The following is a 71175-nucleotide window of genomic DNA, read 5'->3' as shown; positions in this document are numbered from 1 at the left end:
AGAATTCAAATTTACGATTCTCCTTAAACAGACTTTTTCATGGAATCAAATGACGTACTTAATATATTGATAGTCAAGACTTCCATTAATTAAGATCACAGCTATCTTAACGTATTCCTTCATATTTCAAAGGGTAATAAATTATGAAAATATTGTTATCAATCGAGAGCGTGGAGTTTGTTTCTTAGCTCGACCATGAAGCAGGGGAGGTTACTCTTCCAAAACACTTTGTCTTAACTCTGTTTCACTCACGGGACATCGTTAAAGTTACTTACTTGTAGTAGATATGTATCAATAACGTCTTCGGTGCTTTTCGCTTGAAGGTTTCTTTTGTTTGTGTTTTGCCCTCATTTCACCAACGAAGGAGGTACACATTCCCTCCACGTTGCTAGACTAAAACGTGCGATTCTGCGACAGGTGCCCACAGAACCTCTGCTTTTCTCGACAACTGATGGCCGTCCTCTCAACATTTCAATGCTCTTTTACTAGCTAAGTTCGAGATTTTGTCACATACATGATGAATAGATTTTATTCCGAGTTGAAATAATTCGAGATAGTATCCCAGTGCTAGTGTAACCACTAAGGCACGGACAGCCAAAGATATGTCTACATTTTAGTTTCACGGTGACTTTTATTTCTAACAATTTTTAATCATTCTTTTTTAATTTTCCAGTTATGTTCAGAGATATTGTCGTTGATTTTTTTGCGCGTTGCTTCAAAGTACGGAGTTACTGATAAATTTGAATCCAGGTAAAAAAAATCGGAAGTGAAAGTTGACTTACTGCTGCTCTGCATAAAAAATATTGTGCAGGTTTGCAGTTTTCCATATTTTTCCCGTTCTGTTTTGGATATGATTTCAAATTTGGTGTATGTTTGTAACCTACGAGATTTCTTATCGAGTTCAACTTCCAGTCATAAATACAATTTCAAATGGAACCTTTGCATATAGAATATTTTGCAAAATATCAGTTTTCCAGACTTTGCTTTTTATTCAAAGCTAATGACTTTAAACGTGATATGTTGCTTCAACCCTCAGAGTAACAGATGTGGTTTGAATCCCAATCGAAAAATCTAAGTTTAGATGCGGTTCTGGTATTTCAGTTTTCCGGATTCCTTTCCGTTATTTTCGAACGTAGAAATTGAGTCATATCATGGACATTTTTGCCAACTGATCCCATTAAAGGCTGCCATTAATTATTGGTCTGTGTTGGTAATTCGTGTCTATATATAATTCTTGCTGTCCTTCCTGCGACACATGTCAATATGCAAGGATTTAATAGAATCATATTTTGTTTTACGGAGTTTCTCTCAATGGTCTCCTATCCTATCCATGAACTTTACATAGGACCTTATCTCAATCTCATACTCGATGTGCTTAGTCCTACATCCCCTATCCGTGGCGGTTTTTTTTCTCAGGAAGCTGATAAACGGACCTGTGTGTGCTGACGTGGTTATTTCCCTTGGCAAGACTCTTTACCCTAATTACTCTAGACAGCATGACTAGACTCCAGTATACTGTTCAGTGAGAAAGTCACCAGCTACTACACGCAGGCTCCGCCTCTTGGCTGTTTAATGGACAATAACCATAGCAAACCATTCTGATACATTTCCAAAAGGTCTCATTACACAATGTCTCCAGGAACACGTCCTCCATGGTTTAGACTTTTTAAGTGTATACTTTGTAGCAAATAGCTTAAAGTTTTATTGGTGCAAATCATCTGTCATGCAATTCATTTCGTCCAAAATTGTCTATATCAGAACATTTATTTTCTTGGTATTTTTCATTCACCGTCAAAATGGACTCTACCCACTCCCGACTCATAAAGAATTTATAACAAAAGCTTGTGGACTCTAACTACGTGGCCAACATTTTTACCATCAATGACCCAAGTGAAACATCCTTTAGCATATCTACCGACTGTTGCCGACAGCTGAGTAAGAGTCCTATATAAAAGCCTCTAAGTAATCTTCCCATTGCCATATTGTACAAAGTTTGTACATTCCTCAATAAGAATAGCGATAATAATTTTAAACTGTCAAATCCAAGATGGTCGTCTGTCAGCCATTTTCCGATTAGTCCATAAATCAAATAGGTACAACTAGGGTAAAGAGGAACCAACATGTGAAAATTGAGAGAGATCAGGAGAGTAATCTTCCAGTAATAGCGATAAAAATTTCTTTAACAAAATCGAAGATGGCCGCCTGTTGGCCATTTTGTATTTTCTAATCAGTCCCTAAATCAAAATGGCATTACTAGGGACCAAAGGGAACCTACATATAATATTTCACGGAGAGCCATCCAGTACACATAGCAGTAAGAAACTTTCATTATTGAAATCCCAGAAGGTGTCTGCCGCAATTTCGTTTTCTTTCTGATCAGTCTCAAAACCTACATATGCAATTTTTGAAGCAAAGACCAACCACCTAATAATACATGTAAACTTTTGTAAGTAAAGAAGAAATATGACAATATTAGTATCATTTAACATGACAGTTGGTTTACACATCAGTTTCATTTAAATAATCGTGTTAATGATATTATGACGTTTATGATTACGAGAAAGAAAGCTTCCACACAGCGTATTGTTTAGGTTTTCAAATACGTAACTATAAATTTCACCTAAATCATGTCCATTGCAAATGATTTAATTTGTCAAAACAGTCCGTTCCTATTTTTTCCTGAAATAATCAATTACGATCTATTTTTGTTGTAGGCCTAATATGTATTTACAAAATAATGTACACAAGAGGTTTTTAAGTCAAAAGTATAAGAATAATTATATTGAACTCCATACGATGGCTTCAAATAGCGACAACGTAATCGAGAAAATAGGCGATGATGAAATTAGTATGACATCTACGCAAATTGATAAGGATATGTTTCGCCTTCTCTCAGATTCTGTCGGAACTTTGGACAAGAAAGAATTCAAGTCGAAAGTAAAATCAATCTTTGATAGTGATCTAGATGAAATTTCACATGTACGCCAATCGTTATATGATATAGCACTAGTTAAACGCACCGAAACTCCTCAAAATGTTCTCGTGAGACGAACAAACACAGGGAACTCTGCAGCAATAGACAAGTACATTGATGATATATACATACTTTTCCACTATATTGACGGCGGTGTCGATGTCGGTGAACTAAAGAGTTTATTTCGTCACAAAAACAGGTTCCATTCTACCATAGATATGAACGCATCATTGAGAAATTCCTGCACAGGTATACCAATCAGTGATTCGTCTCTAGTAACTGACGGCTCAGAGGCACCCAAAGGGAACGCAACGATAAGCCCAGACATCAGTGTAAATGGTAAAAATGGCAAATCATCGCTCCCAGCTACCCCGGGAATATCGGAACTATTTGTTTTAATAGTAGGTATGCGCGAAGAATTGCTAGACCAACTGTATTATTTGGCTCGAGTTAACAGAGAGGAAATAACTAATCTGCAGGATGAAATCAGATGTGCGAAAAAAAGACACTATCATATCGGGTTTACAGAAAAAAGTCTCAGATGTAAATCGAGATCAGAATAAAACAAACATAAAAAGCAATTTCAATGATTCTGCTGGAACAGCTAGAAGCATAAACAAACATGTTACTATACGAGACGTAGACAGTAATACTGTTGACGTAATGAAAACGGGTACACATCGCGCTCCAATAACAACATACAACAACAAAGATAAAACAAAAGTAAAGTCAACTTACAAAGATATAGCAGCAGCAAATCAACAATATTCTGACAAATCGAGTGATTCAAGCGACATACAAGTACTAAGTGATCTTAACGCGACAGCTCAATCCTATACCCCAGAAGCGAACGTCATGTCCGTAACTGTAGAGGCTACCAAGCAAACGAATGAGCCTAAGCAACGTAAAGTAGCTTTTTATGGTTATAATACACAACAGCAAATCGGCGTTAATTCCCAACCTGCAAAATATGAATTTCGCGGTGTTAAAAGAAAGCCCAAGATCAAGAGACTCTTGATGTCACGAATAAAAGCTGACGCTTCAGAGGAAGACGTGATAGACAGTATCGTTTCGTATGCCGCTGACAGATCTGTTAAAGTGACCTATATGAAAATCATCAAGTTTTGGGACGGTAGATACCCAACGTACACAGCAAGGCTAAATGTGGGGGAAACTGATTTCGATAGAGTCAATCTGCCTAGTTTCTGGCCAGAAGACGTGTTAATTAGAGAATGGGAAGATCGTTCGGGTGAAAAATACGAGCATCAGCGGTCGTCATGGTGAATGTATACTTTGTCTGCTGTATCTGCTTTATGTACGCGACCTTTCTTTGTCTTGACATTAATTTACTAACCTGGAACACACGGGGCATAATGTATGGTACCCCCATGCTTTCAGAGCTGTTGAATGACATAGATATAGCGGTTATAACTGAGCATTGGCTCCTTCCGGAGCAGATGGAATTTTTGAATAGTGTTCATAGCAAGTTTCAGTCTTTCGGTAGAAGCGACGAACGTATTTCGGCAGATCCTGAGCTACGGACACAGTCACGCGGTTTTGGTGGTGTTGCTATTATGTGGAAGAAACAAATGGCAGTTTCACCACTTATTAATGATGGATCTGATCGTGTTATTGGCGTTGCTGTACAGCTGGAAAATAATTCGACTTTGTATGTCCTGAGAGCACTGTTGCCGTCCACTAATCTTCCAATCCGTGTGTACAAAGAAACTCTTGAATGTCTATCGGATGTTCATGAAAGATACAGCGAACAGGGCCAAGTCCTAATTCTTGGAGGCATTAATGCACAGATCTCGAAAATGTTTGGTGCTAAAAACACTCAACAAGCTAATGAAAGGGGTTTACTTCTAGAAGAGTTTCTCAGGAACAACAACCTTGTATCTGTTAACTCTCAGAACTGGAGCTCTGGAGAATGTTGTACATATGTTTCAAATGACGGTCACTGCTCATTAATAGACCATATTTTTGTTGAAAATAGTAAGCTCGACTGTGTAAGATCGTCCTATACACACGATGATCACTACCTAAACGTGTCTGATCACCTTCCCGTGTCAATATGCTATGTTATACTTGCTGCACATAAACGGAAACAGATCCACAGAAAGTCGATAAATTGGAAAAGAGTTACCACTGATCAGAGAGCGGAATACGAGGCTCGATTGAATGTTTTGCTTCTAGACAAGGAAATTAACGAAAGAACAATACGTGATGCTATTGATATTGATAAGATTACCAAATGTATTGTAGATATCTTGCACGAAGCAGCTAATGCAACTCTACCTATGAAGCAATACCGCCCATACCTTCAGCCGTACTGGAACGCAGGGCAAGTGAAGGATCTTCACACTACCATGCGACAGTTTCGGGTAAAGTGGATTCATGCCGGCCGACCAAGGGGACCCAAAAAAGAAGAAACCAATAAAGTCGCATGAAGTTAGAGATGCCATAAGCGAAATGAGAAATGGCAAAGCAGGAGGACACGATGGTATCGTAACTGAACATCTACGTTACGGCGGAGACTGTATCATAAATATAGTGACACACCTATTCAATCTTATCATCAGTAGAGAGGAATACCCGAAACATTTCAAAAAAGGAATTGTTATAACGTTATTTAAAGGCGGAAATAAGGACAGACTTAACATGAACAACTACAGAGACATTACCCTAACACCAATTTTACAAAAGTTATTAGAAAAAATTCTGTATAAACGTATTTTGAAAAAGTGCACGGACATAGGATTCCCTCATCCTTTGCAACAAGGCTTTAGACCACAATGTGGTAGTATAACAGCAGCATTTACCGTTAAAGAATCTGTATGTCAATACTTGGAACTAGGATCAAATGTCTACACGGCGTTTCTTGATAATGCCAAAGCTTTCAATAGTGTTTGGATTGATGGGATGCTCTACAAAGTGTATAAGCTAGGATTAAACGGAAAATTTTGGCGCATTCTAGCAAACTCATTTTCAAATGTTACCGCGTGCGTACTATTCGATGGAGAAAGAGGAGAGGAGTATCCTGTGCTACAAGGGGTCGGTCAAGGCCGAACATTATCCGCTTGGCTATTTTTTAGTCATGATCGACGACCTCGCAAAGCAACTAGACATAGCTGGCCACGGGTTGGTAATAAGCCAGTTACATATACCGTGCGTGTTTCTGGCGGATGACACCCTTCTTCTTTCGGCTTCCATTGGGAAGTTGCAAAAGCAATTGGGCATCGTACAAAACTACGCCAATCTTTGGAGACTTAATTACAATTCTAATAAAAGTTCAGTGATGCAGTTCAACAACAAAAAACGCAATCAGAAAACACCAACTGCACAATGTTATTTAGGAAACGATCCTATTTCATGGGAAACATCCAAAGTATATGCTGGTGTAATGTTTTGCTCCAATCTTGCCTGTAATGAGGGTATACATCAAGCGTGTTCTAACGGAAGGAAGTCGCTCAACTCTCTCATCAGTGTAGGTATTCATCCAAATGGAATGAATCCATTGCTGAGCAGTAAAGTGGTAGAAACGGTCGTGATTTCCAGTATCCTATACGGTTGCTAATTATGGTCCGACCCAACAAAATCCTGTATCAGTGAGCTGGAAAGAACCCAGCGATATGCCGCCAGGCGATGCCAAGGGTTCGAACAGAGATCTCCCTCACTCATTACAACAAGGGCGTTAGGAATGCGCGATATCTGGGGAGAAGTGGAGGTAAGAAAGTTGTTCTTCTGGAACAAACTTTGTCGTTTCGTTTGTGTGGCTTTGTTTTGTGTAATAATTACCTGAAAGAAGTAAGCTTCATACGTGACATATTTGACATAATGGTGAAATATGGTGCTGTTTCGCTTTTCTATGACTACATATTCTCAGCGTTCCGACCGGACACAAGGCACTGGAAAATGTTCGTTAAAAACTGTGTTGAGAATTACTATGATGCAATTTGGATTGAAAGAGCAAATAACATTGATGCTCTCAGTAGATACGTATCGATACATCCACAGAGAGGCCCTAATCCCTTGTGGAAACTTACCAGGAAGCACCCGAAATCAACTTGGAAAATTGTGAGTCTGAAGAAGTTCTGTGTAAATTATGTGGTAAAAGAAGCAAAGACATAGCTCTGCATGTTTTATTGTTGTGTCCAAAGCTCTTTAAAAGTAGGGATAAGCTACTAGACGGTGTTGTTAACGCTATTGAAGTGCAAAATTATATTCAATTTTCGAACGCTCCTGAAAAGGTACAATGCAGTTTTCTTCTAGGAGATAGAAGTAATATATATGTGACGGATTCTGAATGGGAAGCACTTGTGTTAAATATGGCTTCAAATATTCCATGCATGATGTTCGAAATGAATGAATTCTTATAAAGGATTATGTCATCACGACTATGTTACCACACATGTGGTATTGCGTGATATGCTGTAATATCTATAGTCATGTCATTGTCCATATTATTATTATTATTTCTATACGACTGTCCTGAATATGTTATGTCCATACAACTTTTCATAATATTGTGTTGAAAATGCTAAGACTAATCTCCGTAAGGAGGAAATAAAGAATGTCTGTCTGTCTGTCTGTCTGTCTGTCTGTCTGTCTGTCTGTCTGTCTGTCTGTCTATAATTAGTACAAAAAACAACAAGCTTGAAAATACCATGGTCAACATTATAATCCAAACTCTAATTCAATAAAACTAGGACAAAATATAAACAAAAGAAAGATTTACAGAGACTCATGAAAAAGTACAAGGAATAACACCAGGGCCCGTGATAAACAATCTTAAATCATCAGACATACTCCTTTTAAAGTACACTACGGTGTGGGCGGGCTCATTACAACAAACTCAACAATATATTATACATACACATATCATGTATAATTCCTAGTAACAAGGTAAACTGGATTTATGCCAATATCCACACCTATTCTGAATATTTATTTTTATCCGAGCTATTACGAAACTAGTTGCACGCCTGATTGCCTGATCACTTTACTGGTATCAGTTAAAAACATAACATTTTGAAAGTTAAAGTTGTTTAAAGGTAGAGAGTAATGACAGATGGTGGTAAAAATCTAGTAAAGGCCTTTAGGACACCCGAGGCGAGGGAACAGACTGATGGTGGTAAACATTTAGCACAGGTCTTTAGGACACCCGAGGGTACAGTCACAGGTGGTGGGAAACATCTAGTAAGGGTCTTTAGGACACCCGTGCGTACACACAGATGGTGGTAAACATCTAGTAAGGGTCTTTAGGACACCCGTGGGTACACAAGATGGTGGTAAACATCTAGTAAGGGTCTTTAGGACACCTGAGGATATAGACAGCTGACGAGAAGTATCTTGTGCCAGTCCTAAGGGCACCGATGTTAACAGACAAATAGTGGAAGGTATCTCCTGACAGTCCTTAGGATACTGATGTGAACAGACAAAGTTTTTGAAGTATCTTGTACTAGTCTTAAGCACACCCGAGGTAGCAAACAAGTAGTGGGACATGTCTAGAACCAGATCTTAAGACACTGATCTTAACAGACAAGTGACGGAAGGTATCTAGTACCAGTTTTTAGGACATGCAAGAGTACAGTCAAATAGAATTATGTGTCGAGTTGCTGTCTTAACGACATTTGAAGGTACACACAGATACAAATTGTAGTGGGAAATATCTGGTACTGTGCCTTTAGGAACCCACTAACAGTAGGAAATATCTGGTTCCGTTCTGTAGGGCATTTGAGAGTACATAAAATGGTGAGAATTATCTAGTATCAGTCTTTAAGACATTCGAGGGAACAAACAAGCAGTGACCGTATCATCTTAATTGTTATTATTCGGACCTGTCTGAAATCCAATTTGACCGCCATGGCCGCTATCTTGAAAAGATGGTCGCCTGTTGGTCGTCGATTTTCCCCTAAGATCAATCCCAAACTCATAAGGGCACAACAGGAGACCTAATAGAACAAACCTAAGAAATTTGAATAAGATCTATTACAAAAATCCAAGATGACCGCATGTCAGCCATTTTGTTTTTTCTGATCACTCATAATTAATGAATAACGGCTAGAGATCAAGGTAAACTTACAATGCAGATGAAATTTGAGAAATAACATCAGTTATATGTTTTTATAGTTAGATGACCGTTGCCCATCAGTTTTTTTCTTATAATTCTAAAGTTTTCGCAGGTAAACAATGTAGTATAACATTACTAAGGAAAGCTCATAAATCAAATTGAAGGGCGAAGTCGTTTGTTGAAAGCTGATGTCACTTGGTTAAAAATCTGTGTCCAATTTTCCATCTTCCATATATTAGATATTCAATGACACAACGTTGACCAGCATGTAATGAGCAAGGTTAGGATTAAATGGCAAGGGCAATGTCGAGATTTCTCTCTCTTAACAGTAAAATACCTTTGTTCAATATGAGAAGTCACATGACCGGAGATTGGGATTATGGGTCTAAAATTAAAATATAATTTACTGGTAACTATTTTTGTCATGAACAAGGTCTTACTTAATGGTGGAGACATAACATGTATTGACGAGACCGTTTTATGTTGTCTGATTCTAAGTAATCAGAGAAAACGTACACACTTTTAATATCAAACAATTTTAATCGCTAAATCATGTACTTGAACGATTATCAATAAATATATCATGTTTATAAACGTCTAAATTTAAAAAATACCGCTTTCACGTTCGTCTATACAGGGGAGGTAAATGTAACTGTCCTCGAATTTATTTATATGATCAAAGTCACAAGCGGCATAGCAGTATCACACGGGTGTTATCATAGTCACAAGCGGTCTTCTCAATGTCACAGGAGTGTTATAACCACACGTGTCCTATCACTGTCACATGGGTGTTATCATAATCACATGCGACCTTCTCAATGTCACACGAGTGTAGTAACCACATGCGTTCTCTCATTGTCACATGGGTGTTATCATAATCACAAGCGACCTTTTCTATGTCACAAAAGTGTTATAACCTCGTGCGTTCTCTCATTGTCACATGAGTGTTGTCATTATCACAAGCGACCTTTTCTATGTCACAGGAGTGTTATAACCTCATGCGTTCTCTCACTGTTACATCGATGTTTCCATAGTCGGTTTTATATGTGTTTTCCATTTTTTGTTGTGTAAGTTTATTAAAGAATGTTTATAAATATTTTTGTACTCTTTTTAAAGTTGCTTCTCACTTAATGAGTTTGCGTCCATCAATATTGCTTCTATAGAATAATACAGGATTTTTCCTTTTCAAGCCTCTCTCTCCGACGTTTTTCAGCCTCTATTTCATCGGCGAAGTATTTGATGGGTTCTAAGTAGTATTGTCGGAGCCATGTCATCTTAAAGAACATGACCTGATTCACACTACGGTTTTGTCCGGCGATCATGATGCTGTTACTGACCATCACTCGGCTCTGGACAGCCCGAATCTTGTAGAAAGCATTGGAGAATTCTCTGCACATCTCCTCGTCTGCGAATATACACTTACCGAGTAACACATCCGGGGAAAGGAGAGCACACAGTAAGATCAGTTGGCTGGTTTCTTCAGACGAGAGAGAGTAATAGTTCTGATAATCACGCAAACGCCGTAGGTTAACCGATTCGTCGTTCTCCAGGTCAAGTACAGTTGCAATGCAATTCAAATAATACATAAGTTTCGCCTTGTTGTTGTTGGGTATTGTAGCCTTTGTAGTTGTGTTCTCTACCTCCAGTTGTGTCCTCCCTGCGAATGCAGCCATGATTTTTACGGGATCGTCAACACTCCACACGAACGCCACACGACCTGCAATGTCTGCCACCCGGCCAGATTCACCTATTTATGACTATGTTGATATGTCACGTGATCATTTTCGTAGAACTACTTGGAACATACTTTTTTCTTTCTTGCACACAACTCACTGAACAGGGATTTACAATACACCCTTGTTACGTGTCCGTTCTTTAGCCGGAACTTGGTTTCGAATTAATATGACTTTGTGTTTATGAAGATATGGTATACGCTTAACCAATAAGTTGAGTCCGAGTAGTACAGGCAATGGCGGGTAAAAAATTAGGTAATTTACCAAATTTCCAATAAAGCCTATATGTACAAGTGAAAGTAAACAATTTGATGGATCAAACTGATATATGTAAATTTGACGCACTACTGCATGATTTGCACCAACAATTCCAAGAAACAATATCTTATACGCAGTGTATTCCAGGAAACCATTAGCGAGTAGGCTGCTGGTTCTTATATAAGCCTTAAATACCCGGTCAAGCGAATCACTGCATACTTACTATTATATACATGTATAAGACGAGAAAGTGCATATATGTATGATCAGCAGGAGAATATATACATTATATAGACAGTGATACCAGGGCTGGTCACTTGTCAACGCATATTTATCAATTATTTAAGAAGCTTGTCTAAATCACCGCAAAGTGTCAATTTGATGCACAAGACACTTCCCAGTTATGATAATATTGTTTTCTGCTGTAAGTCTGGATTACAGTGGTGTGATATCAAATAAAGAATATGATGCAAACTGTTTCTGACATGTATCCGATCTCTGCTACATTTCGGTGAGTAATGTAATGTTATACACATCCTCTCTCATTATTGAGCACTGAAATATTTCATCGTAACTTCAAAATGTTACTCTATGCATGGTATACTTATAACCGTATAATTTATTGATTTTGTATCCAATAAGATCAATCAACACACGTGATCAATGATAGATCTTAATGTACTCTTAACCACATGCTTCACTCTGAACTTGGAAGGTTACCATTTTCAGTAATTTGTGAAATAAAAATTATTAAGTATTGGCTAAAATTATTGGAGACAGTGAATTATATGTTGAAAGCCTTGTATAATGACAAGTAATCTGTATCTGATTCAAAGACAAATTGGCTCAGTAATGTAAAAACATTATTAATGTCTCTAGGGTTTAGATATGTTTGGTTTAACCAGGATGTTTCTTGTCAACCTCAGTTTATCATCGACGTCAAACAACGCTTGATTGATGCATTTGTACAAAATGTTTTTTGTATAGTTTTCTATCATATGTTAATTGTCTTCAGTACTATCTTAGGAAATGTTTTACCATAGTCATATATTTTAGCAGAATGTCGGTTATCTTTACAAGACGTTCTTATAGAAAGAGGTAGATACGAAAGGACATCAAGCAATGAAAGAATATATCAAAAATGTAACTTGAAAGATATTGAAGATGAATTGCATTTTATTCTAGTTTGTCCATTTTACAATGTTTTTAGAACTCAATATATTTGTCTGTTAACAGCGATATCCTTAGGACTGACAGGAATTATTTCCCACTATTTGTCTGTTAACATCGGTATTTAAGGACTGCCAGGAGATACTTGCCACTATTTGTCTGTTAACATCGGTGTCCTAAGGACTGACAGGAGATACTTCCTAATATTTGTCTGTTCCCATGAATTACCTACAAATTTGTCATTTGTATCACTCTGCACCCTCAAAAGTCCTAAAGACTGCCTCTTGATAATTCTCGACATTTGTCTGTATCCTCGGATGTCCTAAGGACTGGTAATATGTGTTTCCCACCATCTGTCTCTATTCTTGGGTGTCCTAAAGACCTTTGCTAGATGTTTACCACCATCTGTCTGTACTCTCGGGTGTCCAAAAGTCTGGTTCTATATGTTTACTATCCGTCTGTACCCTCGCGTGTCCTAAAGACCTTTACTAGATGTTTACCATAATTTGTCTGTACTCTTGGGTGTCCTGAATACCTTTACTAGATGTTTACCATAATCTGTCTGTACTCTTGGGTGTTCTAAACACTTTTACTAGATGTTAACCATAATCTGTCTGTACTCTTGGGTGTCAAAATGTCTGGTCCTATAAGTTTACTATCTGTCTGTACCCTCGCATGTCCTAAAGACCTATACTAGATGTTTACCATCATTTGTCTGTTCCCTCGGGTGTCCTAAAGACCTGCACTAGATGTTTACCACAATCTGTCTGTACCCTTGGGTGTCCTAAAAACCTATACTAGATGTTTACCATCATTTGTCTGTTTCCTCTAAAGACCTGCACTAGATGTTTACCACAATTTGTCTGTTCCCTCGCGTGTCCTAAAGACCTGCACTAGATGTTTACCACAATTTGTCTGTTCCCTCGGGTGTCCTAAAGACCTGCACTAGATGTTTACCACAATCTGTCTGTACCCTCGGGTGTCCTTAAGACCTGCACTAGATGTTTACCACAATCTGTCTGTACCCAAGCGTGTCCTAAAGACCTGCACTAGATGTTTACCACAATTTGTCTGTACCCTCGGGTGTCCTAAAGACCCATACTAGATGTTTACCACAATCTGTCTGTAACCTAGCGTGTCCTAAAGACCTGCACTAGAATTTTATCACAATCTGTCTGTACCCTAGCGTGTCCTAAAGACCTGCACTAGAAGTTTCCCATCATTTGTCATAACTCTACCTTTAAACAAGTCTAAACATTTCTAAATTTTAAAATTTACTGGTACTAGTAAAGTGATCAGGCAGTCAGGCGTGCAACTAGTTTCGTTTTAGCTCGGGTAAACATAAATATTCAAAATACGTGTGGATATATTGGCGTGAATCCAATTTACCTTGTTACTAGGAATTATACATGATATGTGTATGTATAATATATTGTTGAGTTTGTTGTAATGAGCCCGCCCACACCGTAGTGTACTTTAAAAGGAGTATGTATGATGATTTTAGATTGTTTATCACGGGCCCTGGTGTTATTCCTTTTTTTTTCATGAGTCTCTGTAAATCTTTCTTTTGTTTATATTTTGTCCTAGTTTTATTGAATTAGAGTTTGGATTATAATGTTGACAGGTTGGTGTTTTCATGCTTGTTTTTTTTCCTTACTGATTATAGTGTATATCGAAGAAATATATATTTTCCCGTTTTTCATTATTCTTATAAGTTTTACTTCAAACACCTTGAGGTGTACATTATCTTATAAATATGGATGGATACAGTCCTACTTGAGGATGCTCCGTGGCCAACGGGGTAATTTTAGTCGATAATTTGCCGATAAGGAGGTAATTATCGATACATATAGTATGGAAGTGATCAGGAGACCATCCTAGATTTAGTATGAATTCGTGGATACGAAAATATACGCGAAATTACAGATAAAATGACTAAAGGCAAAACCGGAAGTGCAAGAAGTAGCAAGAAATCGGCTTCTCAACTGGGATCCAACGACGACGCATTGATGGAGGAACAGTATAACTGCAAGATATGCTCGAAGGAAGCAAAGAAGTACATGAAGTGTGATCGATGCCAGGACCTTTTCTGCATCAGATGTCTGGATTTTTATTCAAAGAAATATGACATCCCATCAAAATCAGATACAATGTGGTTTTGTCCACCATGCAGAATGACAGTCGAAAAGAATATTCTCACGGACAGAAAAAATAGAAGAGAGGTGTAGGCAAATCACGTAATAATTTGAAGATAGAATTGCGGAACTTGAAAGAGATGCAAAAGGGTTAATTGATAAACTGGAAATGAACTTGAAATCTGAGAAATCTGCACCAAGCAAAGACGAAATAGTTGCTGAAATTAAAGAGCGAGCAGAGAGGGAAAACAACATAATTCTATTTGGAGTTCCGGAACAGTCCCATCATGACGGAAAGAAAGTATGGAAGAAGATGCTAAAGTTGTAGGAAATGCATTAGAAGTCTGTGGAGTGTCAAACAAAGATAGGCCTAGAAAAATTATACGATTGGGAAAGAGACAGAATCCAGTGACATAACCAATAACAGCCGGCCAACCAAAGAAAGGAATCTTTAAAAATATCAGAAAAATAAGAAATCATAGTCAACTTTCCTAAATACGAATAAGAAACGACATTGTGAAAGAGAAGCAGAGAATGCATTATACGAGGAAGCAGAAAGAAAACAACGAAACGGAGGATTATGTATACCGTGTCCGTGGACCGCCTCGGAGTAGAAAAATTGTGCGCTTTCCCAGAAACAATATGTAAAGAGGAAACGTTAAATGTCATTTCAACTTGAAAATATTGAAATGTTTTTGCTATTTAGCATTTGATTGGCTATACATATGTAATAACTGAGAATCTTTGACTTTTTATAGGAAACATCTCCTGATCATCATATAATTTTAGATATGGATATAGAGGCATTTGTTTTGCCTGCGTCCATTATTTACTTATCATTATTATTATTATTGTTGTTATTTTTATTATTATTTTTTTATTATTAAATACATATTAAACCTATAACAAAAATAGATCGTAATTGATTATTTCAGGAAAAAATAGAAACGGGCTTTTTTGACAAATTAAATCATATGCAATGGACATGATTTAGGTGAAATTTATAGTTACGTAATATAATATTATTAACACGATTATTTAAATGAAACTGATGTGTTAACCAGCTGTCATGTTAAATGATATTAATATTGTCATATTTCTAGTTTACAAATGTCTTTTACGTGGTTTGAGATGCCTATAAGCAGCATTGCCCTTTTCATTCTCAGTTTTCCGGATTTTGGTCCGCATTCAGATTTTGTATTAGTAGCATACAAATCATTTCCTGTTGTGGTTTTGCCCGAAATGTGCATGTGCATTTCCAAGATGACTGTGACAATAACAATGTTATACTCGGTAGCCACTTGTACATTTTCGGAAAATGTACACTATCTCACAAAAAACAAAACGCCTACCAGCAGTTAAGCCTTGAAGCGCAGGTGCTGGCCATTTAGCAGGTTAGAACACATGCAACAACTTTTTTATCTGGACAAGTCAGCTGTTCAGCCCAACCATAACCACAACAGAGGTGTCGTTACATATATGTATGACAGTCGCCTAGCCTGTTTCTACATACACAGACCAATTGATAAGATTTTTGGTTTAGCTATTACGGTCAGTTGTAGCAGACAAGAGGTTTTTTTTTCAAAATTGATAACCTACAATGTAATATAGGCATTAATCTGAACGGGTAACAGAAGACAGTATAGCACTGTAGTTTTCGAGGATTTAGTGTAGCTATCACCTTGAAGGCCTCTTACTTCTACCTTGTAGTCTGTACGTAATATGTTTTCTCTGTATACCAGAGTTAGGTTGTTTAGCATGCAAGAGTCTGAAGACCCAGTGAAGTTCTAGGTTGTTTAGCATGCAAGAGTCTGAAGACCCAATGAAGTTCTAGGTTGTTTAGCATGCAAGAGTCTGAAGACCCAGTGAAGTTCTAGGTTGTTTAGCATGCAAGAGTCTGAAGACCCAGTGAAGTTCTGGCAATCTGTAGCTACATTATAAAGGGGGTGTACATGTCTGTCAATTATATTGCTTCTGGTTGAAGAGTATATGGTATTCATTTTAGAGTGAACAAATGTATTCAAGCAACTAAGGACAGTCATTCCTGTATTTTAGGATGGAGGTGGGTTAGGGTTATAATGTATTATATGGCAATTAGTCAGTATCTTATAATATGTCTATTTCTACCTTTTAAGGTTCAGTAGAAATGTTAACAGAAGTTTCATCATTCCATCCCCTAATTTTAGTCGGTATTGGTGTGTTAGTCTATACCACTTATTACTAGATGAATAGACTAATTAAACTAGATCTTTTTTTATTTTATTTTCAGATGAAACTCTGATTTTTGTAACTAATTGAAAAATGTTTTATTATTGTTGCAGGTTTTCAAAGAAACAGTGCAATAATGAATAGAAGAAAAAAGCTAAAAGCAGGTTATAAACCTGCTGCAGTTGGAGCTTCAGTAGACACAGAGGCTGTAAATAGCAGACTAGATAAAGACTGGCTCTCTGTTCTCTCGCTAGAAATTCTCTGTCTTATTTTAGATTTTCTGCCGTTAAAGGATGTGATGAAAATGGACCACAAATCTAAAAAACTTAATGAAGCTGTGTCACTTCACTTACGAGTTAGGAAAAAAGTTGATTTTACAGAGGAGGAGGTTTTTGGCTGGATGTCTGACAAAGTAACGGATAAAATTCTTAGCAATCTGTTAAGCCGCTGTCGAGATTTAGAATATATTCAGGGACTGCATGTGCCATATGTAGCTAAACGTCGTACTAGAGGATTGGATACTCTCAGTGTTCCAGGAATCACAGAAGCATTGGCTTTATGTAAAAATCTCAAAGGAGTTGAAATTTCTGACATATTCCTTCTAGAGGCCATTTTGGCCTATCTACCAGAGGTTGAAATTCTTGGAACTTTCAAGAATAGGATAGGAAACTTTCCATTTGATGATGTAAATAAACTGAAGTTATCCGAAAACCCAAGAATAACATCCCTTCACTTGATTGGTGTGTGTATTCCGGAGTTGCCTCCACTTATGTTCTTGAAGCATCTGCAGTTGCGATGGGTACACTTGTCAGGCCCTCATCCTTTTATGGACTTTGCTGCTCCTCAGTTGCAGACCTTTGTCATGGCTCACTGTGGAGGTCCAGCCAACTCTAATCCTCTCAAATATGTACGGATGATTGCTTCTCTTGCCACATCACAGAGTCTGAAAAGACTGGAACTTATACGAGTTCCAATCTTAGGTTTGTCTAAAATTTTCTTGTCTTCTATCAAATTTTTGAGAGTAAAATCATTATTTGCTTCATAACTTACCAAAATGATGTTTTAAAGTCAGCTTTTAGCAATAACCATGGTTAATTTACATAAAAATTAAAACAGTACCATTTCTGTCATATAATATGTTAGATGTAACATTACTGGATGAACAAGTCCTGATATTAATATAAAGTATTGAAGAAATGCAATTATTTTTAATAAAAATAATGCTTATTTATCACAAACATTAATATTTTAGCAATGATGGATTAAAAATTCCTTGTTAACCATCTTTGTTTCCTTTGGTAGGAGGACTCATCCAACATGTTGTAGAAGACAGCTGGAGGATTGAAGGCTTTAAGAAAATCAATCACCTCAAGTTTGGGGCATGTAAATTCATCTTGGAGATGGATGTTGGTTACTTAGTCATCACAGCTGCTCCAAAGTAAGAAATACAAGATAGTGAATTAAAACAAACACCTGTCTTACTGCTGGGTTTGAATCCTATACACTCTTTATATCATTTTCTCTATTATTGTAAACACAGTATAGTGTTATGGTAAGAATCTGTAACAGTACGTCTTGTGCTTTTTCAGTATGGAGGAACTGTGCCTGCAGCCGTCACTAACCAAGGACAGTCTGTTTATATCACTTCGTCTGGCAGATGTATCTTTTAAGTTCCTCCAAACTCTACATCTGGGTTTTGTTGATGCTTTTCCAGAGCCAGGTAACAATAAAACTGATGTAAAGATTTCATTTGTGAAGTATATCCAACTTTTATTAACATGGTTGACATAAATTTCCCCTAACTACCATAAGACAAGTTTTATCAATGCCATGCACATGCACTCATTAAAGAGTACCGATACACAATAATAGTTATTAATATCTGAAAATAGGGTAATATCTCCTTAAATTGCTGCCTTACCAGTAACTTCTGAAACAAAGTTAATGTTATTTGATCGTATATGTAGCTTTCTCTACGTATCTATGATTTGACATGTAATTGAATTTTAAGGCCAATGGACAAATGAGGACTTGGCTGCTGAAGATTTGTCTGATGTAGTGGAACACCCTGCCATGGTGACAGATGTTGGGATGAAAGCTGTTGGGCAGTGTTTTCCTGAACTCAAACATGTACAGATCTACAATTGTCCTCACATACACAAGCCTACAGCTTGGCTTATAGCTGGTAAGTCTGTTATGGGTCTGATGGGGTATGTTTTATTTAAAGATTTATTAACTTTTGATTAAGGGTGGATTAGGTTTTGGTTAAGGGTGGATTAGGTTTTTGTTAAGGGTGGATTAGGTTTTGGTTAAGGGTGGATTATGTTTTTGTTAAGGGTGGATTAGGTTTTGGTTAAGGGTGGATTAGGTTTTGGTTACTGGTGGATTAGTTTTTGTTAAGGGTAGATTAGGTTTTGGTTAAGGGTGGATTAGGTTTTTGTTAAGGGTGGATTAGATTTTGGTTAAGGGTGGATTAGGATTTGCTAAAAGATTTACAGACTGGTGGATTAGGTGTTGGTTAAGGATGAGTTATGTTTTACTTGAAGTTTTTTTTTTACTTTTGGTTAAGGGTGGAATAGGTTTTGGTTAAGGGTGGAATAGGTTTTGGTTAAGGGTGGATTAGGTTTTTGTTAAGGGTGGATTAGGTTTTGGTTAAGGGTGGATTAGGTTTTGGTTAAGGGTGGATTAGGTTTTGGTTAAGGGTGGATTAGGTTTTTGTTAAGGGTGGATTAGGTTTTGGTTAAGGGTGGATTAGGTTTTGGTTAAAGGTGTGGTTTTCATCATAATTTTGTGAATTTCACAGGGGCACAGACATGGCTACATCTGAGGGAACTCTATTTACGACGATGCCATGCCATACGACTGAACGACTTCTGTCAGTTTATAGAGCAACTTCCCAACTTGGAGCTACTTCATCTTGAACATATGTTCCGTGAACCACCCAAGGGTTGTTCCAGGTAGGCTGTTAAAAACACTTAAAAACAAAAAATGGTCTGACCTTGTCCTACAAATGAGTTTTACTTATTTATTTATCTTAATGGGCTTTACGTCCACTGTTACGGCCTTTCGGTGGACGAAAATAGTTTTACTGTATAGTGTATTTACTTACAGTATTTCAGATTGTACTACAATGCATCACTGTACACATAGGATCTTACATGAGGTTGTAAATTCAAGAGTTATGAAAAATGTCCTCAGAAGTTTGAGGTTCAGCAAGCCTCTTGTGAGTTAGAAAAGTAAAAAATCACATGATGATGAAACACATCAAAGCAAAATTGTAATCTGATGATGCTATACAATTATTTTTGGTCAGTTTTTGTAGAAAACATGCTTTTCTAAGAGGGAATATGACCTCTTTTTCTTTTTTCTTTTCATGATGTCACATTATGTCCCATAAAATGAGTTTATGACTTCATAATGTTTATGTAAAAATATGATAAAGGTATATTCATTGAACGGCACAGCAATTATATAATAAATTATAATTATTGAATCAATGAAGAGATTGTAAAGATGAAATTTTTAATAAAACCCAATAGCTTCACAAATACTACTGATGTTAGTACAATTTTCAATTGAGGATAATTACACAAGAATTAAGTGTAGGACTGAGACTATATAAGGTGTGTTTTGATATTTCATAGAGTTGGACTGAGTGCTGGCACTGGTTTAGGGATGTCCTCTGCCTTTGTTGGTAACCAGCCAGGACCAAACATCTCCAATGCTGTTGATGAAAGTGATGATTCGGACAATGACAATAACAATAATGAGCTGGTTCATCAGGAATTAGATGAAACATTGGATGACCAAGGAGACTTTGAACATGTACCAGCCAATCAAAACAGCCCAATTGAACCATCTGAGGAACAGCACAGTGGGTTATCTAATCAAACTTCTAAAGATGATACATGTACTTTGACCAGTCAACAGTCTGAAAAGCCGTGTAATGATCATAGTCAGACAACAAGCAAGTCAGAAGGCTGTAAAAGTGCACATCAAACAGAAAGATCAGAAGGAACTGTGTCCATCCAAACAAATACTATAGAACCTTCAGAGGCAGCGGAAGTGTTACCTCCCTTGGGTAAGACAGACAAGCCTGTTAAGGAAATAACATCACATGAGCAATCATCTTCATCGCAACTGTTGTCAGGAGGAAGTACTGATACTGATGACGTGAGATCACCATTTTCATCCTGCTCATTACCGCAGGATTTATCATCATCCAATCAGAAATCAGACGCTAGTGGAATCTCTTATGACCAGATATTTGTTTGTAAAGACGATGAATCATGTTCGCAAGAACAAACGATATTTAATGTTTCTGGAGATTCTAGGAGCACACAGCTAACCTGTGATAATTCTTACACTGAGAACCATATCGACGAGGCCATGAGTAGAATGAAGGCAGAACATGAGATAGAGTTAGAGGAAAACAAGTTGGAGGTGGTTGATGAGGATGATGCATTTCTTCTGCATGGTGAGGATATGGCTGACGACACTTGGTCTGATGATGACCAGAGTTCAGATAGTCACGACTCGTGTATTAATACAGAGGACAACAGTAAAAGCACAGCTAATGCTGATTATGACAAACCAAATTCAGATGTCCCTGCTCTGACAGATAAACACGAAAATTTACAAAATTGTCTTTCTGAAAAAGAATGTGATATTAGTGAGCGAAACAACATAAACACAACAGAAACAATTTTAGAGAGGACTTGCCTTGATAGTACTGGACAACACACAGATAGTGTGATCTGTCCTTCAGTTAGCCATTGTCAGACTTATAGTAAAACTCAAGTACAAAATCATATGGATTGTAAAAGTGAAGGTCAGTCTGAAAGTCTCCATCATAATTACATTGATTCCAAAGGAGAAGGACAAGTTCAGACCGTTAAGATAGATCAAAGAAAATCTCAGTGTAGAAATGATGGTCAAGGGCGACATATTGACCTAGTGATGGACAGTGTTAACAAAAATTGTAATATAACAACAGGGCCTTACAAAGAAACCACAAACAGTATTTTGATTTCAGACTTGAAAGAAAACAAAGAAATAACTACAAATGGTGAAGAACCGCATTCTAGTCAAGACAATTTAGTAAGTGATGATAGTAAAAGAAACATTGATATTCATGAAGAAAAACTTGATGACAGAAAGAATGTGGATTTTGATGGGTTAGAGGAGGAAGAAGAGGAAGCTTCTTCTAACGAAGGTGAACTTGATGAAGAGACAGTTCTGATTGTGAGAAGAGAAGAGCCCAGAGGTTACAAAGTCACAAGTGAAAAAGTCAACAGAGAAGAAAAAGTTATTCAAGAGAACAATATAACATTGTCAGGGGAAATAACGGTGCGGTCCCATTCAGGGGAAATAAATATTGATCCCACGCAGGGACAGATGTCTGGTATCCTGTCTAATGTCGTCATCATGTTAGGAATGACCATGCACAGGCCTAAAGCTACAGGGACAAGGCAGCTGGGACGTGACATTGTAGTCACTGTAAATGGTTGCAGTACATATGTGGGGTCAGGGGAGATTGATGTGTCAGTTGAAAGCGGTAAAAAGATGATATCTATATTACAGACTGACCTACCAGATGGGCCGTGTGAGACACTTAATGATGTGTTACATAGCTGTGGCTCACCATCAATTCTTCATTTTATCACAGAAGGAGATTTACGGAGGATTAGTGCGGAACATAAACAAGCAAATGGTGACAGAAGGACAGAAGCTGCGGCAGAGGCACATTCATCTGGTGTGATAAACCAAGAAGATATTGGCCATCAAGAAAGCAATGAAGATCATTTGAAGACATTGAGTGAAGCCTTGGTTGATGACAAAGTGGAAAGGAATCTGCAAGATGAAGGAAAAGAAATTGAAGGTGATGAGGAAGGATTAATGTTTGAGGACGAAAATACAATTAACAGTTTCCATATGGAACATCACACTGACAGAACAGAAGATAGCAATATTAAAGATATTTCAAACAGAAATAATGTTTCCAGTACATCACAGGATTACAGTAGTGATATAACTGACATATCAAAGGCTCACGGTAAGGATGTTATCAGTATACCATGTGAAGCTGCAAACGATAATGTAAGTGCCCAGTTTGACGATGTAAAATCTGAAAATTCAAAAAAAGATAATAAATGTAAGGACCAATCAAAGAAAATGGTGCTAGGCGAGGGCGTCACCAGCACACCAGATCAGGCCCAAAGTGAGGATATGAACACAAGTAACAGCTCAATACAAGACCAGGAACAGAAGGAAGAAATAAGAGGAAAGAAGAGCTTGGGACAAGAGCAGACAGCAGGCCAAGACATGATAAGTTGTGACTACCCAGTGAGAGGTGTACTGCATACTTGCTCTGGTATGGTTGTCCTACTCTCCCCCTGCTGTCAGATGTATGGTAACATGAGAATAAGAGATGCGGAGGTCAGTCCTTCTATACCAACAAGTGCTTTTGGTGCTTTTTGGTCATGTACTGTTGATGATCCTGGCCCATCTTCTGTGGTAGATCCTAAGCTGGCTGTTACCAAGGTAGACAACTCCATACAGCAGAGTCAGGACAATGATAAGGCATGTCAGACTCATACTACAGCTTCGCAGAGTGATCCGTCAAATCAGGTCATCAGCTGCCTCTCCATGGGGGGTCCAACAACCTACAATTCAGGTAATTTGAGGTTTGTTTCATGGCGGAGGTGGGGGGAGGGGTCAGAGGTAGGAGGGAAGGAGAGAGGTCAACTCAATTACAGTATATCTCTATGCTTGGGTAGGGGGAGGGGAGGGGTCAGCTGAGGTCAATTACAGTATATGTCTATTCCATGGGTATTCCAACTTTATCCACTTTAATTTACTTTCAAAAGAGGTGTTTATCTGTTTTTTTCAGTCTCTCATTTACTGTAATTGTATGTAATAATTTATCTCTAGTATAAAGTAACTCTGAACATCATGATTTGACTGGCATGTTAACATCATCCTAGACCAATGACGCTGATTGACTCAAAGGATAGAACTCATTGTATATCATTATTATCTCCTCATGAAGAATGTCAGGAGGAGGATATATAGGAATATTCCCATTTGTATGTAGGTTGAAGGTCAAAGTTTTTTTAAGAAAAGTTTTTTCAGAAGTCTAGTGACTTCATTCCTGGAAGGAATTCTATCAAGCTTCACATTCAAGTACGGGATTTATGATATCACATGCAAGATCATGTTTCAGGGTTGTAGGGTCAAGGGCAAGGTCACTAGTATCATTCTCAAAAAATCTTAGTCAGCACTTCTGTGGCTTCATTCCATAAGGGATTTTGATCAGACTTTGCCAGACTATTCATTTATCTTAAGTCTGGGTTTAAGTGAAGGGACTTTTGTGGCTTGCAAAATGCCTTGTTATGACATTGAAGTGTTGAATTTTTTTCCCCTTTTGATATAAATGGGAAATATCATGTTTCTTGGATAATCCCTTAACATTTCATAGCTTTCAAAAACCTTTTTCAAAAAATATCAGAATGTATAACTTATGTGGAGAGGACAGTATTTACTTAAAAGAATCGTTTTATTCTGTATTGAGCAGGAGTTTCCACAATCAGCAGCCCCAGCCGTCAAGTGGACAGTTATGTGGATGGTAAGAGGATGATTGACAAGTCCACTAGTACCAGTGACCCTGTGATTGAAGATGATCACATACAGGTAAATTGTGCACCAAATCCAATGATTGGTCCTGCAAAAGACATTTACAGGGAGACAAAATTAGGCTGCTTCAGTCTTTCTGTCTGAGGGGTTACAACTTGAAAACCAATCAACATGATCTTTTCAAACTTTGCATACATGTCAGGCCAGTGCCTTTGTCTTGTACTATTGTATGATTTTGTCATTGATATTCTCTTTGTTATCCATGGAACATTAGTCAGAAATACCTCAAGTTCCTGTTTACATGTTCACACAAAGAGTAATTCCTATGTAATTATTCAAATTAAAATTTAAAAAAAATAGTGGTGTAAGACGATATGATATAACAAAACTGTAAAGTATTGTCAGAGCTACAGTGGTATAGAAAGGCTATAACTTACAAACTAGCCAACAAATCTCTGTACACATATCACACTATTTCCATATCTGCCTTTTCGCTGTTTGTGAGATTTCGACTTATTCAAATTTAGTATCAGACTATATCACTTAGTGGACACTACAACAAATCTTTTATTTACAAAACATCCTCCAGATTTTATTATCTGTTTTACACTTTATCAGTATCTAAACATCACAATATATCAATGGCATTTACATATACTTCTGGTAAATGAAATAAATATGGTAATTTGGTATGTGGAAGGGGACATAACTTTTAGTGTGTTTTTCTTTTTGATTAAAAATGACCAGTCTATTGAAGTGAAACTGGGAACAAATAAATGTGTTGTAATTACATCTAATTCGTGTTAATATTTTATGTTACCTCGGAAACAACCCTGCATGTAGAAATACGTAATATACTGTGTGTAAGGCAACAGCATGAAAAGGATTCCACTGATCTCTGGGAAAAGTTGCATGTGTACCAGGCTATAATGCTCTAGTTGTGCCTTTTACTGTTGGTGAGATTTCACTTTGAATTATTTCTCTCACATTCAGAAATACAAATTCTACTGTTTACAAATTTTTCCTCTCTGTAACTACAAATATTGAGATGATCATAATTGTTTTTTTTTTTTTGCTTAATTTTTAGGTATTGGAAATAAAGTCCAAGAGTCTGATGTGTGTCTCATTAAACATGGTTGGAATCACAGACCTAGTCCTCAACGACTGCCCAAAGCTCGGCCGCGTCACTGGTACAAAAACAAAACATTTTCGAAATAGTTCATCACCTGCTTACATACATATTAAATGTTTAGTCGACTGATTAACATTAATCTCAGGATCAGATGATCCTTTATTTAATCTGTTTCAATGTTAAGAAATCTGTAGGAGATTTTTATCCCTTGTGGAGGTTTAGCTCTGTTTGTGTGATCTTTTCTGGAGTATCCGTAGGCAGTGTGTGTGTGTGTGTGTGTGTGTGTGTGAAGGTGTGTGTGTGTGTGTGTGTGTGTGAGGGTGTGTGTGTGTGCGTGCATGTGCGTGTGCGTGCGCGTGGGATTCTTTCTGGTATATTCTGAGGAAGTCTTTTTATGTGAACTTTTCCATGGTATTCTGAGAGTGTGAGTTTGTGTTAACTCTTCTATTTTTGAATGACATTTTGATCTCTAAGTGCTTTTTTGTGGTAAGAATTTTCATTTACTTTGTTGTTACAGGTTGTGCATGTCGAGTGTTGAAAAAAGTGAAAACGGAATCTGCCCCAAACCTTCAGAAAATGTCTTTTGCCCAATGTAGGAAACTTGATGAAGGATTCTTAATAGAACAGATAACTTCCATGTCAGCTGTCAAAAATCGTGTAGTTTACCTCCGCCCCCTGCACAAAGTAAGTAACCTACTATCATATCTTAAATATTCCCCCCTAATTTTATTAGTAATACCAGGTAATGAACTGTCTTTACAATTCAGGTTTGAATTAATGATGTTTCTGCAATTACCAGTGTGATAGTTATCGTGAAGAAAATCTGACAAATATTTAGTCAGCATCATTTCTCCCGTATATAGTAACAGGTGTTCTCATAACATAGATGTAGCAATAGTGACAAATGTTTACCTAGCTTCATTTCTCCCGTATATAGTAACAGGTGTTCCCATAACATCAGATGTAGCAATAGTGACAAATGTTTACCTAGCATCATTTCTCCCGTATATAGTAACAGGTGTTCCCATAACATAGATGTAGCAATAGTGACAAATGTTTACCTAGCATCATTTCTCCCGTATATAGTAACAGGTGTTCCCATAACATCAGATGTAGCAATAGTGACAAATGTTTACCTAGCATCATTTCTCCCATATATAGTAACAGGTGTTCCCATAACATCAGATGTAGCAATAGTGACAAATGTTTACCTAGCATCATTTCTCCCACATATAGTAACAGGAGTTCCCATAACATCAGATGTAGCAATAATGACAAATGGGTACCTTTCCCACATATAGTAACAGGTGTTCCCATAACATCAGATGTAGCAATAGTGACAAATGTACCTCCCACATATAGTAACATGTGTTCCCATAACATCAGATGTAGCAATAGTGACAAATGTTTACCTCCCACATATAGTAACAGGTGTTCCCATAACATCAGATGTAGCAATAGTGACAAATGTTTACCTCCCACATATAGTAACATGTGTTCCCATAACATCAGATGTAGCAATAGTGACAAATGTTTACCTCCCACATATAGTAACAGGTGTTCCCATAACATCAGATGTAGCAATAGTGACAAATGTTTACCTCCCACATATAGTAACAGGTGTTCCCATAACATCAGATGTAGCAATAGTGACAAATGTTTACCTCATAGATGTAGCAATAGTGACCACATATAGTAACAGGTGTTCCCATAACATCAGATGTAGCAATAGTGACAAATGTTTACCTCCCACATATAGTAACAGGTGTTCCCATAACATCAGATGTAGCAATAGTGACAAATGTTTACCTCCCACATATAGTAACAGGTGTTCCCATAACATCAGATGTAGCAATAGTGACAAATGTTTACCTCCCACATATAGTAACAGGTGTTCCCATAACATCAGATGTAGCAATAGTGACAAATGTTTACCTCCCACATATAGTAACAGTGTGTTCCCATAACATCAGATGTAGCAATAGTGACAAATGTTTACCTCCCACATATAGTAACATGTTCCCATAACATCAGATGTAGCAATAGTGACAAATGTTTACCTCCGACATATAGTAACATGTGTTCCCATAACATCAGATGTAGCAATAGTGACAAATGTTTACCTCCCACATATAGTAACAGGTGTTCCCATAACATCAGATGTAGCAATAGTGACAAATGTTTACCTCCCACATATAGTAACAGGTGTTCCCATAACATAGATGTAGCAATAGTGACAAATGTTTACCTAGCATCATTTCTCCCGTATATGGTAACAGGTGTTCCCATAACATTAGATGTAGCAATAGTGACAAATGGGTACCTAGCATCATTTCTCCCATATATAGTAACAGGTGTTCCCATAACATCAGATGTAGCAATAGTGACAAATGTTTACCTAGCATCATTTCTCCCAATATATAGTAACAGGTGTTCCCATAACATCAGATGTAGCAATAGTGACAAATGTACCTTATTTCTCCCATATATAGTAACAGGTGTTCCCATAACATCAGATGTAGCAATAGTGACAAATGTTTACCTCCCACATATAGTAACAGGTGTTCCCATAACATCAGATGTAGCAATAGTGACAAATGTTTACCTCCCACATATAGTAACAGGTGTTCCCATAACATCAGATGTAGCAATAGTGACAAATGTTTACCTCCCACATATAGTAACAGGTGTTCCCATAACATCAGATGTAGCAATAGTGACAAATGTTTACCTCCCACATATAGTAACAGGTGTTCCCATAACATCAGATGTAGCAATAGTGACAAATGTTTACCTCCCACATATAGTAACATGTGTTCCCATAACATCAGATGTAGCAATAGTGACAAATGTTTACCTCCCACATATAGTAACAGTGTTCCCATAACATCAGATGTAGCAATAGTGACAAATGTTTACCTCCCACATATAGTAACAGGTGTTCCCATAACATCAGATGTAGCAATAGTGACAAATGTTTACCTCCCACATATAGTAACAGGTGTTCCCATAACATCAGATGTAGCAATAGTGACAAATGTTTACCTGTAGCAATAGTGACAAATGTTTACCTCCCACATATAGTAACATGTGTTCCCATAACATCAGATGTAGCAATAGTGACAAATGTTTACCTATAGTAACATGTGTTCCCATAACATCAGATGTAGCAATAGTGACAAATGTTTACCTCCCACATATAGTAACAGGTGTTCCCATAACATCAGATGTAGCAATAGTGACAAATGTTTACCTCCCACATATAGTAACAGGTGTTCCCATAACATCAGATGTAGCAATAGTGACAAATGTTTACCTCATTTCTCCCATATATAGTAACAGGTGTTCCCATGTAGCAATAGTGACAAATGTTTACCTCCCACAGGTGTTCCCATAACATCAGATGTAGCAATAGACAAATGACAAATGTTTACCTCCCACATATAGTAACAGGTGTTCCCATAACATCAGATGTAGCAATAGTGACAAATGTTTACCTCCCACATATAGTAACAGGTGTTCCCATAACATCAGATGTAGCAATAGTGACAAATGTTTACCTCCCACATATAGTAACAGGTGTTCCCATAACATCAGATGTAGCAATAGTGACAAATGTTTACCTCCCACATATACAGGTGTTCCCATAACATCAGATGTAGCAATAGTGACAAATGTTTACCTCCCACATATAGTAACAGGTGTTCCCATAACATCAGATGTAGCAATAGTGACAAATGTTTACCTCCCACATATAGTAACAGGTGTTCCCATAACATCAGATGTAGCAATAGTGACAAATGTTTACCTCCCACATATAGTAACAGGTGTTCCCATAACATCAGATGTAGCAATAGTGACAAATGTTTACCTCCCACATATAGTAACAGGTGTTCCCATAACATCAGATGTAGCAATAGTGACAAATGTTTACCTCCCACATATAGTAACAGGTGTTCCCATAACATCAGATGTAGCAATAGTGACAAATGTTTACCTCCCACATATAGTAACAGGTGTTCCCATAACATCAGATGTAGCAATAGTGACAAATGTTTACCTCCCACATATAGTAACAGGTGTTCCCATAACATCAGATGTAGCAATAGTGACAAATGGGTACCTAGCATCATTTCTCCCATATATAGTAACAGGTGTTCCATAACATCAGATGTAGCAATAGTGACAAATGGGTACCTAGCATCATTTCTCCCATATATAGTAACAGGTGTTCCCATAACATTAGATGTAGCAATAGTGACAAATGTTTACCTCACACATATAGTAACAGGTGTTCCCATAACATCAGATGTAGCAATAGTGACAAATGTTTACCTCCCACATATAGTAACATGTGTTCCCATAACATCAGATGTAGCAATACTGACAAATGTTTACCTCCCACATATAGTAACAGGTGTTCCCATAACATCAGATGTAGCAATAGTGACAAATGTTTACCTCCCACATATAGTAACAGGTGTTCCCATAACATCAGATGTAGCAATAGTGACAAATGTTTACCTCCCACATATAGTAACAGGTGTTCCCATAACATCAGATGTAGCAATAGTGACAAATGTTTACCTCCCACATATAGTAACATGTGTTCCCATAACATCAGATGTAGCAATAGTGACAAATGTTTACCTCCGACATATAGTAACATGTGTTCCCATAACATCAGATGTAGCAATAGTGACAAATGTTTACCTCCCACATATAGTAACAGGTGTTCCCATAACATCAGATGTAGCAATAGTGACAAATGTTTACCTCCCACATATAGTAACAGGTGTTCCCATAACATAGATGTAGCAATAGTGACAAATGTTTACCTAGCATCATTTCTCCCGTATATGGTAACAGGTGTTCCCATAACATTAGATGTAGCAATAGTGACAAATGGGTACCTAGCATCATTTCTCCCATATATAGTAACAGGTGTTCCCATAACATCAGATGTAGCAATAGTGACAAATGTTTACCTAGCATCATTTCTCCCACATATAGTAACAGGTGTTCCCATAACATCAGATGTAGCAATAACGACAAATGGGTACCTAGCATCATTTCTCCAATATATAGTAACAGGTGTTCCCATAACATCAGATGTAGCAATAGTGACAAATGTTTACCTCCCACATATAGTAACAGGTGTTCCCATAACATCAGATGTAGCAATAGTGACAAATGTTTACCCCCCACATATGGTAACAGGTGTTCCCATAACATCAGATGTAGCAATAGTGACAAATGTTTACCTCCCACATATAGTAACAGGTGTTCCCATAACATCAGATGTAGCAATAGTGACAAATGTTTACCTCCCACATATAGTAACAGGTGTTCCCATAACATCAGATGTAGCAATAGTGACAAATATTTACCTCCCACATATAGTAACAGGTGTTCCCATAACATCAGATGTAGCAATAGTGACAAATGTTTACCTCCCACATATAGTAACATGTGTTCCCATAACATCAGATGTAGCAATACTGACAAATGTTTACCTCCCACATATAGTAACAGGTGTTCCCAAACATCAGATGTAGCAATAGTGACAAATGTTTACCTCCCACATATAGTAACAGGTGTTCCCATAACATCAGATGTAGCAATAGTGACAAATGTTTACCTCCCACATATAGTAACAGGTGTTCCCATAACATCAGATGTAGCAATAGTGACAAATGTTTACCTCCCACATATAGTAACATGTGTTCCCATAACATCAGATGTAGCAATAGTGACAAATGTTTACCTCCCACATATAGTAACATGTGTTCCCATAACATCAGATGTAGCAATAGTGACAAATGTTTACTTCCGACATATAGTAACATGTGTTCCCATAACATCAGATGTAGGAATAGTGACAAATGTTTACCTCCCACATAAAGTAACAGGTGTTCCCATAACATCAGATGTAGCAATAGTGACAAATGTTTACCTCCCACATATAGTAACAGGTGTTCCCATAACATAGATGTAGCAATAGTGACAAATGTTTACCTAGCATCATTTCTCCCGTATATGGTAACAGGTGTTCCCATAACATTAGATGTAGCAATAGTGACAAATGGGTACCTAGCATCATTTCTCCCATATATAGTAACAGGTGTTCCCATAACATCAGATGTAGCAATAATGACAAATGGGTACCTAGCATTATTTCTCCCATATATAGTAACAGGTGTTCCCATAACATCAGATGTAGCAATAGTGACAAATGTTTACCTCCCACATATAGTAACAGGTGTTCCCATAACATCAGATGTAGCAATAGTGACAAATGTTTACCTCCCACATATAGTAACATGTGTTCCCATAACATCAGATGTAGCAATAGTGACAAATGTTTACCTCCCACATATAGTAACAGGTGTTCCCAAACATCAGATGTAGCAATAGTGACAAATGTTTACCTCCCACATATAGTAACAGGTGTTCCCATAACATCAGATGTAGCAATAGTGACAAATGTTTACCTCCCATATATAGTAACAGGTGTTCCCATAACATCAGATGTAGCAATAGTGACAAATGTTTACCTCCCACATATAGTAACAGGTGTTCCCATAACATCAGATGTAGCAATAGTGACAAATGTTTACCTCCCACATATAGTAACAGGTGTTCCCATAACATCAGATGTAGCAATAGTGACAAATGTTTACCTCCCACATATTGTAACATGTGTTCCCATAACATCAGATGTAGCAATAGTGACAAATGTTTACCTCCGACATATAGTAACATGTGATCCCATAACATCAGATGTAGCAATAGTGACAAATGTTTACCTCCCATATATAGTAACAGGTGTTCCCATAACATCAGATGTAGCAATAGTGACAAATGTTTACCTCCCACATATAGTAACAGGTGTTCCCAGGTGACAAATGTCTAATTTCAGTTTGACAGAGCTAGTCTTGAGAAACGATTATTTGGAGGAAGTGAGGTGGACTATGGACTGTGTGTGGTGTATGACTATAATCCATCGGCCCAAGACTCGATGTACAACAGAACGAGAGTTGCTTCCTGGCCAAACCTCTTCATTGGTATAAACCTGTATGTATGTCAAAATCTAAGTTTTTTGGACATATTATTTTTTAATATATTTCTTGTAATGACTCAGAAGATACAATGTCTTCATTTGGGCAGCTTCATAATTTTGCTTCTTTTCTTTTCTTCATTATATAGTAAATCTACTTCTAAAAATAGTTATGCGTTACTTGGGAGTAATCTTTTTCGGGTTCATGAAATTAATTTTTTTTAGATTTACACCCCATCTATTGTATTTTTGTGAGAAATGCGTAACTTGACATTACAACTTTTTCTCTTGAAAATTTGTAACTATGAAGAGCAATTTAAGTGAATTTTGAAATTCAATAATGTTAATAGAGAAATTTGTCACTCAAGTGTAGAACATAATTTGTGTTAAATCTTAATGTGACCGGCTGGCTTATCAGACAGATATTTTAATTGCCGTCACCTTAGTGTCAGAATCATGCCGTGAAACATTGGCTGGACATGCTCTCCACCATTGAGGCATTAACTGTTCACGGTTTAATTGTAGATCAGTAGAAGACACTTTCCCTATCAGAATTAGATTATAATTACTTTAGGATAAACTGTAAGATCACAGCAAATAGAGTCAGTCCTTGTGTGGCCGTGGAATGAGTAATTTGTTAAGCTCGATACTCAGGCCATACATGTTATCATTGTTGTAACTGTGTTAATACTCAACATTTGTACTTGAGAACGGTTGTTGCTGGTCTTTTGTATAACATAAGGATAGTACAACATAGAGCGGTAACAAATATCATTTGTCAAACAAAGTTTATTTAGGATGTTTATAAAATACATATTTTCTTTTAGCTTGCATACTTGTAGAGAGACTTCCTTAGTATTTAGGATTTCATATGGGTGCCTTCATTTTTATTGGTAGAATATTTTGGGCTATCATTGCAGTTTGGTTAATGTACATACAAACCTATTACACATCCAAAGAGTAATATTGTATATTTAATCTGATGTTGAATGGACAGCAAGTAATTGATTTATTTCAGGGTGTAAATGTATACAGGATTGTAACAATTATTTCAGAGAGTTGCTGCAGTCCTATAATTTTAGACAGAGGGATTGTACAATATCCTCCAAGAACCCACTGGACAGCAGCGTCTACACCATGGCAGGTAAGTGTCCACCTTTACAATCACCCACAGACTTCTTTTCCTCTCCACAACTACTCCAAAGGCCCTGTACCTGTGCACAATCAGTCTGTGTTTTGTGATGCTCCTCATTGTTTTTATTCCCTTTAAATTCAAAAGTTACGCTTGTAAATTGTTGTGTCCCATCATTCCTTTCTGAATCAACATTATCCTTTAAAGCCAATGATGGACTTCCGAAAGACAATATTAGGGGTGATTTCAGAGTACTAAAGTCAAGTTACTTTACTAGAAATTGTCAAGTTATGGTATTTGTGTTTGACAGGGCATTTATGTCAGACTGACTGTCCATTGACTTTTCAGGAAAAAATGATAATGGGTCGAGGTGGGAACTGATAACAGACATCCCATGGCTTGGACCACTGTCAGATTGTGCAGATCTGTCTCTGAGCAAACTTTCAGCACAGGATAAGAAAGGTGGGTACATGTATTCTGTCAAAAAGTCCCTAAAAACTTCCCTTAACCAAAAACCAGGACATTTTATTTCCTGGCATTTACTCGCCAGTGTTATGAATTGAGATTTAGAAAGCTTGCTTAAAATGATAGGTTTTGAACATCAAAGCCAATATTTGTGCCTGAAGTTATTTTTGTTGTTTACAAGCCATAAAACAATAAAAAAAGAAATGAAAACAGCCACATAAGTGTGTAAACATTACTCACAGGGAACTAGATTTTTTTGTTTTTTGACCAGGCTTGTCCATCATGTGTTGTAAACAACTAACATTTTTCGACTTCTTCTCAATTGCCAAAAGGCCCAGAGTCATGGTATTGGGGCAGTAGTATGCTGGGATGAAGGGCTAATAAATTTATTCAAATGAATGACCTTGACCTTCATTTAAGGTCACAGGGGTAAAATATGCTTAACTGCAACAACAGACAGTGTTATCAGTTCTTTTTAATTGAAAATTAATCCTTCAAACTTAGAAACAAAAAAACCTTTGTAAGTATGCATATATCAGTTCTGTCTGCCCCAAAGCTGGGACTGATGGACAGGTTCTAAAACTGTCCAAAGACTTTGAGTCCTCAGGTGACCGATAAGGCATTGTTCAGTTTTGGTTTTGAATGTTGTTTCTGTTCTTTCAACAGTTGGTGTATATTGTCCATCAGCTAAAGGTCATTTTAGCGTGACAGAATGCCTGGTCGACCTTCAGAACGATATTGCAGAGAAACAGGCTGCAGGAATTGGTTTGGTAGCATACTCTGTTATTGTGTACATAAATATGTGTGATGTATCTGGTGTACCAGTGTATGACCCATACATATAAATCTCCGAGCCACATTCCTCTTCCTAGAAGGATATGCTGACATGGATACCAGCCATGCTGATCGTGAACACATGCTGATGGACATGTATTCATGACTTCAAACACAGCTTACTGTGTGTACATAGACAGTAATGTTGATAGGAGGAAGGAAATCTCAGGTCTACTGTAAATACCATTGAAGCCATTGTTTGTTTAATAACATTATGTTTTTGTGATAAATCTGCATTAAACTGTTACATTTCAGTGTTATCTGGGGTCTAGTCAAAGTGACAGTTGTGTGCAGTTTTTTCTGTGATGTTACAATATATTCTGTCTATCATTGTCAATACATTAAAAATACATTATCTTACACAAGAAAATACCCGATTATGTAATGTTAGTTACTTTTTCAGCTTTTTAGCACAAATAAATTAATTTTCACAGTGATTTGAACAATTTCATATTTTTATGTACAGTAGGTGGTGCTTTTGCTAATGAATGTGTTAGTTCTAACATTTATCAAAGCATAATTCATATTTGTATACATATACATTGTTTAACACTGAAGTTTACCCTATGAAACTGCAGCTTATAACTGTGATATTCCACAAATAAAGTTAATAAAATGATGATATTTCAAAAGAACTTTTGTTTAGATTATTTTTTAACTCCATCAAATATGTGGACAAACTTGTAAACTTGTGTCATTCCCTTACTAGGTGAAAAATGTCTTGGGCTTGGTAGGGCTTTGTAGGTAGTAAATGACCTGAACTTTGTAGGCTGTAAATGTTCCTGTTTTTGACTGTAGTAAATGTTCTTAGCATTGTAGGCAATAAAGGTTCCTGCCTTGGTTGGCAGTAAATGTCCTTAAATTATGATAATAATGAAAATAATAGACTTTATTTCATGAGGGTTTAAGAACCTGTTTAGCTGAGGCTAATCTTCACAGGATCCTCTTGTTAGAAAAAACGTTATATGTTAAAATACATTGTTGTTCACAACATAATCATAAGATTTTCATACCTTTATCACAGATACATAAATAAGAATATCACAGAATGCACAAAAGTTCATGCAAAGATTTTTATCATTAAAGGACAAGTTTGTCTAATATACATACATACTAATATAGTAAAGTGTGAAAGTTGACATAGTTATACCCTAGTATAAAGTGTAAAAGTTGACATAGTTATACCCTAGTATAAAGTGTAAAAGTTGACATAGTTATACCCTAGTATAAAGTGTAAAAGTTGACATGGTTATACCCTAGTATAATGTGTAAAAGTTGACATGGTTATACCCTAGTATAAAGTGTAAAAGTTGACATGGTTATACCCTAGTATAAAGTGTAAAAGTTGACATGGTTATACCCTAGTATAAAGTGTAAAAGTTGACATGGTTATACCCTAGTATAGCATAGAGTAAAACATTACTGATATTGGAAAGAAAATCTAAAAATATAGTTCATTAAGAGTTTAAATTGCACTCTAGTTTCTGTTTGAATATAGAAAAAGATGTTTCAGTTCTCATTTCTTCTTGAAGGTGCTTCCAGGCTTGTACAAAGGAATTACCTTTGCAGTTTTCCATTGTATAGGAAAACAACCATTTTGATAATTAAGATTCATTATATATGATAATGAAGGTGCTATATGGGCACCTGGAAGTTTTAGTAGCTTTGCACTGAGACCATCCAAACCTATAGCTTTCCTTGTATCTAAAGATTGCAAAGATTTGTCAATGAAATCAAGTGATAGTTGGAATAGAAAAAGTACAATCCCCAACTTGTTTGGTATTTACAAAATTTTTCAATTGTACTATTTGTATGTCTTGAATTGATTGGCTATTTCATTCTTATCATATATATTTTCATTTTCAATCTGAACCGTCGTAGATGTGGAAGGTAATTTTTTACGTACAAGGTCACAATACATTTCTAGAGGGTTATCCAGATTGTTTTCAATAACATTTTTACAGTACATGGCTTTTGTCTCCCTAAGCAACATAGTAATGCTGTATTCTATATTCTGTCAAATTCACCTCACGCTACAATTTGTCTCTCAACTGCATGTTTTCTAAAATATCATTATCTAACCATTCTGGTTTTGACTGTCTTTTTTTTCCTTTGAAGCATAGGCATATGTTTATCTACTACATTGGAAAATGTTTTACATGCATCCAATGTTCCTGCCTTAGTCGGTAGTTGATGTTCCTGCCTTGGTTTGAAGTAAATGTCTTAAGCTTTGTAGGCAGGAAATGTTGCTGCCATAGTCAGTAGTAAATGTCCTTAGCTTTGTAGGCAGGAAATGTTGCTGCCATAGTCAGTAGTAAATGTCCTTAGCTTTGTAGGCAGGAAATGTTGCTGCCATAGTCAGTAGTAAATGTCCTTAGCTTTGTAGGCAGGAAACGTCCTTAGCGTTTTTGGCCGTAGAAGTTCCCTGCTTAGTCGGTAGTAAATGTCCTTAGCTTTGTAGTCAGTAAATGTTCCTGCCATAGTCTGTAGTAAATGTCCTTAGCTTTGTAGTCAGTAAATGTTCCTGCCATAAATGTTCCTGCCATAGTCTGTAGTAAATGTCCTTAGCTTTGTAGGCAGTAAATGTCTTTGAGTTTAGGTCGTAGAAGCTCCCTGCTTAGTCGGTAGTAAATGTCCTTAGCTTTGTAGGCAGTAAATGTTCCTGCGTATGCCTAGTACTTGTCAGTATCTCTTACAGATCTCGTTTAAACTTACCTTCAGGTGTGCATGGAAGTCCACGATAGCCCTGGCCAATTTATGATCATGCTTAAAACTTGTTTCGGGTATGTTGACTGAACATTTCAACAGAAGTCCTTGCAGAACACCAGCAGGAGGCCCATACCGCCCAAAAAACGCAGGCAGTTAACCCACTTGAAGAAACTAGGTTAGATGTGGATTTGTTATGTGGTGGCACTGCTTATCAGCTGCGGGCATAACATTGGGGATTAGCTCAGAAGAAACGATGTTGATACTGCAACCCATTGTATGGCCTGCCATTTCTGCAAGTGAGGGTGTGTTGTGGGCCAGTTATTGCCTTGTTCGCTGTAATCTGTGGCCAAGTTGTTTGCATTCTAGATGGTACCTGCTGTATATGTAACCTTGATAAATACTAGCCGCAATACACAGCTCAGATACAGAGAAAATCTCTTTAGCTAGATTGTTTTAGCGTCAGAGTAGTACGTCAGAGGTCCTTGGTTCGAATCCTAATGGAGGCATTGAAATAAATAATGACCTCTCTTACATATCAATAGACCCCTTCAACAATAGCTTCAATAGTCAGTCTGGTTTTGAATAGAGAGGATGGCTAACATGGCTGGCATTAAGATTAAATATGTCATCATGTAGGCACAACTGGGCATCATGAAGGCACAACTGGGCATCATGAAGGTACAACTGGGCATCATGCAGGCACAACTGGGCATCATGCAGGTACGAGTGCAGCCGCATCACATCGGAAAACTGAGGGAACTGTGGATTGTAAATCACGCACATAATTAGCAATTAGTTTCCAACGGACAACTTCCACACGAAGCTCACCCAACCCCGGTCGAACAGCAGAAGTTTACTGTGGGCTGCAAAAAAAGCATTACGTACCAAACGAACGACAGGACGAAACATTAATGTCTTTAGCGTTGTAGGCATCAAATTTTACCGCCTTGGTAGATAAGAAATGTCCTTAGCTTTGTAGACTGCAAATAAAGTAAATGTCCCGAGTTTCGGTAGGTGATAAATGTTCATGCCTTGATAGATAGAATTGATAGCCACATAGGCGGTAAATGTCCTGAGCTTGGTAATTGGAGAACGTCTTTGCTACGGTGACTGAAAATGCATAAAGCTTGGTAGGTAGTAAATGCCATTTGCTTTGTAGGTGATAAATGTTCTTTCCATTGTAGGTAATACATGTGCTTACCTTGGTAGTTGGTAGATATCCAGAGCTTTACAATGAATCAAACAATCGGTGAGAAAGAGAAATGTGGCTTTGAAACCTGTCATAACCATATAAAATCACCAATTTGACAATGTATACATAATTATGTACTTATGTCAAGCGTGTCTTAAAATCTTCCTGTGTGCTGGTTGCCCTTCGAAACGTTTACCTGAATTACGAATGAGCGTTTAAGTAATCATTTTACACATCGACAGTTATTACCAATTAATTTACTTACAATTACCTTCATCAATTTCCGTTGGCCAACGATAAGTCTGTCTTCTATATTCCAGTTAGTTGCAAAGTGTGATCCAATTTTTTGACCCAATCTGATGTTTTTGGGTCCGTGACCTCATATTCGTCATCCATCTGTCATCTTTGTATTCGCTTGTTGGACTGTTCCGCAAATCTTGTTAGAATCTATCTTTTCTGAGGTTCCGTGAACTTGGATTATATTCAAGAGCATATGTCACTTTGTCACTCTATTGTTCATAATTGTTTATTGTTTTTCCAATCAGAACAAGAACGACAGCAGGTTGAGTTCGGGATGTTACCTTCCCTGGTATATATATGTACATTGATGAACGGTTCTCTGCTGTATTACCTCCACGGGCAGCAATCCACCAATCCCTATCAAACTTTACAAAAAAAGGAAGATAATCGTTATTAGAAATCAAAGTGGAAATATAGAATTGGATACAAAATGTACTTTTAAACATCATGCTGCTTCATAAATAATCTTTTATTTTAAAACAATCGCGAAGCAAGTTTTTCCAACTTAGACCAATCACTCTTGTTGGCCCCGATGGAAGCGCGCGATGGGTCTTGTTTTGGGAGGAAACCAGAGTACCTGGGGAAAATCTATGTGGTTGGGCAGGTGACCCCATGTCTTTTCGAGTCCATTCTGGGAATCGAATCCCGGACAGCTAGGTGAGTGTGTTATCACTACGCCACTTGCCTACCCGTCTACCTGCCCATCCGTGCTGCTTTCTGTTGATATCAGCTTGTCGACGCGACTGATAAGTTTGTTCGCTTTTTTGTCAATTAGTCCTCATTAAATCATACTCAACATATCTACATTCAAATCCGTGCTTCGTGCATTTACTTTGTTGAAAAGGAAATCAATGGGCAAACAGAGAGGATTTTTTACTTAAGACCTTTTTCCATTATCAGACTAGCATATGTTTACATGTTAACGTGTGGTGACGGGTATTGTTTCTCTGTATCCTATCTAATGCATAATTGACTATCGTTCCTCTTTGTGTGCTATACAGATCAATAAAAATGATACGTTTTCATTCAAATTGTTAATAACATTGCATGAACAGACTTTAAATGCATTTTTTTTCTTCAACCGACAATATATATTGTTGTGATAGTACAGACATTTCATAATATGGTCGCACCACGATACAACTGTAAAGATGATGCTTTCACGGTGCTTGTTTTTCGTGTCCCTTGTATCAGTGGGCTGTCATGCAACAGATATACGCAACAACTTGACAAATATCGCCTATGAATTGATGACTGGTGTACCAGGTAACTGCTCGCTTAATAAAGAAGCTGAGACGCAGAGTACAGCACAACATTCGAAGACGATAGCAATGAATCATTCACGAGAATTCTTGGGTGCAGATACCAATTCAACTGGTCAAACCTTGAGCATTACTTGCTATGTTAATGGAGATGGGGGACCGTGGAATTGGACCTCGTTTCAGGAACATACAAACTCATTTGCTGAAAAACACAATGGTTTTAATATTGACCTGACCATATTTTGTACTCAGGATGGCAGTGTATCAATGAAGAGACCTCACGAAGCCAGACTGCTGCGGTCAGTATCTATACTCGGATGTCTTATTCATTCATATAATGTTATGAATCCAGACATGGTCATCAAACAGAACGACCTTAAAATCTTGGATTTGGAAAACTGTGTGTTGATTGTATCACTTCGTGAAATTATGGAGGAGATCAAAAGGGATCATACAGCAGAGTGTTTCATCAATCCTCAACTCGTGTACTACCGTGAACATAACTTATCCTGTTATGAAAGATACGACACTATACTTTCACAGGATTATCAAGATGCTCTGACAGAATACCGAAAAAGAAACTGTCGCTGCCCAGTGTTAGAATATCTAGAACTCTCTGGAAATGTTTTCTTCGAAGACAAAAATGATGTGTATATCAATTTGTTTTTTCCTAAACCGCACTCGCGGTCATTGTTTCCGAAACTGAAGGTTCTCATTTTGACAAGTAACAATTTGAAGAAAGTTCCGCACCATCTGTTTGCTGGTAAGTGGTGGACTCAATTTGGCGCTCTGGAGAAAATAGATTTATCTCGTAACCAGATCATGTCACTTCCGTTTAGAAACAAACAACCAAATGGGACCAATCCCATATTATCCGTCAATCTGAGTGACAATGCTATAACATCCGTTACCCTGGATGATATAAAAGACCTCTGTAATTTTTGGCCCAATTCTGTGACACTTGCCGACAATCCTTTGGTATGTAACTGTAGTGTGTCCAATGTTGTATCGTTTCTCAAAACGTCAGCGTATGTTGATCATCAGTCGAAATCTACATATGAAGAAATTGGAGGCAGTATAGAATGTGCCTATCCGGTTAATCTGAGCGGAGTAGCGCTTCTAGATCTTACAGACAACGCTGTATGTGGTCGCGAATCGGGCAATATCGTCCTTGAACAGAGGTCATTAATGAAGTATATCACAGTGATATGCGGACTGGTGATCGGGCAGGCTTTGGTCATAGTTGCATTAGTTTGGTACAGAAAACGATGCAAGCTTGTATCCGTAGAAACAGTGTCATACCGATCGCCTGTCAAGAGTATAGACAACAAGATATACGATGCATTCATCTCCTACAGCTCACTGGACGAGACATGGGTAATGGAGCAACTATACGTATTCTTGGAATCAAATGAATTCAATGTCTGCCTTCATCACAAGGATTTTGTACCGGGCGCGTGTATATCCGAAAACATCCTAAACAGCATCGATCAAAGTAGACACACCATTTTGGTGCTGTCGCCAAACTTCCTGAGAAGTGAATGGTGTTTATTGGAATTTCGCAAGGCTTTCCAGCAGACGCTAATGGAAAAGACCGGCCATTTGATAGTCGTGGTCAAGGAGAGTGTGGATCTTGTGTCTCTGGAAAACGATATGCAGCATTACATACAGACACATACATATTTGTCACTCAGTGACCGTCAATTCTGGAAAAAACTCAACCGATCACTTTTATGACTCTGTTGTAATGTGGATGTGTTGTATGTGTCAATGTATCACGGAGATAGAGATAGAACCATATTATTTGTGACAGTTTCAATACATTTGTATCATGGATGCCTCTCAGTAAGGAACCGGCACTAATTCATGGTGAGGTTTTTGCTATTTCTTATTTTTTTCATAATTCATAGATACTAGATTTTAAAAAATCTCTTCGGCATTAAAGCAAGCAAACGAAAAACAAAGAAAATATCTGCAGCATTAAATACAAACAAACGCTAAAACAACAAAATATCTGCAGCATTAAATACAAACCAACACTTAAACAACAAAATATCTGCAGCATTAAATACAAACAAACGCTAAAACAACAAAATATCTGCAGCATTAAATACAAACTAACACTTAAACAACAAAATATCTGCAGCATTAAATACAACCAAACACTTAAACAACAAAATATCTGCAGCATTAAATACAAACAAACGCTAAAACAACAAAATATCTGCAGCATTAAATACAAACAAACGCTAAAACAACAAAATATCTGCAGCATTAAATACAAACAAACGCTAAAACAACAAAATATCTGCAGCATTAAATACAAACAAACGCTAAAACAACAAAATATCTGCAGCATTAAATACAAACTAACACTTAAACAACAAAATATCTGCAGCATTAAATACAACCAAACGCTAAAACAACAAAATATCTGCAGCATTAAATACAAACAAACGCTAAAACAACAAAATATCTGCAGCATTAAATACAAACAAACGCTAAAACAACAAAATATCTGCAGCATTAAATACAAACAAACGCTAAAACAACAAAATATCTGCAGCATTAAATACAAACTAACACTTAAACAACAAAATATCTGCAGCATTAAATACAACCAAACACTTAAACAACAAAATATCTGCAGCATTAAATACAAACAAACGCTAAAACAACAAAATATCTGCAGCATTAAATACAACCAAACACTTAAACAACAAAATATCTGCAGCATTAAATACAAACAAACGCTAAAACAACAAAATATCTGCAGCATTAAATACAAACAAACGCTAAAACAACAAAATATCTGCAGCATTAAATACAAACAAACGCTTAAACAACAAAATATCTGCAGCATTAAATACAACCAAACGCTAAAACAACAAAATATCTGCAGCATTAAATACAAACAAACGCTAAAACAACAAAATATCTGCAGCATTAAATACAAACAAACGCTAAAACAACAAAATATCTGCAGCATTAAATACAAACAAACGCTAAAACAACAAAATATCTGCAGCATTAAATACAAACAAACGCTAAAACAACAAAATATCTGCAGCATTAAATACAAACAAACGCTAAAACAACAAAATATCTGCAGCATTAAATACAAACAAACGCTTAAACAACAAAATATCTGCAGCATTAAATACAACCAAACGCTAAAACAACAAAATATCTGCAGCATTAAATACAAACAAACGCTAAAACAACAAAATATCTGCAGCATTAAATACAAACAAACGCTAAAACAACAAAATATCTGCAGCATTAAATACAACCAAACACTTAAACAACAAAATATCTGCAGCATTAAATACAAACAAACGCTAAAACAACAAAATATCTGCAGCATTAAATACAACCAAACACTTAAACAACAAAATATCTGCAGCATTAAATACAAACAAACGCTAAAACAACAAAATATCTGCAGCATTAAATACAAACAAACGCTAAAACAACAAAATATCTGCAGCATTAAATACAAACTAACACTTAAACAACAAAATATCTGCAGCATTAAATACAACCAAACACTTAAACAACAAAATATCTGCAGCATTAAATACAACCAAACGCTTAAACAACAAAATATCTGCAGCATTAAATACAACCAAACACTAAAACAACAAAATATCTGCAGCATTAAATACAACCAAACACTAAAACAACAAAATCTTTTCAGCTTTAAATACAAACAAACGCTAAAACAACAAAATATCTGCAGCATTAAATACAAACAAACGCTAAAACAACAAAATATCTGCAGCATTAAATACAACCAAACACTAAAACAACAAAATATCTGCAGCATTAAATACAACCAAACACTAAAACAACAAAATATCTGCAGCATTAAATACAACCAAACACTTAAACAACAAAATATCTGCAGCATTAAATACAACCAAACACTTAAACAACAAAATATCTGCAGCATTAAATACAACCAAACACTTAAACAACAAAATATCTGCAGCATTAAATACAACCAAACACTTAAACAACAAAATATCTGCAGCATTAAATACAACCAAACACTTAAACAACAAAATATCTGCAGCATTAAATACAACCAAACACTTAAACAACAAAATATCTGCAGCATTAAATACACTAACATAAACAACAAAATATCTGCAGCATTAAATACAACCAACACTTAAACAAAATATCTGCAGCATTAAACAACAAAATATCTGCAGCATTAAATACAACCAAACACTTAAACAACAAAATATCTGCAGCATTAAATACAACCAAACACTTAAACAACAAAATATCTGCAGCATTAAATACAAACTAACACTTAAACAACAAAATATCTGCAGCATTAAATACAAACAAACACTTAAACAACAAAATATCTGCAGCATTAAATACAAACAAACGCTAAAACAACAAAATATCTGCAGCATTAAATACAAACAAACACTTAAACAACAAAATATCTGCAGCATTAAATACAAACAAACGCTAAAACAACAAAATATCTGCAGCATTAAATACAACCAAACACTTAAACAACAAAATATCTGCAGCATTAAATACAACCAAACACTAAAACAACAAAATCTTTTCAGCTTTAAATACAAACTAAAGCAAATAAACAAAATTTCTGCAGCATTGAACACAAAATAATGAAAAAAAACAAAAACAAAAACAAAACAAAACAAAAAAAGAATAGAAAAATATCTTCAATTAATTCCTCATATAAGAGGAGATTTCTGCCAAGGGGGGCTGGAACCAGAAACTCAGAGACCCTGGCAGCTACATAAGGATATTTGTGAAAAAAGTAAAAAGAAAAAAAAAAGGATACAATTATTTCTGAAATATTAGAAAGAGGGTATATGATTCACTCATAGCACTTATATGTTATCATCGCTAAGGCTGTGCACTCATGAGAGGAATATTAGCCACATTCGTGAAATTTCTTTCATATTCCTCACTTAGGGAAGGGGGTACGTAGAAAACTCTGTGCTTGCGTCCGTACACCAGTGTGTTTGCGTTGACCATGAACCCATGAACAGATTTGATTCATAATCATACCAACTTATCACCCCATCGAAGGTCAGTTACTGAAAGTTTGGTGGTCATGAATCAAGGTTATAAGTCACTCTTAACAGCTTTGAAAATAAGCGGTTTATCTACAAGGTATCTCGCGAATCCCTTAACCCATCGATTGATATCAATCAGAAGGAATATATGAGATGTGAGATACACCTTACTGTAACTTTTAGTGATGTTTTCTGTTTATAATATTTCAATTTTATGTATTTTCATATCATGATTTTTATTGTCAATTGTATAAGATGATCTTTGTAAATATTTTGTTGTTGTCTAAAAAGTGTAATTTTTATTGCAGTGAATTAAAATTGAAAATGTCAATAAAATCCTACTAATATATTGTGCTTAATCTTTAGATTTGTTTGGATCATACTTGGTCTCATATTTCCAAAGTAATGGTACCTACCGGTAGTGTAATACCTTAATCACAAGTGAGAAATGTCTGTTTACAGATATACTGTAATAGGATACTTATGTTTCTTACTAATTCAATGATTTCCTTAGGGAAGAGATCAGTAAACATGTAAATTATATCCTAAAAACTCGGGAGGAAGCTTGGCTTTTTTTTAATGGTAAGTAAATGCGTGTTTATTTATGTAAGAAACTATACGCTTATTTTCATGGTAGACTCACTTTTGAGGTCCGTTTTTTTTGTGTTTTTAGCTGGTTATTTTCGCGGAGATGATATTTTCACGTTTTTGCTGTATATGAAAGCGATCGCAAAAAGATTCTGTTAATTAATGAGACACGTGTGTATAAGATGCATTTTAAAATCAAATGATCGATGTTTTAATTTGTTTAAATATAATTTGATCATTAAAAAAAAAAACTCGCAAAAAAAATGTACGGTATATAACAACACAACCAATTCTATTAATCTTATCGTCGTTTTTTTTAATGTAGATAGAATGACATGAATGATAAATGAAATGATAGCTCATAGAGATGATTATCTTAGAAGCCATATGTAATGAAACGTCCTTTAATTCAACGCCATACTGACCAAATTTCAGGAAAGTACCTAGAGTTAAATATCTTACCTACCAAATAAAATGAAAAGAATTATTCACAGTGAAAATTACTATTGTGTTTTCTTGATTGATATAACGCTGCAAACACCTCAGGCCTTTAGTGTTAAAGGATTTCAGAAAAATTCATTTCCCATGTTAGTAGTTTTTTAGTACTGTAAACGTGGAAATTTACGCGAGAGGAAATTTTCCCCGTGCGATATATTTTAAATTTTATAGACGAAATAAAATGAAAATTGATCGTGAAAATAAACCCCATGCGTATAATTTACCCATAGAAATTGCGAAAATGTTCACGTTTACAGTAAAATGTATGAATGGAGAGGGATGTATGTGTAGCAATATACAATGTATATGCACTTCTATGATAAAACAAACTTGGCTAAGCTGTGTGTTTAATCATACGTGCGACTTTAATAAAAGTATGTAACAGCTGCGTGACAGATTTACATAGGTTTTACCATTATTTCAGGAAATACTTAATTTTTTTCGACACCCATCAGGTCATATAGCGATCCATGGATTTATATATACATACACAATACTGTTATAATGATATATTTGATTTCTTTTTTTTTTTATTGTATGAAAAACAAACAAGCATTAAATTATATTTACACTGAAGTTGACATTGGAGTATGTTAAATTTTCGGGAACTCAATGCCAGGTAACACCCATTTTGTTTTTTTGTTTCATCAATATATATCTCTCAAATGAGTTGGTCGATTTCCTTAAAGAAATATGTAAGTCATTCAAATTCTTTGTGGTTGATGAGTAAAAAAAGAATATTGCCCACAATTTCTAGTCGGAGAAAGAGTAAATGATGGGAATTTCTAAGGTTATAACGAAAATCATCCCCAGAATCAGAGTAAATGATGGGAGTTTCTTAGTCATTTAAAATTATCTCCGTCATTAGCCCGGGAGGATCGGTATAACCAGGCGTAGTGTGTTCCCTTTTGTTTATTACAATACATAGTGATGGGGTTGATGCTATTGAAAACACGCTCTTTTTTTTGAGCCATTAGGGGACTATTGACACTGAGATTGTGGTCCAACATCATGTTGGTACCAACATCTGGGCACCACACAAACTGTTAGATTGCGTGAGATGTAGCTATTGCAAAGTTACAAAAAATGGGTTTTAAATGCAATCAACCGAATCGTGTACAATACTGAGCCTCGTGAGTGAAACCTGTAATACCAAATGCATAGTCTTTGTTTGTTTTATCATTAGACTATATAACTGTGATAAATCGACGTGTTACCTCTCCGAACATACCATAACCGTTCATGCACAATACATTTAAATAACAATACTGTTGTTACGTCATTCTCGTGTAGACAGGGTTGCCATCAATATTTATAGGGTAAACGTAATTGAGAGCTAGGTGAAATGGTATGGCTTAAATAACCATATACTTATGAAAACATTGGCTAATTTTCAAAGGTCATGCAGCAAACGACTCCCATATTTACGCAGGACACTACAAAAAAGTAATATAAAGATGAACTTCACTTAGTTTCCATTGCATATGAGATATGTACAAATATTAAAAATTTCAGTTCACTTAGCTTCTAGTGAAATGAAGAATATGCAATAGAAACTCTGGAAAATTCCTTAACTTGGATATTTTTGCACACATCCGTTGAACAGCAGTTTTCTGGAATGTTACAAAATCTAAATTAACGATGCTCTCACTCAGGATATCATTCTTTGATGATATAACGTTAATGTTGACTTCATGACGTAGCAATTGAAACAAAGGAAGCCCTCAGCCAATGAAAAGTATTATAACATAGGAATGTATGTATTCGATTTTATTACGGTCTAAACGAGGTATTGAATGAAAATAAGGCAACCCTCAAGCACATTGAATAAAATAAAACTGCCAAAGGGGTGTTAATTTCAAGGTATAAATCCTTATATTTCAACACGAACTGAAAATAAATGCATTCAACCCTCTAAAATAAGCTTTCTCCAAATGAATGAACATGGCGTTTTGCCTTCGAAGGCCAGATTCTTGTTTATGAGTTGATCTTTTTTAAGAGAAACAACTGCTTTCTCTAGATTCGCCATTCCGACATCAAGTCAACAGATGACACGTCCTGATATCACTTTGCTTTGACAGTGAAGTTATGATTTCATGTCCAAAATCGGAGCGTCTATAACCTCAAAATCACCAACAACGACACAGACTATCAAAACTAATATCAGAATTTCTGTAACCCCAAATCACCAAATGGATACAAAAAAATGTCTTGCAACCAAAATTAGAGACTTACTGACATCAAATATCTACATTCATTACAGAAATGTACCTATCAACAGCGAATGATCACGATTTACAGGGCATATGTTGTAGATGAAGCATTCCGATTTGATGTTTTGCTTTGGCGGGTTTTCGTCTTTTCGTCTGTAAGTATCAGCGAGCTCTCGTCTGTAAGTATTGGCAGGTTTTCGTCTTCTCGTCTGTAAGTGTTAGCGAGTTCTCGTCTGTAAGTATTAGCGAGTTCTCGTCTGTAAGTATTGGCGGGTTTTCGTATTTTCGTCTGTAAGTATTAGCGAGTTCTCGTTTGTAAGTATTAGCGAGTTCTCGTCTGTAAGTATTCTCGTCTGTAAGTATTGGCGAATTCTCGTCTGTAAGTATTGGCGAGTTCTCGTCTGTAAGTATTAGCGAGTTCTCGTCTGTAAGTATTAGCGAGTTCTCGTCTGTAAGTATTAGCGAGTTCTCGTCTATAAGTATTGGCGGGTTTTCGTCTGTAAGTATTAGCGAGTTCTCGTCTGTAAGTATTGGCGAGTTCTCGTCTGTAAGTATTGGCGGGTTTTCGTCTGTAAGTATTAGCGAGTTCTCGTCTGTAAGTATTGGCGGGTTCTCATCTGTAAGTATTAGCGAGTTCTCGTCTGTAAGTATTAGCGAGTTCTCGTCTGTAAGTATAAGCGATTTGTTGCGGGTGTTGATTGTAGCAAGGCAGTTGGTAATGGTGCATTCTCGTCTGTAAGTATTAGCGAGTTCTCGTCTGAAGTATTAATGTCTGGTTCACATAAATGTATAGTTTGCAACATAAGCGATTTTTATGTAGAAAAAAAAAGTTCTCGTGTTTCAAAGCAACACTTACTGTGACTTCAGCGAGTATGATGTATAAAAAATATGATTTATTATTTTCATTTATTTATTTATTCATCAATTTCTTTTTATCTCTAATTATTTCTTCCTTATTGCATACATAAGAGCAAAAAAGTTCTCATTGATACAATTTATGAGTTTTTGTTTCAAGGATAGAATTAACAAAATATTTCTTTTTACAAAACAACTTTTACATCAGTATTTACCTTTCTCCTCGAGATGCGAGTTCTCGTCTGTATCTAATTCTGTACAAGTAACCATTATATGATAAGTTGTTACCCCCAAGTCTATTTCTAATGAACTTAAAATTTAACTGAGCGTTAGCCATGTTCTCGGAATTGAAACACTAGAAGATTTGTTGAATATAGCGAAATTATACCAATGTGAAAAATGTGGGAGCTTATATAGATAAACTGCATGAATAGCCTGGATACTCACCTCAAAGTGTCATGTCATCTGTAGCTTTGGTCCTATTAACTGAGTTCATCAGTTTTTTAATTGATCTTTGAGAGGTGAACAGTTTTAGATCAATTAATTTATTTAGCAAACATCATTTGAATATAAAATTTACTATACAAACACTTTTTAAAGAAAATAATCAAAATAATCATATCAAGCAGTTATTGTGATTTGAATAAATGAAATTGAATGCATGCATAATTGTGCATAAATTAAAAAATATCTAAAACAAAATTGTACACAATTTATATCCTTCATCTTGTAAATTGAACATTTCTTAAATAATTTGTTTAAAGTTTATATATATAATCCATACAATTGTAATTTCTTCGAGTTCTTTTTTTACTTTAAATAAGTCTATTATACACTATATGTCCTCATCTGTAAGTATCCCGAGTTCTCGTCTGTAATATAGGATGTTCTGTACACTCACAGGTAAATACAGGAACTCTCGTACAGGTAAATATAACTACCTACACAAGTATACAGCTATAATCACTGTGTAAACATATCACCCAAGACAGTTTTTAAAATGTATTAGCGAGTTCTCGTCTGTAATACAGCGATAAATCTCGTGTTACCTCTCCGAGTTCTCCATAACCGTATCAGCGACAATACATTTAAATAACAATACTGTTGTTACGTCAGTTCTCGTGTAGTATTGGCGAGTTCTCATCAATATTTATAGGGTAAACGTAATTGAGAGCTATCAGCGAAATGGTATGGCTTAAATAACCAGTTACTCGTACGAAAACATTGGCTAATTTCAAAGGTCATGCAGCAAACGAGTTCTCATATATTACGCAGTTCACTACAAAAAAGTAATATAAAGAGTTCTCACTTAAGTATTGCGAGTTCTGAGATATGTACAAATATTAAAAATTCTCAGTTCACTTAGCTTCTAGTGAAATAAGAAGTATGCAATAAGTATCTAGCGAGTTTCCTTAACTATTAGCGATATTTTTGCACACATCCGAGTTCTCAGCAGTATTAGCGAGTTCTCGTCTAAATTAACGAGTTCTCTCACTCAGGATATCATTCTTTGATGATATAAGTTCTGTTGACTTCATATAAGCGAGCAATTGAAACAAAGGAAGCCCTCAGCCAATGAAAAGTATTATAACGAGTTCTATTCGGTTTTATTAGCGAGTTCTAAACGAGGTATTGAATGAAAATAAGCGACCTCTCTGTAAGCACATTGAATAAAATAAAACTGCCAAATCAGGGTGTTAATTTCAAGGTATAAATCCTTATATTTCAACACGACTGAAAATAAATGCATTCAACCCTCTAAAATAAGCTTTCTCCAAATGAATGAACATGGCGTTTTGCCTTCGAAGGCCAGATTCTTGTTTATGAGTTGATCTTTTTAAGTAGAAACAACTGCTTTCTCTAGATTCGCCATTCCGACATCAAGTCAACAGATGACACGTCCTGATATCACTTTGCTTTGACAGTGAAGTTATGATTTCATGTCCAAATTAGCGAGTTCTCGTCTATAACCTAAAATCACCAACAACGACACAGACTATCAAAACTAATATCAGAATTTCTGTAACCCCAAATCACCAAATGGAGTTCTGTCTGCAACCAAAATTAGCGACTTCTCGACATCAAATATCTACGATTCATTACAGAAATGTAGTTCTCTATCAACAGCGAATGATCACGATTTACAGGGCATATGTTGTAGATGAAGCATTCCGAGTTCTGTTTTGCTTTGGCGAGTTCTCGTCTTTTCGTCTGTAAGTATTAGCGAGCTCTCGTCTGTAAGTATTGGCAGGTTTTCGTCTTCTCGTCTGTAAGTGTTAGCGAGTTCTCGTCTGTAAAGTATTAGCGAGTTCTCGTCTGTAAGTATTAGCGAGTTCTCGTCTGTAAGTATTAGCGAGTTCTCGTCTGTAAGTATTAGCGAGTTCTCGTCTGTAAGTATTAGCGAGTTCTCGTCTGTAAGTATTAGCGAGTTCTCGTCTGTAAGTATTAGCGAGTTCTCGTCTGTAAGTATTAGCGAGTTCTCGTCTGTAAGTATTAGCGAGTTCTCGTCTGTAAGTATTAGCGAGTTCTCGTCTGTAAGTATTAGCGAGTTCTCGTCTGTAAGTATAAGCGAGTTCTCGTCTGTAAGTATTAGCGAGTTCTCGTCTGTAAGTATTAGCGAGTTCTCGTCTGTAAGTATTGGCGGGTTTTCGTATTTTCGTCTGTAAGTATTAGCGAGTTCTCGTCTGTAAGTATAAGCGAGTTCTCGTCTGTAAGTATCAGCGAGTTCTCGTCTGTAAGTATTAGCGAGTTCTCGTCTGTAAGTATTAGCGAGTTCTCGTCTGTAAGTATTGGCGAGTTCTCGTCTGTAAGTATTAGCGAGTTCTCGTCTGTAAGTATTGGCGAGTTCTCGTCTGTAAGTATTGGCGAGTTCTCGTCTGTAAGTATAAGCGAGTTCTCGTCTGTAAGTATAAGCGAGTTCTCGTCTGTAAGTATTGGCGAGTTCTCGTCTGTAAGTATTAGCGAGTTCTCGTCTGTAAGTATTAGCGAGTTCTCGTCTGTAAGTATTGGCGAGTTCTCGTCTGTAAGTATTGGCGAGTTCTCGTCTGTAAGTATTAGCGAGTTCTCGTCTGTAAGTATTAGCGAGTTCTCGTCTGTAAGTATAAGCGAGTTCTCGTCTGTAAGTATAAGCGAGTTCTCGTCTGTAAGTATAAGCGAGTTCTCGTCTGTAAGTATAAGCGAGTTCTCGTCTGTAAGTATTAGCGAGTTCTCGTCTGTAAGTATTAGCGAGTTCTCGTCTGTAAGTATTAGCGAGTTCTCGTCTGTAAGTATTGGCGAGTTCTCGTCTGTAAGTATAAGCGAGTTCTCGTCTGTAAGTATTAGCGAGTTCTCGTCTGTAACTATCAGCGAGTTCTCGTCTTAAGTATTAGCGAGTTCTCGTCTGTAAGTATTAGCGAGTTCTCGTCTGTAAGTATAAGCGAGTTCTCGTCTGTAAGTATAAGCGAGTTCTCGTCTGTAAGTATTAGCGAGTTCTCGTCTGTAAGTATAAGCGAGTTCTCGTCTGTAAGTATAAGCGAGTTCTCGTCTGTAAGTATAAGCGAGTTCTCGTCTGTAAGTATAAGCGAGTTCTCGTCTGTAAGTATAAGCGAGTTCTCGTCTGTAAGTATAAGCGAGTTCTCGTCTGTAAGTATAAGCGGGTTCTCGTCTGTAAGTATTAGCGAGTTCTCGTCTGTAAGTATTAGCGAGTTCTCGTCTGTAAGTATTAGCGAGTTCTCGTCTGTAAGTATTAGCGAGTTCTCGTCTGTAAGTATAAGCGGGTTCTCGTCTGTAAGTATTAACGAGTTTTCGTTTTTTCACTCTGTTGTTTGACATATTTTTGCTGTTTCTTTTCAATGGTCTTTGTGTAGATATTTCGTTTGGTCATATTTTCCCTCCTTTCATTAAACTTCAGTTTGAATTAAGAATATTGATAAATTGTCATATTTTTGTGTGTCTTTTGTTGTTTTAGACCAATACAGAATCGATAACGTCAATATTTCACGAGCCCCAATATATACAAAAATTTAATCGTTCATCTGACACATTAACATGTACATCACACACGAACTCGCTATAAAATACATACAATATTGATGTTTACATATTGTATACACTGTAAATATTTCAACGTTTTGTTACAAGTGGAAACAGATACATTGCAATGTATTTGTGATTATAAGTTTACAATATACATACATGTAGTATGTTTATATTGTGATCATTTTACGGAAACCTAATGTCGATACAGATATGATATTATGTATTTTTCATGCAGTATGAAAACGTAGAGGCGATCTCTCTAGCAGGATGCAGTATGTTTCTCCACAATAGTATCTGCACCGACAGACATGGTACAAAAGACAGACAATTTTAATACAACTTTAAGAGTTAGAGACAGTAAATGAAAAAAATGAATTAAATTGCATCATACAGCTGTTTCGTCTTGCCAAGGGCCTCAAATTTGAAGCCTAGAAGACGACAAAGAAATATCGAAAATGATCGAAAGAAACTTTATAAACTAGAGTGGAATGTATAGCTTTGGCAAGCTTCATTGCAAATGTAACTGACAGTATACAACCAATAATTGATCAAATACTGAATACAGCTACTTTGCTGCTTGTTTGACAAGCAGCAGTCATTAATGATACAATTCAAGCGTATTTAGTCTAAATAATAAACAAAACGAATTAAAGTGGGTTATAAAAGGTACAAGACAGGCGTCGATTATATCTGTAGGCTTTTATCACATGAATCAACAAGTAACACGAGTAAACCTCTATGGTTATTTAAGTGATATATTAACACTAGTTCAATCAGGTTCGCGCGGACGCCAACATTCATAAAATACAAATATAATCTCACTGAATCATATCACTTGATAGAATTCTTACCCAAGTGTTTCTCCTACCCATGGCACCTTTACGGAAATTTACCATGATGACTGTCTCGATAATTCATCTTTTCGATTCGTCGAAAGGGATTTCTTGGTGACCATCTCACAGACGTCCAAACAAAAGACCGTTCCAAGGAAACCTCACATAACATATCTAACACATGCTCAACAATCATTGTAGTTCGGATACTGGCGTATTAACACACGTACCTTGTGTTGCGTAATAAATAGTACATATTTCCTGAATTGACACATGTCATCAAAATGTTACTAGGGTTGATTTGTCTGCGATGACATGTATCATGGAAATGATGCTGGAGCTAACTCGTCCCCAATGACACGTGTCATAAAAATTATATTGGAGTTGACTTGTCCGCGAGGACATGTGTCTTAGAAATGACAGTGGAATTGATTTGTACGCGAGGACATGTGTCCTTGAAATGATATTGGAGTTGACTCGTCTGCGAGGACACGTGTTTTAGAAATGATATTGGAGTTGGCTTGTCCGCAAGGATATGTGTCATAGAGATGATATTGGAGTTGAATTGTCCGCAAGGACATGTGTCATAGAAATAATGCTGGAGTTGACTTATCGGACACGTGTCTTAGAAATGATATTGGAGTTGGTTTTTCTGCGAGGATATGTGTCAAAGAAATGATATTGGAGTTGGCTTTTCCGCGAGGATATGTGTCAAAGAAATGATATTGAAGTTGACCTGTCCGCGAGGACACGTGTCATAGAAATTATATTGGAGTTGGCTTGTCGGCAAGGACATGTGTCATAGAAATGGTATTGGAGTTGACTTGTCCACGAGGATATGTGTCCTTGAAATGATATTGGAATTGATCTGTCCGCGAGGACATGTGTCATCGAAATGGTATTGGAGTTGACATGTCCACGAGAATATGAGTCATAGAAATGACAGTGGAATTGACTTGTACGCGAGGACATGTGTCCTTGAAATGATATCGGTATTGACTTGTCCGCAAGGACATGTATCATAGAAATGATATTGGAGTTGGCTTGACCGCGAGGACATGTGTCATAGAGATGGTGCTGGCGTTGGCTTGTCCGCAAGGACATGTGTCATAGAAATTATATTGGAGTTTACCTGTCCGCGGAGACACGTGTCTTAGAAATTATATTGGAGTTGACCTGTCCGCGGGGACACGTGTCTTAGAAATTATATTGGAGTTGACTTGTCCGCGGGGACACGTGTCTTAGAAATGATATTGGAGTTGACTTTTCCACGAGTAAATGTGTTATAGAGATGATGCTGGAGTTGGCTTATCCGTGATGACATGTATTTTAGAGATGGTGCTGGAGTTGGCTTGTCCGTGAGGACACGTGTCTTGGAAATGGTGCTGGATTTGACTTGTCCGTGAGGACACGTGTCATAGAAATGGTGCTGGATTTGACTTGTGCGCGAGGACACGTGTCTTAGAAATGGTGCTGGATGTTATTTGTCCGCGGTGCAATGAAGAGAAGATGATGTATTCAATTTTTGTATGTTTGTGGGATGTTGTGTTAATAAATATTTGATAAGTTAAACGATGGGGCAATTGTTTGATAGTACAGAGTTTCATATTGAAATAAATCATTCAAAGGCACTGATATCACTGATTTTTTTATGAAAACTCAAAACAAAAGTGCGGCCTCACTGAACTTGTTATAATAGATATTGAGACCCATGCCATATGTTCATAATATACGGCTTTTGAATGGTCTGCTTTTCTGTATTTTTTTATTTATTTTTTTTTTTTTTGTTTAAATAGTTATATCATATTCCTTGTACACTTTAGTGCCGTTACCGCGTGTAACCCAAGTTTCGACAAATGTTGACATGAACATCGTTATCTATGGATGTCAATGATCGGTTGATTTTGCTGGTTGCTCTACATGAATAATTATATACAATACAATAAAGACATATGGTTCATTCCAAGGCGCCAGGGCCTCTGTAACAGGTATAACATTACTGAGGCAATCCCCCATCGATGGATTCATCCAGGTACCGTAATTACTATAAGATACACTGACGTTATATAACATCTTAGAAAGATTTGACAAAAACACTATTTTTAAATCTATCATCTAACTTAACACGTTGGCAACAACAAGTATTGTATCAACAAGTCCTTTGTAAGAGCATTAATGTTTATTACATTAAATTACAATGCAGCAAATTTTTTACAAACCATTAGCTACAATAGTGAGCGTCATCACTTTGTTACAACAAGACGACTGTTTACAAACCGTTTTACCAATAATGTGTTACATTGTAATAACTTAATGTTTATCACACCTTTGGACAACAGGGCCCGTATTCATGAAACTATCATCATGCTCAAGCATAGATTTTGTGCTCAAGCAAGCTTTTTTATAATTCACCTAAATCATATAAAATAATACAAATGTCAAATATAAACATTGAATATAACTTTGACTTGAAGTCCTTTCAAAATTGTTTTTAAATCTTTGGCAAAATCAGCCTTATTTATTAATTTTTAACTTAAATAAGACATAAGGCTTGAGCACAAAATATCATGCTTGAGCATGAGAACGGTTTCATGAATACGGGCTCCGAAGTTGTACTGCACAAGGGAAGTGAGAATATGAATTTTCAGTATTGTAACAACGCATTAAACACAATACAGAACGCAATAATGTTTATAACAATACTGAAACGGTTACATCGCCTTTTGTAAAAACGTTCACATATTTATTTCAGGATATGGTTTTATGCAAGATGATATAGACTTAAACGATGGGCATCGAAACAAACACACTTGTCATTCATGAACAGCTGATCACTTTTTTTTCTGACTTTTTTCTTCTTCTGATCATAATTTGGACAGATTTCATTGTTCCTCGGTATGACACACTATTCACGTGTCGGTACTTTCGTGTTCTTTTATACTATTTACGAGTTCCCTTTTCACAAGTGCGAAACATATACTGTTCAATCCATTCCTATATCGGATTTTTGATGGAATGGTGCAAAATACATGTTATGCTCTAAATAATCTTTAATTTTCAAATCAACATAATTTCTTTTCTATCAAATTTGTTATCAATTTCATCAATATGATTTTTAAAATATAAATCAGAGCTAGCGTGAGACTATTGACAGCTGATTCCTGCCATTTTCTGACTTTTAAAATTTATTTTTGTTCCAATGAAAATGTGAAGTTGTGGAAAGGAGAATGAGGTACCAGTCCAGTGAATAATATGTTCTGATAGTAACACGCCAAGTGATGAGTGTGGACAGTGATATAATATGTTCTGATTGTGACACGCCGAGTGATGAGGGAACAGTGATGTAATATGTTCTGATTGTAACACGCCGAGTGATGAGGGAACAGTGATATAATATGTTCTGATTGTTACACGCCGAGTGATGAGTGAGGACAGTGATATAATATGTTCTGATTGTTACACGCCGAGTGATGAGTGTGGACAGTGATATAATATGTTCTGATTGTTACACGCCGAGTGATGAGTGTGGACAGTGATATAATATGTTCTGATTGTTACACGCCGAGTGATGAGTGAGGACAGTGATATAATATGTTCTGATTGTTACACGCCGAGTGATGAGTGAGGACAGTGATATAATATGTTCTGATTGTAACACGCCGAGTGATGAGGGAACAGTGATATAATATGTTCTGATTGTTACACGCCGAGTGATGAGTGAGGACAGTGATATAATATGTTCTGATTGTTACACGCCGAGTGATGAGTGTGGACAGTGATATAATATGTTCTGATTGTAACACGCCGAGTGATGAGTGTGGACAGTGATATAATATGTTCTGATTGTAACACGCCGAGTGATTAGTGTGGACAGTGAGATATAAATGTTCTGATTGTTACACGCCGAGTGATGAGTGTGGACAGTGATATAATATGTTCTGATTGTTACACGCCGAGTGATGAGTGTGGACAGTGATATAATATGTTCTGATTGTTACACGCCGAGTGATGAGTGTGGACAGTGATATAATATGTTCTGATTGTTACACGCCGAGTGATGAGTGTGGACAGTGATATAATATGTTCTGATTGTTACACGCCGAGTGATGAGTGTGGACAGTGATATAATATGTTCTGATTGTTACACGCCGAGTGATGAGTGTGGACAGTGATATAATATGTTCTGATTGTTACACGCCGAGTGATGAGTGTGGACAGTGAGTGATATAATATGTTCTGATTGTTACACGCCGAGTGATGAGTGTGGACAGTGATATAATATGTTCTGATTGTTACACGCCGAGTGATGAGTGTGGACAGTGATATAATATGTTCTGATTGTTACACGCCGAGTGATGAGTGAGGACAGTGATATAATATGTTCTGATTGTAACACGCCGAGTGATGAGTGTGGACAGTGATATAATATGTTCTGATTGTTACACGCCGAGTGATGAGTGAGGACAGTGATATAATATGTTCTGATTGTTACACGCCGAGTGATGAGTGAGGACAGTGATATAATATGTTCTGATTGTTACACGCCGAGTGATGAGTGTGGACAGTGATATAATATGTTCTGATTGTTACACGCCGAGTGATGAGTGTGGACAGTGATATAATATGTTCTGATTGTTACACGCCGAGTGATGAGTGTGGACAGTGATATAATATGTTCTGATTGTTACACGCCGAGTGATGAGGGAACAGTGATATAATATGTTCTGATTGTAACACGCCGAGTGATGAGTGTGGACAGTGATATAATATGTTCTGATTGTAACACGCCGAGTGATGAGTGTGGACAGTGATATAATATGTTCTGATTGTTACACGCCGAGTGATGAGTGTGGACAGTGATATAATATGTTCTGATTGTTACACGCCGAGTGATGAGTGAGGACAGTGATATAATATGTTCTGATTGTTACACGCCGAGTGATGAGTGTGGACAGTGATATAATATGTTCTGATTGTTACACGCCGAGTGATGAGTGTGGACAGTGATATAATATGTTCTGATTGTAACACGCCGAGTGATGAGTGAGGACAGTGATATAATATGTTCTGACACGCCGAGTGATGATAATGATGTTCTGATTGTTACACGCCGAGTGATGAGTGTTGTTCTGATTGTTACACGCCGAGTGATGAGTGTGGACAGTGATATGACATGTTCTGATTGTTACACGCCGAGTGATTAGTGTGGACAGTGATATAATATGTTTTGATTGTTACACGCCGAGTGATGAGGGAACAGTGATATAATATGTTCTGATTGTAACACGCCGAGTGATGAGGGAACAGTGATATAATATGTTCTGATTGTTACACGCCGAGTGATGAGTTGATATAATATGTTCTGATTGTAACACGCCGAGTGATGAGTGTGGACAGTGATATAATATGTTCTGATTGTTACACGCCGAGTGATGAGTGTGGACAGTGATATAATATGTTCTGATTGTTACACGCCGAGTGATGAATGAGGGCACTGATATAATATGTTCTGATTGTTACACGCCGAGTGATGAGTGTGGACAGTGATATAATATGTTCTGATAGTAACACGCCGAGTGATGAATGTGGACAGTGATATAATATGTTCTGATTGTTACACGCCGAGTGATGAATGAGGGCACTGATATAATATGTTCTGATTGTAACACGCCGAGTGATGAGTGAGGACAGTGATATAATATGTTCTGATTGTTACACGCCGAGTGATGAGGACAGTGATATAATATGTTCTGATTGTGCCGATGATGAGGGATGATATAATATGTTCTGATTGTTACACGCCGAGTGATGAGTGTGGACAGTGATATAATATGTTCTGATTGTTACACGCCGAGTGATGAGTGTGGACAGTGATATAATATGTTCTGATTGTTACACGCCGAGTGATGAGTGTGGACAGTGATATAATATGTTCTGATTGTTACACGCCGAGTGATGAGTGTGGACAGTGATATAATATGTTCTGATTGTAACACGCCGAGTGATGAGTGTGGACAGTGATATAATATGTTCTGATTGTAACACGCCGAGTGATGAGGGAACAGTGATATATTATGTTCTGATAGTAACACGCCGAGTGATGAGTGTGGACAGTGATATAATATGTTCTGATTGTTACACGCCGAGTGATGAGTGTGGACAGTGATATAATATGTTCTGATTGTTACACGCCGAGTGATGAGAGTGGACAGTGATATAATATGTTCTGATTGTGTGGACACGCACGCCGAGTGATGAGGACAGTGATATAATATGTTCTGATTGTTACACGCCGAGTGATGAGTGTGGACAGTGATATAATATGTTCTGATTGTTACACGCCGAGTGATGAGAGTGGACAGTGATATAATATGTTCTGATTGTTACACGCCGAGTGATGAGTGTGGACAGTGATATAAATGTTCTGATTGTTACACGCCGAGTGATGAGGGAACAGTGATATAATATGTTCTGATTGTTACACGCCGAGTGATGAGGGAACAGTGATATAATATGTTCTGATTGTAACACGCCGAGTGATGAGGGAGGACAATGATATAATATGTTCTGATTGTAACACGCCGAGTGATGAGTGTGGACAGTGATATGACATGTTCTGATTGTTACACGCCGAGTGATGAGTGTTACACGCCGAGTGATGAGTGAGGACAGTGATATAATATGTTCTGATTGTTACACGCCGAGTGATGAGTGAGGACAGTGATATAATATGTTGTGATTGTTACACGCCGAGTGATGAGATGAGTGGACAGTGATATAATATGTTCTGATTGTTACACGCCGAGTGATGAGTGTGGACAGTGATATAATATGTTCTGATTGTTACACGCCGAGTGATGAGTGTGGACAGTGATATAATATGTTCTGATTGTTACACGCCGAGTGATGAGTGTGGACAGTGATATAATATGTTCTGATTGTTACACGCCGAGTGATGAGTGTGGACAGTGATATAATATGTTCTGATTGTTACACGCCGAGTGATGAGTGTGGACAGTGATATAATATGTTCTGATTGTTACACGCCGAGTGATGAGTGTGGACAGTGATATAATATGTTCTGATTGTAACACGCCGAGTGATGAGTGTGGACAGTGATATAATATGTTCTGATTGTAACACGCCGAGTGATGAGTGAGGACAGTGATATAATATGTTCTGATTGTTACACGCCGAGTGATGAGTGAGGACAATGATATAATATGTTCTGATTGTTACACGCCGAGTGATGAGTGTGGACAGTGATATGACATGTTCTGATTGTTACACGCCGAGTGATGAGTGAGGACAGTGATATAATATGTTCTGATTGTTACACGCCGAGTGATGAGAGTGGACAGTGATATAATATGTTCTGATTGTTACACGCCGAGTGATGAGTGTGGACAGTGATATAAATGTTCTGATTGTTACACGCCGAGTGATGAGAGTGGACAGTGATATAATATGTTCTGATTGTTACACGCCGAGTGATGAGTGAGGACAGTGATATAATATGTTCTGATTGTTACACGCCGAGTGATGAGTGTGGACAGTGATATAATATGTTCTGATTGTTACACGCCGAGTGATGAGTGTGGACAGTGATATAATATGTTCTGATTGTTACACGCCGAGTGATGAGGGAACAGTGATATAATATGTTCTGATTGTTACACGCCGAGTGATGAGGGAACAGTGATATAATATGTTCTGATTGTTACACGCCGAGTGATGAGTGAGGACAGTGATATAATATGTTCTGATTGTTACGCGCCGAGTGATGAGTGAGAACAGTGATATAATATGTTCTGATTGTAACACGCCGAGTGATGAGTGTGGACAGTGATATAATATGTTCTGATTGTTACACGCCGAGTGATGAGTGAGGACAGTGATATAATGTGTTCTGATTGTTACACGCCGAGTGATGAATGAGGGCACTGATATAATATGTTCTGATTGTTACACGCCGAGTGATGAGTGTGGACAGTGATATAATATGTTCTGATTGTTACACGCCGAGTGATGAGAGTGGACAGTGATATAATATGTTCTGATTGTTACACGCCGAGTGATGAGTGTGGACAGTGATATAATATGTTCTGATTGTTACACGCCGAGTGATGAGCAGTGATATAATATGTTCTGATTGTTACACGCCGAGTGATGAGTGTGGACAGTGATATAATATGTTCTGATTGTTACACGCCGAGTGATGAGTGTGGACAGTGATATAATATGTTCTGATTGTTACACGCCGAGTGATGAGGGAACAGTGATATAATATGTTCTGATTGTTACACGCCGAGTGATGAGGGAACAGTGATATAATATGTTCTGATTGTAACACGCCGAGTGATGAGGGAACAGTGATATAATATGTTCTGATTGTTACACGCCGAGTGATGAGGGAACAGTGATATAATATGTTATGATTGTGATACACGTTCTGATTGTTTAGATCAGAGTGATGAGTGTGGTCAGTGATATAATATGTTCTGATTGTTACACGCCGAGTGATGAGTGAGGACAGTGATATAATATGTTCTGATTGTAACACGCCGAGTGATGAGTGTGGACAGTGATATAATATGTTCTGATTGTTACACGCCGAGTGATGAGGGAACAGTGATATAATATGTTCTGATTGTTACACGCCGAGTGATGAGGAAACAGTGATATAATATGTTCTGATTGTAACACGCCGAGTGATGAGTGAGGACAGTGATATAATATGTTCTGATAGTAACACGCCGAGTGATGAGAGTGGACAGTGATATAATGTGTTCTGATTGTTACACGCCGAGTGATGAGGGAACAGTGATATAATATGTTCTGATTGTAACACGCCGAGTGATGAGTGAGGACAGTGATATATATAATATGTTCTGATTGTTACACGCCGAGTGATGAGTGTGGACAGTGATATAATATGTTCTGATTGTTACACGCCGAGTGATGAGTGTGGACAGTGATATAAATGTTCTGATTGTTACACGCCGAGTGATGAATGAGGGCACTGATATAATATGTTCTGATTGTTACACGCCGAGTGATGAGTGAGGACAGTGATATAATATGTTCTGATTGTTACACGCCGAGTGATGAGTGTGGACAGTGATATAATATGTTCTGATTGTTACACGCCGAGTGATGAGTGATATAATATGATGATATAATATGTTCTGATTGTTACACGCCGAGTGATGAGTGAGGACAGTGATATAATATGTTCTGATTGTAACACGCCGAGTGATGAGTGTGGACAGTGATATAATATGTTCTGATTGTTACACGCCGAGTGATGAGTGTGGACAGTGATATAATATGTTCTGATTGTTACGCGCCGAGTGATGAGTGTGGACAGTGATATAATATGTTCTGATTGTTACACGCCGAGTGATGAGTGTGGACAGTGATATGACATGTTCTGATTGTTACACGCCGAGTGATGAGTGTGGACAGTGATATGACATGTTCTGATTGTTACACGCCGAGTGATTAGTGTGGACAGTGATATAATATGTTCTGATTGTTACACGCCGAGTGATGAGGGAACAGTGATATAATATGTTCTGATTGTTACACGCCGAGTGATGAGTGTGGACAGTGATATAATATGTTCTGATTGTAACACGCCGAGTGATGAGTGTGGACAGTGATATAATATGTTCTGATTGTTACACGCCGAGTGATGAGGGAACAGTGATATAATATGTTCTGATTGTTACACGCCGAGTGATGAGTGTGATATAATATGACAGTGATATAATATGTTCTGATTGTTACACGCCGAGTGATGAGTGAACAGTGATATGATATTTTCTTATTGTAACACGCCGAGTGATGAGTGTGGACAGTGATATAATATGTTCTGATTGTTACACGCCGAGTGATGAGTGAGGACAGTGATATAATATGTTCTGATTGTTACACGCCGAGTGATGAGTGAGGACAGTGATATAATATGTTCTGATTGTAACACGCCGAGTGATGAGTGAGGACAGTGATATAATATGTTCTGATTGTAACACGCCGAGTGATGAGTGTGGACAGTGATATAATATGTTCTGATTGTTACACGCCGAGTGATGAGTGTGGACAGTGATATAATATGTTCTGATTGTTACGCGCCGAGTGATGAGTGTGGACAGTGATATAATATGTTCTGATTGTTATAATATGTTCTGATTGTTACACGCCGAGTGATGAGTGTGGACAGTGATATAATATGTTCTGATTGTAACACGCCGAGTGATGAGTGAGGACAGTGATATAATATGTTCTGATTGTAACACGCCGAGTGATGAGTGAACAGTGATATAATATGACAGTGATATAATATGTTCTGATTGTTACACGCCGAGTGATGATTGTGGACAGTGATATAATATGTTCTGATTGTTACACGCCGAGTGATGAGTGTGGACAGTGATATAATATGTTCTGATTGTTACACGCCGAGTGATGAGGGAACAGTGATATAATATGTTCTGATTGTTACACGCCGAGTGATGAGTGTGGACAGTGATATAATATGTTCTGATTGTTACACGCCGAGTGATGAGTGAGGACAATGATATAATATGTTCTGATTGTAACACGCCGAGTGATGAGTGTGGACAGTGATATGACATGTTCTGATTGTTACACGCCGAGTGATGAGTGAGGACAGTGATATAATATGTTCTGATTGTAACACGCCGAGTGATAAGTGAGGACAATGATATAATATGTTCTGATTGTTACACGCCGAGTGATGAGGGAACAGTGATATAATATGTTCTGATTGTTACACGCCGAGTGATGAGTGAGGACAGTGATATAATATGTTCTGATTGTTACACGCCGAGTGATGAGTGTGGACAGTGATATAATATGTTCTGATTGTAACACGCCGAGTGATGAGTGAGGACAGTGATATAATATGTTCTGATTGTTACACGCCGAGTGATGAGTGAGGACAGTGATATAATATGTTCTGATTGTAACACGCCGAGTGATGAGTGTGGACAGTGATATAATATGTTCTGATTGTAACACGCCGAGTGATGAGGGAACAGTGATATAATATGTTCTGATTGTAACACGCCGAGTGATGAGGGAACAGTGATATAATATGTTCTGATTGTTACACGCCGAGTGATGAGTGAGGACAGTGATATAATATGTTCTGATTGTTACACGCCGAGTGATGAGGGAACAGTGATATAATATGTTCTGATTGTAACACGCCGAGTGATGAGTGTGGACAGTGATATAATATGTTCTGATTGTAACACGCCGAGTGATGAGGGAACAGTGATGTAATATGTTCTGATTGTTACACGCCGAGTGATGAGGGAACAGTGATATAATATGTTCTGATTGTTACACGCCGAGTGATGAGTGAGGACAGTGATATAATATGTTCTGATTGTTACACGCCGAGTGATGAGTGTGGACAGTGATATGACATGTTCTGATTGTTACACGCCGAGTGATGAGTGTGGACAGTGATATAATATGTTCTGATTGTTACACGCCGAGTGATGAGGGAACAGTGATATAATATGTTCTGATTGTTACACGCCGAGTGATGAGTGTGGACAGTGATATAATATGTTCTGATTGTTACACGCCGAGTGATGAGTGAGGACAGTGATATAATATGTTCTGATTGTTACACGCCGAGTGATGAGTGAGAACAGTGATATAATATGTTCTGATTGTTACACGCCGAGTGATGAGTGTGGACAGTGATTTAATATGTTCTGATTGTTACACGCCGAGTGATGAGTGTGGACAGTGATATAATATGTTCTGATTGTTACACGCCGAGTGATGAGTGAGGACAGTGATATAATATGTTCTGATTGTAACACGCCGAGTGATGAGTGTGGACAGTGATATAATATGTTCTGATTGTTACACGCCGAGTGATGAGTGTGGACAGTGATATAATATGTTCTGATTGTTACACGCCGAGTGATGAGTGTGGACAGTGATATAATATGTTCTGATTGTTACACGCCGAGTGATGAGTGAGGACAGTGATATAATATGTTCTGATTGTTACACGCCGAGTGATGAGTGAGGACAGTGATATAATATGTTCTGATTGTAACACGCCGAGTGATGAGGGAACAGTGATATAATATGTTCTGATTGTTACGCGCCGAGTGATGAGTGTGGACAGTGATATAATATGTTCTGATTGTTACACGCCGAGTGATGACGCCGAGTGATGAGTGTGGACAGTGATATAATATGTTCTGATTGTAACACGCCGAGTGATGAGTGTGGACAGTGATATAATATGTTCTGATTGTAACACGCCGAGTGATGAGGGAACAGTGATGTAATATGTTCTGATTGTTACACGCCGAGTGATGAGGGAACAGTGATATAATATGTTCTGATTGTTACACGCCGAGTGATGAATGAGGGCACTGATATAATATGTTCTGATTGTAACACGCCGAGTGATGAGGGAACAGTGATATAATATGTTCTGATTGTAACACGCCGAGTGATGAGTGTGGACAGTGATATAATATGTTCTGATTGTTACACGCCGAGTGATGAGGGAACAGTGATATAATATGTTCTGATTGTTACACGCCGAGTGATGAGTGAGGACAGTGATATAATATGTTCTGATTGTTACACGCCGAGTGATGAGTGAGGACAGTGATATAATATGTTCTGATTGTTACACGCCGAGTGATGAGTGTGGACAGTGATATAATATGTTCTGATTGTTACACGCCGAGTGATGAGTGTGGACAGTGATATAATATGTTCTGATTGTTACACGCCGAGTGATGAGTGTGGACAGTGATATAATATGTTCTGATTGTAACACGCCGAGTGATGAGGGAACAGTGATATAATATGTTCTGATTGTTACACGCCGAGTGATGAGTGTGGACAGTGATATAATATGTTCTGATTGTTACACGCCGAGTGATGAGAGAGGAAAGTCAAAGATGTTATGAGAGTTACACGCCGAGTGATGAGGGAACAGTGATATAATATGTTCTGATTGTTACACGCCGAGTGATGAGTGTGGACAGTGATATGACATGTTCTGATTGTTACACGCCGAGTGATGAGTGAGGACAATGATAAAATATGTTCTGATTGTTCTGATTGTTACACGCCGAGTGATGAGTGAGGACAGTGATATAATATGTTCTGATTGTTACACGCCGAGTGATGAGTGTGGACAGTGATATAATATGTTCTGATTGTAACACGCCGAGTGATGAGTGAGGACAGTGATATAATATGTTCTGATTGTTACACGCCGAGTGATGAGTGAGGACAGTGATATAATATGTTCTGATTGTAACACGCCGAGTGATGAGGGAACAGTGATATAATGTGTTCTGATTGTTACACGCCGAGTGATGAGTGAGGACAGTGATAGAATATGTTTTGATTGTAACACGCCGAGTGATGAGGGAACAGTGATATAATATGTTCTGATTGTTACACGCCGAGTGATGAGTGTGGACAGTGATATAATATGTTCTGATTGTAACACGCCGAGTGATGAGTGTTCTGATTGAACAGTGATATAATATGTTCTGATTGTTACACGCCGAGTGATGAGTGTGGACAGTGATATAATATGTTCTGATTGTAACACGCCGAGTGATGAGGGAACAGTGATATAATATGTTCTGATTGTTACGCGCCGAGTGATGAGTGTGGACAGTGATATAATATGTTCTGATTGTTACGCGCCGAGTGATGAGTGTGGACAGTGATATAATATGTTCTGATTGTAACACGCCGAGTGATGAGGGAACAGTCACACACACACACACACACACACACACACACACCCTTCCACACCCACACCCCCACAGACACACACCAAAACACCCACCCACCCATCCACACCCATCCACACACATACACACACACACACACACACACTCTCTCTCTCTCTCTCTCTCTCTCTCTCTCTCTCTCTCTCACACACACACACCCTCACACACGCGCACACACACATAAACACACACACACACACTCACACACCCTCACACACACACAAATAAACAACACAACAAACACACACAAAACACACACACCACCCATCCACACACACACAGACACATAAATCTACACACTCTCTCTCTCTCTCTCTCTCTCTCTCTCTCTCTCTCTCTCTCTCTCTCTCTCTCTCTCTCTCTCTCTCTCTCTCTCTCTCTCTCTCTCTCTCTCTCTCTCTCACACACACACACACACACACACACACACATTCTCTCTCTCTCTCTCTCTCTCTCTCTCTCTCTCTCTTAGACTTGCTTATCAAAAATAGTCAACTATAGACCAACCCTTCCGTTTTGAAGCATGGATTGTGATATGAATACTTAAAAATGCAGCGAAATGATTTAATTTTGAAATGTTTTACAGCAGTAAATATATTTGTTCCATTTTACTGTTCTTACTTAAAATTGAAACTAGCTAAGTCTTTCTTTTGCCTGAAGGAATGTGTCAAAATATCAATAAAAAACAAAAACAAAACAAAAAAACAAAAAACAAAACAAGATGTTTACACCAAGACCTAAACTGTGCTACTGGCATTCTTGAACACTCTTGATTGAATTTCAGGGATCGCTGTCCTTCCTCCGTATCGTCCTTTAATATCGGTGTACGATATTATTCTATTACACTTTATCTATCGAGTTCACCTTTCCAGATATAACTTCGCTGCTGGGGGTTTCATCTTGCGTCTTAATAAAACTCTTTGAAATTAGAGAAAAGCAGGTTAAATTTTATGGACGAGTCTATGAATGCCATCTTTTTGAGAAAAAAAGAAATTCGTATTATATGTATAATTAATCATGTCGCTTTACAACACACAGTTCGTGATTTGTATACATTTAATTGATAGCAGCAATTAGGTATAATAACAGGAAGCGAACACATATCATTTTTCATATCACATAGGGGAATGGTGTATTTCTCGATTTGGTCATAGTGATGACCTTGTATCTTCCTAAACGGTTAGGAAGCAGGTCGTCAATTGTTATATCATACTTTGAAGTTTATATATAACCATTATAAGTACTATCAAATCAGTACTGGTCTTACGTAAGTAGATTTTTTAAGTAGATTTTGAAGAACTTCAAACAGCTTTTAACCAATATTCAACATATTTTTTGGGGGAAAAAATCATTTTTTCTATAGGCACTTTTAATTTCCCACTCTGTACACAATGCCCAAATCTAAACTGAAGGAAAGCCGAATCAAAGAAATAAATGGAGGGCGAAATCAAAAATATTCCTGGTTGACAATCTCAGTTTGGTGAAAAGATCTTCCAACTAAGTTCTTTCTTGAAGCAAAAAATATAGTGATGATTCTTTCCTTCCAGAATTGAACCTTCTCTGGGGCAATAATAAGTTTACTTTTTTGGGTATTGAATTTTCGGTCAACCTAAGTGTGATTCCTAGAATGAAGTATGACAAAAAAATAGTTAAAGTGAAAGCAATTATTAACATGTGGCAAAGACGGAATCTTAGTCCTATTGGTATAATTAACATAATTAAGTCACTTCTAATTTCCCAGTTCAATTATTTATTTATAACTCTTCCTAATCCTCCCGACAAAGTTCTTGTCAAATTAAATTCATTACTGTTCGAATTCCTCTGGAATGGTAAATGTCTTAGAATTAAAAAGGATGTGATAATTCAAAGCCACATAGATGGGGGTGGGGGTGGCGGCTAACAATGATAGAGGTAGGAGCTTTTATGGATTCTCTTAAATTAGGATGGATTAGAAGAATCACTCAGTCATCAGGAAAATGGAAAGTTCTATTGAATTCTATTGTAAAGGTGAAAAAATTGTTTCATTGCGGAAAGGAAAAGTGAGCATGAGTCAATCAAAAAACCCCTTTATGGTACAATAATGACATTCAAGTGGGCAATAGATATATCTTCTATCCAGTGTGGTTTGATGCTGGTTTATATACCATCAATGACCTAATTAAAAATTCTGATCATTTGATATTTTTCTCCTTTGTTGAGTTTCTTCATAAATTTTCTATCAATACCAACTATTTACAGTATCGTGGCTTGATTACAGCCGTCAAGTGTTTCTTGAGAAAACATAACTTCCATCCATTAGGACTATTTCAGCCTTTTGTACTACTTCTATATGACATTTTGTATAAAAGTAAAACCAGTACCAACCCCTACTGGTATTCGGAAATGGAGTGATGAGTTTGACTTTGATGATCAGAAGTTGAAAAACAAATTAATAATTCCGTTTACTATTACAAAAAGTTCTAAGCTACAGCGGTTTCAAGTAAGGATTATACATCCCATCCTGGTTACGAACTCCTTTCTTTTCAATATTAATCTAATTCCAAGCCCTTTATATACACTGTGTAATATGGAAAGAGAAACAATCGTTACATATTATGTTTATAAGTCAAGATGTCTACAAAAATATCTTAATTTAAATGTTCTTATAAATAAGATTAAGGATCATTTCCATGTTCAAATATACAACATTTCTGTCAAAAACACTACTATGAAAACAAAATTTGAGAATAATTGGTAAAAATGGAAGCCTATTTTAGAACTATAGTATATATGCTAACAAGTCTGACCATGGCCTTGACTTTACCAAACTGACTTTAAATTTATCTAATTTCTAATTTCCACAAAATTAGTGCTATTTTTATTTAATAATTATTATAACCCCACCTCTCTCTCTCTCTCCTACCGTTCCGCACCCCCCCCCCCTCCCTCCCTCAGTCTCTCTTTAGGATGTACAATGGTTATATATATATATATAATAAAACAAACTAACAGTATCGATGGT

At 37.1% G+C, this 71175-nt stretch overlaps 2 protein-coding genes and 1 long non-coding RNA gene across 3 annotated transcripts; 2 read left to right on the top strand and 1 right to left on the bottom strand.

Moving 5' to 3' along the window:
- The first annotated feature begins 15643 nt into the window (after positions 1-15643).
- LOC132546039 (uncharacterized) lies at positions 15644-35420 on the top strand. Its single transcript, XM_060209735.1, has 14 exons — positions 15644-15737; positions 16665-17531; positions 17854-17989; positions 18141-18271; positions 18563-18736; positions 19355-19508; positions 20196-23227; positions 24128-24243; positions 25274-25376; positions 25836-26002; positions 32241-32395; positions 33434-33522; positions 33859-33972; positions 34642-35420. The coding sequence occupies exons 2-14, from the start codon at positions 16688-16690 to the stop codon at positions 34818-34820; spliced, it is 5394 nt and encodes a 1797-aa protein (XP_060065718.1). The 5' UTR covers positions 15644-15737; positions 16665-16687; the 3' UTR covers positions 34821-35420.
- On the bottom strand, positions 33150-37737 carry LOC132546040 (uncharacterized). Its single transcript, XR_009554056.1, has 2 exons — positions 37525-37737; positions 33150-33642 (listed from the first exon to the last, which is right to left on the bottom strand). It is a non-coding gene; the product is annotated as an uncharacterized LOC132546040 (long non-coding RNA).
- A 2424-nt stretch (positions 37738-40161) lies between these two features.
- Positions 40162-42009, top strand: LOC132546097 (toll-like receptor Tollo). Its single transcript, XM_060209792.1, has one exon. The coding sequence runs from the start codon at positions 40162-40164 to the stop codon at positions 42007-42009; it is 1848 nt and encodes a 615-aa protein (XP_060065775.1).
- Positions 42010-71175: the final 29166 nt, after the last annotated feature.

The sequence above is a fragment of the Ylistrum balloti genome, unplaced genomic scaffold (assembly GCF_031769215.1).
Source record: "Ylistrum balloti isolate Yb309-2 unplaced genomic scaffold, AGI_CSIRO_Ybal_v1 Utg369874, whole genome shotgun sequence".
In the NCBI taxonomy this organism is placed as follows: Eukaryota; Metazoa; Mollusca; class Bivalvia; order Pectinida; family Pectinidae; genus Ylistrum; species Ylistrum balloti.
This window is presented reverse-complemented; position numbering and strand designations above follow the sequence as displayed.

Excerpts from the sequence above, each read along its gene's own strand:
- LOC132546097 (XM_060209792.1), top strand. The coding sequence starts at position 40,162 with ATGATGCTTTCACGGTGCTTGTTTTTCGTGTCCCTTGTATCAGTGGGC.
- LOC132546039 (XM_060209735.1), top strand. The coding sequence starts at position 16,688 with ATGAATAGAAGAAAAAAGCTAAAAGCAGGTTATAAACCTGCTGCAGTT. Across the intron at positions 18,272-18,562 it reads TGATGCTTTTCCAGAGCCAG|GCCAATGGACAAATGAGGAC; the intron begins GTAACAATAAAA and ends TTGAATTTTAAG. Across the intron at positions 32,396-33,433 it reads CTCTTCATTGGTATAAACCT|AGAGTTGCTGCAGTCCTATA; the intron begins GTATGTATGTCA and ends CAATTATTTCAG.